The sequence below is a fragment of the Halictus rubicundus genome, unplaced genomic scaffold (assembly GCF_050948215.1).
Source record: "Halictus rubicundus isolate RS-2024b unplaced genomic scaffold, iyHalRubi1_principal scaffold0130, whole genome shotgun sequence".
In the NCBI taxonomy this organism is placed as follows: Eukaryota; Metazoa; Arthropoda; class Insecta; order Hymenoptera; family Halictidae; genus Halictus; species Halictus rubicundus.
In genome coordinates, this window is record NW_027488671.1 from 75,341 (window position 1) to 147,429 (window position 72,089).

The following is a 72,089-nucleotide window of genomic DNA, read 5'->3' on the forward strand; positions in this document are numbered from 1 at the left end:
CCCTATACGATCCTCTATAATATCCAATCACCTATCCTATCCTCAATTCAATCCTATACTCTATCCTATCCAATCCTCTACAATATCGTATCCTCTATCCTATCCTATCCTCTATCCTATCCAATCCTATATCCTATACTCTATCCTATCCTATCCTATATCCTACCCTATACTATCCTATCCTCTATTCGATCCTCTCCACTATAATATCGTATCCTCTATCTCTATCCTATCCTCTATCCTATCCAATCCCCTATCCGATCCTCTATCCTTTCCTATCCTCAATCCTATCCTATCCTCAATCCTATCCTATCCTCTATCCTATCCTATTCTCTATCCTATCCTATCCTATATCCTATCCTATATCCTATCCTATACTATCCTATCCTCTATCCTATCCTATCCCCTATCCTATCCTCTATTCGATCCTCTCCACTATAATATCGTATCCTCTATCCTATCCTCTCTTCTATCCTATCCAATCCCCTATCCGATCCTCTCTCCTATCCAATCCTCAATCCTATCCTATCCTCAATCCTATCCTATCCTCTATCCTATCCTATTCTCTATCCTATCCTATCCTATATCCTATCCTATACTATCCTATCCTCTATCCTATCCTATCCTCAATCCTATCCTATCCTCTATCCTATCCTATCCTCTATCCTATCCTATCCTCTATCCTATCCTATCCTCTATCCTATCCTATCCTCTATCCTATCCTATCCTCTATCCTATCCTATCCTCAATCCTATCCTATCCTCAATCCTATCCTATCCTCTATCCTATCCTATTCTCTATCCTACCCTATCCTATATCCTATCCTATACTATCCTATCCTCTATCCTATCCTATCCCCTATCCTATCCTCTATTCGATCCTCTCCACTATAATATCGTATCCTCTATCCTATCCTATCCTCTATCCTATCCAATCCCCTATCCGATCCTCTATCCTATCCTATCCTCAATCTTATCCTATCCTCAATCCTATCCTATCCTCTATCCTATCCTATTCTCTATCCTATCCTATCCTATATCCTATCCTATACTATCCTATCCTCTATCCTATCCTATCCTCAATCCTATCCTATCCTCTATCCTATCCTATTCTCTATCCTATCCTATCCTATTTCCTATCCTATACTATCCTATCCTCTATCCTATCCTATCCTCTATCCTATCCTATCTTCTATCCTATCCAATCCTCTATCCTATACTCTATCCTATCCTATCCTATATCCTATCCTATCCTCTATCCTATCCTATCCAATCCACTATCCTATCCTATCCTCTATCCTATTCTATACTCCATCCTATCCTATCCTCTATCCTATCCTATCCTCTATCCTATCCTATCCTCTATCCTATTCTATACTCCATCCTATCCTATCCGCTATCCTATCCTATCCTCTATCCTATCCTATTCTCTACCCTATCCTATCCTATATCCTATCCTATCCTCTATCCTATCCTATCCAATCCACTATCCTATCCTATCCTCTATCCTATTCTATACTCCATCCTATCCTATCCTCTATCCTATCCTATCCTCTATCCTATCCTATCCTCTATCCTATTCTATACTCCATCCTATCCTATCCGCTATCCTATCCTATCCTCTATCCTATCCTATTCTCTACCCTATCCTATCCTATATCCTATCCTATACTATCCTATCCTCTATCCTATCCAATCCTCTATCCTATACTCTATCCTATCCTATCCTATATCCTATCCCATACTATCCTATCCTCAATCCTATCCTATCCTCTATCCTATCCTATTCTCTATCCTACCCTATCCTATATCCTATCCTATACTATCCTATCCTCTATCCTATCCTATCCCCTATCCTATCCTCTATTCGATCCTCTCCACTATAATATCGTATCCTCCATCCTATCCTATCCTCTATCCTATCCAATCCCCTATCCGATCCTCTATCCTATCCTATCCTCAATCTTATCCTATCCTCAATCCTATCCTATCCTCTATCCTATCCTATTCTCTATCCTATCCTATCCTATATCCTATCCTATACTATCCTATCCTCTATCCTATCCTATCCTCAATCCTATCCTATCCTCTATCCTATCCTATTCTCTATCCTATCCTATCCTATATCCTATCCTATACTATCCTATCCTCTATCCTATCCTATCCTCTATCCTATCCTATCTTCTATCCTATCCAATCCTCTATCCTATACTCTATCCTATCCTATCATATATCCTATCCTATCCTCTATCCTATCCTATCCAATCCTCTATCCTATCCTATCCTCTATCCTATTCTATACTCCATCCTATCCTATCCTCTATCCTATCCTATCCTCTATCCTATCCTATCCTCGATCCTATATTATCCCCAACCCTATCCTATCCTCTATCCTATCCTATTCTCTATCCTATCCTATCCCCTATCCTATCCTCTATTCGATCCTCTCCACTATAATATCGTATCCTCTACCCTATCCTATCCTCTATCCTATCCTTTCCTCTATCCTATCCAATCCCCTATCCGATCCTCTATAATATCCAATCACTTATCCTATCCTCTATTCAATCCTATACTCTATCCTATCCAATCCTCTACAATATCGTATCCCCTATCCTATCCTATCCTATATCCTACCCTATACTATCCTATCCTCTATTCGATCCTCTCCACTATAATATCGTATCCTCTATCCTATCCTATCCTCTATCCTATCCAATCCCCTATCCGATCCTCTATCCTATCCTATCCTCAATCCTATCCTATCCTCAATCCTATCCTATCCTCTATCCTATCCTATTCTCTATCCTACCCTATCCTATATCCTATCCTATACTATCCTATCCTCTATCCTATCCTATCCCCTATCCTATCCTCTATTCGATCCTCTCCACTATAATATCGTATCCTCTATCCTATCCTATCCTCTATCCTATCCAATCCCCTATCCGATCCTCTATCCTATCCTATCCTCAATCTTATCCTATCCTCAATCCTATCCTATCCTCTATCCTATCCTATTCTCTATCCTATCCTATCCTATATCCTATCCTATACTATCCTATCCTCTATCCTATCCTATCCTCAATCCTATCCTATCCTCTAGCCTATCCTATTCTCTATCCTATCCTATCCTATTTCCTATCCTATACTATCCTATCCTCTATCCTATCCTATCCTCTATCCTATCCTATCTTCTATCCTATCCAATCCTCTATCCTATACTCTATCCTATCCTATCCTATATCCTATCCTATCCTCTATCCTATCCTATCCAATCCACTATCCTATCCTATCCTCTATCCTATTCTATACTCCATCCTATCCTATCCTCTATCCTATCCTATCCTCTATCCTATCCTATCCTCTATCCTATTCTATACTCCATCCTATCCTATCCGCTATCCTATCCTATCCTCTATCCTATCCTATTCTCTACCCTATCCTATCCTATATCCTATCCTATACTATCCTATCCTCTATCCTATCCAATCCTCTATCCTATCCAATCCTCTATCCTATACTCTATCCTATCCTATCCTATATCCTATCCCATACTATCCTATCCTCTATCCTATCCTATCCCCTATCCTATCCTCTATTCGATCCTCTCCACTATAATATCGTATCCTCTATCCTATCCTATCCTCTATCCTATCCAATCCCCTATCCGATCCTCTATCCTATCCTATCCTCAATCCTATCCTATCCTCAATCCTATCCTATCCTCTATCCTATCCTATTCTCTATCCTACCCTATCCTATATCCTATCCTATACTATCCTATCCTCTATCCTATCCTATCCCCTATCCTATCCTCTATTCGATCCTCTCCACTATAATATCGTATCCTCTATCCTATCCTATCCTCTATCCTATCCAATCCCCTATCCGATCCTCTATCCTATCCTATCCTCAATCTTATCCTACCCTCAATCCTATCCTATCCTCTATCCTATCCTATTCTCTATCCTATCCTATCCTATATCCTATCCTATACTATCCTATCCTCTATCCTATCCTATCCTCAATCCTATCCTATCCTCTATCCTATCCTATTCTCTATCCTATCCTATCCTATATCCTATCCTATACTATCCTATCCTCTATCCTATCCTATCCTCTATCCTATCCTATCTTCTATCCTATCCAATCCTCTATCCTATACTCTATCCTATCCTATCCTATATCCTATCCTATCCTCTATCCTATCCTATCCAATCCTCTATCCTATCCTATCCTCTATCCTATTCTATACTCCATCCTATCCTATCCTCTATCCTATCCTATCCTCTATCCTATCCTATCCTCGATCCTATATTATCCTCAATCCTATCCTATCCTCTATCCTATCCTATTCTCTATCCTATCCTATCCCCTATCCTATCCTCTATTCGATCCTCTCCACTATAATATCGTATCCTCTACCCTATCCTATCCTCAATCCTATCCTATCCTCAATCCTATCCTATCCTCTATCCTATCCTATTCTCTATCCTATCCTATCCTATATCCTATCCTATACTATCCTATCCTGTATCCTATCCTATCCTCTATCCTATCCTATCCTCTATCCTATTCTATACTCCATCCTATCCTATCCGCTATCCTATCCTATCCTCTATCCTATCCAATCCCCTATCCTATCCTCTATAATATCCAATCACTTATCCTATCCTCTATTCAATCCTATACTCTATCCTATCCTATCCTCTACAATATCGTATCCTCTATCCTATCCTATCCTCTATCCTATCCAATCCTATATCCTATACTCTATCCTATCCTATCCTATATCCTATCCTATACTATCCTATCCTCTATCCTATCCAATCCCCTATCCGATCCTCTATCCTACCCTATCCTCTATCCTATCCTATCCTCTATCCTATCCTATCCTCTATCCTATTCTATACTCCATCCTATCCTATCCTCTATCCTATCCTATCCTCTATCCTATCCTATCCTCTATCCTATTCTATACTCCATCCTATCCGATCCGCTATCCTATCCTATCCTCTATCCTATCCAATCCCCTATCCTATCCTCTATAATATCCAATCACTTATCCTATCCTCTATTCAATCCTATACTCTATCCTATCCTATCCTCTACAATATCCTATCCTCTATCCTAACCTATCCTCTATCCTATCCTATCCTCTATCCTATTCTATACTCCATCCTATCGTATCCGCTATCCTATCCTATACTCTATCCTAACCTATCCTCAATCCTATCCTATCCTCTATCCTATCCTATTCTCTCTCCTATCCTATCCTCTATCCTATCCTATCCTCTATCCTATCCTATCCTCTATCCTATCCTATCCTCTATCCTATCCAATACTGTATCTTATCCGATCCTTTATCCTATCCTATCCTCTATAATATCCTATCCCCTATCCTATCCTCTATTCGATCCTCTCCACTATAATATCGTATCCTCTATCCTATCCTATCCTCTATCCTATCCTATCCTCTATCCTATCCTATCCTCTATCCTATCCTATCCTCTATCCTATCCTATCCTCTATCCTATCCTATCCTCTATCCTATCCTATCCTCTATCCTATCCTATCCTCTATCCTATCCTATCCTCTATCCTATCAAATACTGTATCTTATCCGATCCTTTATCCTATCCTATCCTCTATAATATCCTACCCCCTTTCCTATCCTCTATTCGATGCTCTCCACTATAATATCGTATCCTCTATCCTATCCTATCCTCTATCCTATCCTGTCCTCTATCCTATCCTATCCTCAATCCTATCCTATCCTCTATCCTATCCTATCCTCTATCCTATCCTATCCTCTATCCTATCCTATCCTCTATCCTATCCAATACTGTATCGTATCCGATCCTCTATCCTATCCTATCCTCTATAATATCCTATCCCCTATCCTATCCTCTATTCGATCCTCTCCACTATAATATCGTATCCTCTATCCTATCCTATCCTCTATCCTATCCAATCCCCTATCCGATCCTCTATCCTATCCTATCCTCAATCCTATCCTATCCACAATCCTATCCTATCCTCCATCCTATCCTATTGTCTATCCTATCCTATCCTATATCCTATCCTATACTATCCTATCCTCTATCCTATCCTATCCTCTATCCTATCCTATCCTCTATCCTATCCAATCCTCTATCCTATACTCTATCCTATCCTATCCTATATCCTACCCTATACTATCCCATCCTCTTTTCGATCCTCTCCACTATAATATCGTATCCTCTATCCTATCCTATCCTCTATCCTATCCAATTCCCTATCCGATCCTCTATCCTATCCTATCCTCAATCCTATCCTATCCTCAATCCTATCCTATCTTCTATCCTATCCTATTCTCTATCCTATCCTATCCTATATCCTATCCTATACTATCCTATCCTCTATCCTATCCTATCCCCTATCCTATCCTCTATTCGATCCTCTCCACTATAATATCGTATCCTCTATCCTATCCTATCCTCTATACTATCCAATCCCCTATCCGATCCTCTATCCTATCCTATCCTCAATCCTACCCTATCCTCAATCCTATCCTATCCTCTATCCTATCCTATTCTCTATCCTATCCTATCCTATATCCTATCCTATACTATCCTATCCTCTATCCTATCCTATCCTCAATCCTATCCTATCCTCTATCCTATCCTATCCTCTATCCTATCCTATCCTCAATCCTATCCTATCCTCAATCCTATCCTATCCTCTATCCTATCCTATTCTCTATTCTATCCTATTCTATATCCTATCCTATACTATCCTATCCTCTATCCTATCCTATACTATCCCATCCTCTATTCGATCCTCTCCACTATAATATCGTATCCTCTATCCTATCCTATCCTCTATCCTATCCAATCCCCTATCCGATCCTCTATCCTATCCTATCCTCAATCCTATCCTATCCTCAATCCTATCCTATCCTCTATCCTATCCTATTCTCTATCCTATCCTATCCTATATCCTATCCTATACTATCCTATCCTCTATCCTATCCTATCCTCAATCCTATCCTATCCTCTATCCTATCCTATCCTCTATCCTATCCTATCCTCTATCCTATCCTATCCTCTATCCTATCCTATCCTCTATCCTATCCTATCGTCTGTCCTATCCAATACTGTATCTTATCCGATACTCTATCCTATCCTATGCTCTATAATATCCTATCCCCTATCCTATCCTCTATTCGATCCTCTCCACTATAATATCGTATCCTCAACCCTATCCTATCCTCTATCCTATCCTTTCCTCTATCCTATCCAATCCCCTATCCGATCCTCTATCCTATTCTATCCTCAATCCTATCCTATCCTCAATCCTATCCTATCCTCTATCCTATCCTATTCTCTATCCTATCCTCTCCACTATAATATCGTATCCTCTACGCTATCCTATCCTCTATCCTATCCTTTCCTCTATCCTATCCAATCCCCTATCCGATCCTCTATCCTATCCTATCCTCAATCCTATCCTATCCTCAATCCTATCCTATCCTCTATCCTATCCTATTCTCTATCCTATCCTATCCTATATCCTATCCTATACTATCCTATCCTCTATCCTATCCTATCCTCTATCCTATCCTATCCTCTATCCTATTCTATACTCCATCCTATCCTATCCTCTATCCTATCCTATCCTCTATCCTATCCTATCCTCTATCCTATCCTATCCTCTATCCTATTCTATACTTCATCCTATCCTATCCGCTATCCTATCCTATCCTCTATCCTATCCAATCCCCTATCCTATCCTCTATAATATCCAATCACTTATCCTATCCTCTATTCAATCCTATACTCTATCCTATCCTATCCTCTACAATATCGTATCCTCTATCCTATCCTATCCTCTATCCTATCCAATCCTATATCCTATACTCTATCCTATCCTATCCTATATCCTATCCTATACTATCCTATTCTCTATCCTATCCTATCCCCTATCCTATCCTATCCTCTATCCTATTCTATACTCCATCCTGTCCTATCCTCTATCCTATCCTATCCTCTATCCTATCCTATCCTCTATCCTATCCTATCCTCTATCCTATTCTATACTCCATCCTATCCTATCCGCTATCCTATCCTATCCTCTATCCTATCCAATCCCCTATCCTATCCTCTATAATATCCAATCACTTATCCTATCCTCTATTCAATCCTATACTCTATCCTATCCTATCCTCTATCCTATCCAATCCTATATCCTATACTCTATCCTATCCTATCCTATATCCTATCCTATACTATCCTATTCTCTATCCTATCCTATCCCCTATCCTATCCTCTATTCGATCCTCTCCACTATAATATCGTATCCTCTATCCTATCCTATCCTCTATCCTATCCAATCCCCTATCCGATCCTCTATCCTACCCTATCCTCAATCCTATCCTATCCTCAATCCTATCCTATCCTCTATCCTATCCTATTCTCTATCCTATCCAATCGTATATCCTATCCTATACTATCCTATCCTCTATCCTATCCTATCCTCTATCCTATCCTATCCTCTATCCTATTCTATACTCCATCCTATCCTATCCTATCCTCTATCCTATCCTATCCTCTATCCTATCCTATCCTCTATCCTATTCTATACTCCATCCTATCCTATCCGCAAACCTATCCTATCCTCTATCCTATCCTATATCCTACCCTATACTATCCTATCCTCTATTCGATCCTCTCCACTATAATATCGTATCCTCTATCTCTATCCTATCCTCTATCCTATTCAATCCCCTATCCGATCCTCTATCCTTTCCTATCCTCAATCCTATCCTATCCTCAATCCTATCCTATCCTCTATCCTATCCTATTCTCTATCCTATTCTATCCTATATCCTATCCTATATCCTATCCTATACTATCCTATCCTCTATCCTATCCTATCCCCTATCCTATCCTCTATTCGATCCTCTCCACTATAATATCGTATCCTCTATCCTATCCTCTCTTCTCTCCTATCCAATCCCCTATCCGATCCTCTATCCTATCCAATCCTCAATCCTATCCTATCCTCAATCCTATCCTATCCTCTATCCTATCCTATTCTCTATCCTATCCTATCCTATATCCTATCCTATACTATCCTATCCTCTATCCTATCCTATCCTCAAACCTATCCTATCCTCTATCCTATCCTATCCTCTATCCTATCCTATCCTCTATCCTATCCTATCCTCTATCCTATCCTATCCTCTATCCTATCCTCTATCCTATCCTCTATCCTATCCTATCCTCTATCCTATCCTATCCTCTATCCTATCCAATACTGTATCTTATCCGATCCTCTATCCTATCCTATCCTCTATAATATCCTATCCCCTATCCTATCCTCTATTCGATCCTCTCCACTATAATATCGTATCCTCTACCCTATCCTATCCTCTATCCTATCCTTTCCTCTATCCTATCCAATCCCCTATCCGATCCTCTATCCTATCCTATCCTCAATCCTATCCTATCCTCAATCCTATCCTATCCTCTATCCTATCCTATTCTCTATCCTATCCTATCCTATATCCTATCCTATACTATCCTATCCTCTATCCTATCCTATCCTCTATCCTATCCTATCTTCTATCCTATCCAATCCTCTATCCTATACTCTATCCTATCCTATCCTATATCCTATCCTATCCTCTATCCTATCCTAACCAATCCTCTATCCTATCCTATCCTCTATCCTATTCTATACTCCATCCTATCCTATCCTCTATCATATCCTATCCTCTATCCTATCCTATCCTCTATCCTATTCTATAATCCATCCTATCCTATCCGCTAACCTATCCTATCCTCTATCCTATCCAATCCCCTATACTATTCTCTATAATATCCAATCACCTATCCTATCCTCTATTCAATCCTATACTCTATCCTATCCAGTCCTCTACAATATCGTATCCTCTATCCTATCCTATCCTCTATCCTATCCAATCCTATATCCTATGCTCTATCCTATCCTATCCTATATCCTATCCTATACTATCCTATCCTCTATCCTATCCATTCCCCTATCCGATCCTCTATCCTACCCTATCCTCTATCCTATCCTATCCTCTATCCTATCCTATCCTCTATCCTATTCTATACTCCATCCTATCCTATCCTATCCTCTATCCTATCCTATCCTCTATCCTATCCTATCCTCTATCCTATTCTATACTCCATCCTATCCTATCCGCTATCCTATCCTATCCTCTATCCTATCCTGTACTATCCTATCCTCTATCCTATCCTATCCTCCATCCTATCCTATCCTCTATCCTATTCTATACTCCATCCTATCCTATCCTCTATCCTATCCTATCCTCTATCCTATCCTATCCTCTACCCTATTCTATACTCCATCCTATCCTATCCGCTATCCTATCCTATCCTCTATCCTATCCTATCCTCTATCCTATCCAATCCCCTATCCGATCCTCTATCCTATCCGATCCTCTATCCTACCCTATCCTCAATCCTATCCTATCCTCAATCCTATCCTATCCTCTATCCTATCCTATTCTCTATCCTATCCTATCCTATATCCTATCCTATACTATCCTATCCTCTATCCTATCCTATCCTCTATCCTATTCTATACTCCATCCTATCCTATCCTATCCTCTATCCTATCCTATTCTGTACTCCATCCTATCCTATCCGCTATCCTATCCTATCCTCTATCCTATCCTATTCTCTATCCTATCCTATCCTATATCCTATCCTATACTATCCTATCCTATCCTCTATCCTATCCAATCCTCTATCCTATACTCTATCCTATCCTATCCTATATCCTATCCTATACTATCCTATTCTCTATCCTATCCTATCCCCTATCCTATCCTCTATTCGATCCTCTCCACTATAATATCGTATCCTCTATCCTATCCTATCCTCTATCCTATCCAATCCCCTATCCGATCCTCTATCCTACCCTATCCTCAATCCTATCCTATCCTCAATCCTATCCTATCCTCTATCCTATCCTATTCTCTATCCTATCCTATCGTATATCCTATCCTATACTATCCTATCCTCTATCCTATCCTATCCTCTATCCTATCCTATCCTCTATCCTATTCTATACTCCATCCTATCCTATCCTATCCTCTATCCTATCCTATCCTCTATCCTATCCTATCCTCTATCCTATTCTATACTCCATCCTATCCTATCCGCAAACCTATCCTATCCTCTATCCTATCCTATATCCTACCCTATACTATCCTATCCTCTATTCGATCCTCTCCACTATAATATCGTATCCTCTATCTCTATCCTATCCTCTATCCTATTCAATCCCCTATCCGATCCTCTATCCTTTCCTATCCTCAATCCTATCCTATCCTCAATCCTATCCTATCCTCTATCCTATCCTATTCTCTATCCTATCCTATCCTATATCCTATCCTATATCCTATCCTATACTATCCTATCCTCTATCCTATCCTATCCCCTATCCTATCCTCTATTCGATCCTCTCCACTATAATATCGTATCCTCTATCCTATCCTCTCTTCTCTCCTATCCAATCCCCTATCCGATCCTCTATCCTATCCAATCCTCAATCCTATCCTATCCTCAATCCTATCCTATCCTCTATCCTATCCTATTCTCTATCCTATCCTATCCTATATCCTATCCTATACTATCCTATCCTCTATCCTATCCTATCCTCAATCCTATCCTATCCTCTATCCTATCCTATCCTCTATCCTGTCCTATCCTCTATCCTATCCTATCCTCTATCCTATCCTATCCTCTATCCTATCCTCTATCCTATCCTCTATCCTATCCTATCCTCTATCCTATCCTATCCTCTATCCTATCCAATACTGTATCTTATCCGATCCTCTATCCTATCCTATCCTCTATAATATCCTATCCCCTATCCTATCCTCTATTCGATCCTCTCCACTATAATATCGTATCCTCTACCCTATCCTATCCTCTATCCTATCCTTTCCTCTATCCTATCCAATCCCCTATCCGATCCTCTATCCTATCCTATCCTCAATCCTATCCTATCCTCAATCCTATCCTATCCTCTATCCTATCCTATTCTCTATCCTATCCTATCCTATATCCTATCCTATACTATCCTATCCTCTATCCTATCCTATCTTCTATCCTATCCAATCCTCTATCCTATACTCTATCCTATCCTATCCTATATCCTATCCTATCCTCTATCCTATCCTAACCAATCCTCTATCCTATCCTATCCTCTATCCTATTCTATACTCCATCCTATCCTATCCTCTATCATATCCTATCCTCTATCCTATCCTATCCTCTATCCTATTCTATACTCCATCCTATCCTATCCGCTAACCTATCCTATCCTCTATCCTATCCAATCCCCTATACTATTCTCTATAATATCCAATCACCTATCCTATCCTCTATTCAATCCTATACTCTATCCTATCCAGTCCTCTACAATATCGTATCCTCTATCCTATCCTATCCTCTATCCTATCCAATCCTATATCCTATGCTCTATCCTATCCTATCCTATATCCTATCCTATACTATCCTATCCTCTATCCTATCCATTCCCCTATCCGATCCTCTATCCTACCCTATCCTCTATCCTATCCTATCCTCTATCCTATCCTATCCTCTATCCTATTCTATACTCCATCCTATCCTATCCTATCCTCTATCCTATCCTATCCTCTATCCTATCCTATCCTCTATCCTATTCTATACTCCATCCTATCCTATCCGCTATCCTATCCTATCCTCTATCCTATCCTATACTATCCTATCCTCTATCCTATCCTATCCTCCATCCTATCCTATCCTCTATCCTATTCTATACTCCATCCTATCCTATCCTCTATCCTATCCTATCCTCTATCCTATCCTATCCTCTACCCTATTCTATACTCCATCCTATCCTATCCGCTATCCTATCCTATCCTCTATCCTATCCTATCCTCTATCCTATCCAATCCCCTATCCGATCCTCTATCCTATCCGATCCTCTATCCTACCCTATCCTCAATCCTATCCTATCCACAATCCTATCCTATCCTCTATCCTATCCTATTCTCTATCCTATCCTATCCTATATCCTATCCTATACTATCCTATCCTCTATCCTATCCTATCCTCTATCCTATTCTATACTCCATCCTATCCTATCCTATCCTCTATCCTATCCTATTCTGTACTCCATCCTATCCTATCCGCTATCCTATCCTATCCTCTATCCTATCCTATTCTCTATCCTATCCTATCCTATATCCTATCCTATACTATCCTATCCTATCCTCTATCCTATCCAATCCTCTATCCTATACTCTAGCCTATCCTATCCTATATCCTATCCTATACTATCCTATCCTCTATCCTATCCTATCCCCTATCCTATCCTCTATTCGATCCTCTCCACTATAATATCGTATCCTCTATCCTATCCTATCCTCTATCCTATCCTTTCCTCTATCCTATCCAATCCCCTATCCGATCCTCTATCCTATCCTATCCTCAATCCTATCCTATCCTCAATCCTATCCTATCCTCTATCCTATCCTATTCTCTATCCTATCCTATCCTATATCCTATCCTATACTATCCTATCCTCTATCCTATCCTATCCTCTATCCTATCCTATCTTCTATCCTATCCAATCCTCTATCCTATACTCTATCCTATCCTATCCTATATCCTATCCTATCCTCTATCCTATCCTAACCAATCCTCTATCCTATCCTATCCTCTATCCTATTCTATACTCCATCCTATCCTATCCTCTATCATATCCTATCCTCTATCCTATCCTATCCTCTATCCTATTCTATACTCCATCCTATCCTATCCGCTAACCTATCCTATCCTCTATCCTATCCAATCCCCTATACTATTCTCTATAATATCCAATCACCTATCCTATCCTCTATTCAATCCTATACTCTATCCTATCCAATCCTCTACAATATCGTATCCTCTATCCTATCCTATCCTCTATCCTATCCAATCCTATATCCTATACTCTATCCTATCCTATCCTATATCCTATCCTATACTATCCTATCCTCTATCCTATCCATTCCCCTATCCGATCCTCTATCCTACCCTATCCTCTATCCTATCCTATCCTCTATCCTATCCTATCCTCTATCCTATTCCATACTCCATCCTATCCTATCCTATCCTCTATCCTATCCTATCCTCTATCCTATCCTATCCTCTATCCTATTCTATACTCCATCCTATCCTATCCGCTATCCTATCCTATCCTCTATCCTATCCTATCCTCAATCCTATCCTATCCTCTATCCTATCCTATTCTCTATCCTATCCTATCCTATATCCTATCCTATACTATCCTATCCTCTATCCTATCCTATCCTCTATCCTATCCTATCCTCTATCCTATTCTATACTCCATCCTATCCTATCCTCTATCCTATCCTATCCTCTATCCTATCCTATCCTCTACCCTATTCTATACTCCATCCTATCCTATCCGCTATCCTATCCTATCCTCTATCCTATCCTATCCTCTATCCTATCCAATCCCCTATCCGATCCTCTATCCTATCCGATCCTCTATCCTACCCTATCCTCAATCCTATCCTATCCTCAATCCTATCCTATCCTCTATCCTATCCTATTCTCTATCCTATCCTATCCTATATCCTATCCTATACTATCCTATCCTCTATCCTATCCTATCCTCTATCCTATTCTATACTCCATCCTATCCTATCCTATCCTCTATCCTATCCTATTCTATACTCCATCCTATCCTATCCGCTATCCTATCCTATCCTCTATCCTATCCTATTCTCTATCCTATCCAATCCTCTATCCTATACTCTATCCTATCCTATCCTATATCCTATCCTATCCTCTATCCTATCCTAACCAATCCTCTATCCTATCCTATCCTCTATCCTATTCTATACTCCATCCTATCCTATCCTCTATCCTATCCTATCCCCTATCCTATCCTCTATTCGATCCTCTCCACTATAATATCGTATCCTCTATCCTATCCTATCCTCTATCCTGTTCTATACTATATCCTATCCTATCCTATCCTCTATCCTATCCTATTCTATACTCCATCCTATCCTATCCGCTATCCTATCCTATCCTCTATCCTATCCTATTCTCTATCCTATCCTATCCTATATCCTATCCTATACTATCCTATCCTCTATCCTATCCTATCCTCTATCCTATCCTATCCTCTATCCTATCCTATCCTCTATCCTATCCTATCCTCTATCCTATCCTATCCTCTATCCTATCCTATCCTCTATCCTATCCTATCCTCTATCCTATCCTATCCTCTATCCTATTCTATACTCCATCCTATCCTATCCGCTATCCTATCCTATCCTCTATCCTATCCAATCCCCTATCCTATCCTCTATAATATCCAATCACTTATCATATCCTCTATTCAATCCTATACTCTATCCTATCCTATCCTCTACAATATCGTATCCTCTATCCTATCCTATCCGCTATCCTATCCAATCCTATATCCTATACTCTATCCTATCCTATCCTATATCCTATCCTATACTATCCTATCCTCTATTCTATTCTATACTCCATCCTATCCTATCCTCTATCCTATCCTATCCTCTATCCTATCCTATCCTCTATCCTATCCTATCCTCTATCCTATCCTATCCTCTATCCTATTCTATACTCCATCCTATCCTATCCGCTATCCTATCCTATCCTCTATCCTATCCAATCCCCTATCCTATCCTCTATAATATCCAATCACTTATCCTATCCTCTATTCAATCCTATACTCTATCCTATCCTATCCTCTACAATATCGTATCCTCTATCCTATCCTATCCGCTATCCTATCCAATCCTATATCCTATACTCTATCCTATCCTATCCTATATCCTATCCTATACTATCCTATCCTCTATCCTATCCTATCCTCTATCCTATCCTATCCTCTATCCTATCCTATCCTCTATCCTATCCTATTCTCTATCCTATCCTATCCTCTATCCTATTCTATACTCCATCCTATCCTATCCTCTATCCTATCCTATCCTCTATCCTATCCAATCCCCTATCCGATCCTCTATCCTATCCGATCCTCTATCCTACCCTATCCTCAATCCTATCCTATCCTCAATCCTATCCTATCCTCTATCCTATCCTATTCTCTATCCTATCCTATCCTATATCCTATCCTATACTATCCTATCCTCTATCCTATCCTATCCTCTATCCTATTCTATACTCCATCCTATCCTATCCTATCCTCTATCCTATCCTATTCTGTACTCCATCCTATCCTATCCGCTATCCTATCCTATCCTCTATCCTATCCTATTCTCTATCCTATCCTATCCTATATCCTATCCTATACTATCCTATCCTATCCTCTATCCTATCCAATCCTCTATCCTATACTATATCCTATCCTATCCTATATCCTATCCTATACTATCCTATCCTCTATCCTATCCTATCCCCTATCCTATCCTCTATTCGATCCTCTCCACTATAATATCGTATCCTCTATCCTATCCTATCCTCTATCCTATCCTTTCCTCTATCCTATCCAATCCCCTATCCGATCCTCTATCCTATCCTATCCTCAATCCTATCCTATCCTCAATCCTATCCTATCCTCTATCCTATCCTATTCTCTATCCTATCCTATCCTATATCCTATCCTATACTATCCTATCCTCTATCCTATCCTATCCTCAATCCTATCCTATCCTCTATCCTATCCTATTCTCTATCCTATCCTATCCTATATCCTATCCTATACTATCCTATCCTCTATCCTATCCTATCCTCAATCCTATCCTATCCTCTATCCTATCCTATCCTCTATCCTACCCTATCCTCTATCCTATCCTATCCTCTATCCTATCCTATCCTCTATCCTATCCTCTATCCTATCCTCTATCCTATCCTATCCTCTATCCTATCCTATCCTCTATCCTATCCAATACTGTATCTTATCCGATCCTCTATCCTATCCTATCCTCTATAATATCCTATCCCCTATCCTATCCTCTATTCGATCCTCTCCACTATAATATCGTATCCTCTACCCTATCCTATCCTCTATCCTATCCTTTCCTCTATCCTATCCAATCCCCTATCCGATCCTCTATCCTATCCTATCCTCAATCCTATCCTATCCTCAATCCTATCCTATCCTCTATCCTATCCTATTCTCCATCCTATCCTATCCTATATCCTATCCTATACTATCCTATCCTCTATCCTATCCTATCCTCTATCCTATCCTATCTTCTATCCTATCCAATCCTCTATCCTATACTCTATCCTATCCTATCCTATATCCTATCCTATCCTCTATCCTATCCTAACCAATCCTCTATCCTATCCTATCCTCTATCCTATTCTATACTCCATCCTATCCTATCCTCTATCATATCCTATCCTCTATCCTATCCTATCCTCTATCCTATTCTATACTCCATCCTATCCTATCCGCTAACCTATCCTATCCTCTATCCTATCCAATCCCCTATACTATTCTCTATAATATCCAATCACCTATCCTATCCTCTATTCAATCCTATACTCTATCCTATCCAGTCCTCTACAATATCGTATCCTCTATCCTATCCTATCCTCTATCCTATCCAATCCTATATCCTATGCTCTATCCTACCCTATCCTCTATCCTATCCTATCCTCTATCCTATCCTATCCTCTATCCTATTCTATACTCCATCCTATCCTATCCTATCCTCTATCCTATCCTATCTTCTATCCTATCCTATCCTCTATCCTATTCTATACTCCATCCTATCCTATCCGCTATCCTATCCTATCCTCTATCCTATCCTATACTATCCTATCCTCTATCCTATCCTATCCTCCATCCTATCCTATCCTCTATCCTATTCTATACTCCATCCTATCCTATCCTCTATCCTATCCTATCCTCTATCCTATCCTATCCTCTACCCTATTCTATACTCCATCCTATCCTATCCGCTATCCTATCCTATCCTCTATCCTATCCTATCCTCTATCCTATCCAATCCCCTATCCGATCCTCTATCCTATCCGATCCTCTATCCTACCCTATCCTCAATCCTATCCTATCCTCAATCCTATCCTATCCTCTATCCTATTCTATACTCCATCCTATCCTATCCTATCCTCTATCCTATCCTATTCTGTACTCCATCCTATCCTATCCGCTATCCTATCCTATCCTCTATCCTATCCTATTCTCTATCCTATCCTATCCTATATCCTATCCTATACTATCCTATCCTATCCTCTATCCTATCCAATCCTCTATCCTATACTCTATCCTATCCTATCCTATATCCTATCCTATACTATCCTATCCTCTATCCTATCCTATCCCCTATCCTATCCTCTATTCGATCCTCTCCACTATAATATCGTATCCTCTATCCTATCCTATCCTCTATCCTATCCTTTCCTCTATCCTATCCAATCCCCTATCCGATCCTCTATCCTATCCTATCCTCAATCCTATCCTATCCTCAATCCTATCCTATCCTCTATCCTATCCTATTCTCTATCCTATCCTATCCTATATCCTATCCTATACTATCCTATCCTCTATCCTATCCTATCCTCTATCCTATCCTATCTTCTATCCTATCCAATCCTCTATCCTATACTCTATCCTATCCTATCCTATATCCTATCCTATCCTCTATCCTATCCTAACCAATCCTCTATCCTATCCTATCCTCTATCCTATTCTATACTCCATCCTATCCTATCCTCTATCATATCCTATCCTCTATCCTATCCTATCCTCTATCCTATTCTATACTCCATCCTATCCTATCCGCTAACCTATCCTATCCTCTATCCTATCCAATCCCCTATACTATTCTCTATAATATCCAATCACCTATCCTATCCTCTATTCAATCCTATACTCTATCCTATCCAATCCTCTACAATATCGTATCCTCTATCCTATCCTATCCTCTATCCTATCCAATCCTATATCCTATACTCTATCCTATCCTATCCTATATCCTATCCTATACTATCCTATCCTCTATCCTATCCATTCCCCTATCCGATCCTCTATCCTACCCTATCCTCTATCCTATCCTATCCTCTATCCTATCCTATCCTCTATCCTATTCTATACTCCATCCTATCCTATCCTATCCTCTATCCTATCCTATCCTCTATCCTATCCTATCCTCTATCCTATTCTATACTCCATCCTATCCTATCCGCTATCCTATCCTATCCTCTATCCTATCCTATCCTCAATCCTATCCTATCCTCTATCCTATCCTATTCTCTATCCTATCCTATCCTATATCCTATCCTATACTATCCTATCCTCTATCCTATCCTATCCTCTATCCTATCCTATCCTCTATCCTATTCTATACTCCATCCTATCCTATCCTCTATCCTATCCTATCCTCTATCCTATCCTATCCTCTACCCTATTCTATACTCCATCCTATCCTATCCGCTATCCTATCCTATCCTCTATCCTATCCTATCCTCTATCCTATCCAATCCCCTATCCGATCCTCTATCCTATCCGATCCTCTATCCTACCCTATCCTCAATCCTATCCTATCCTCAATCCTATCCTATCCTCTATCCTATCCTATTCTCTATCCTATCCTATCCTATATCCTATCCTATACTATCCTATCCTCTATCCTATCCTATCCTCTATCCTATTCTATACTCCATCCTATCCTATCCTATCCTCTATCCTATCCTATTCTATACTCCATCCTATCCTATCCGCTATCCTATCCTATCCTCTATCCTATCCTATTCTCTATCCTATCCTATCCTATATCCTATCCTATACTATCCTATCCTATCCTCTATCCTATCCAATCCTCTATCCTATACTCTATCCTATCCTATCCTATATCCTATCCTATACTATCCTATCCTCTATCCTATCCTATCCCCTATCCTATCCTCTATTCGATCCTCTCCACTATAATATCGTATCCTCTATCCTATCCTATCCTCTATCCTATAAAATCCCCTATCCGATCCTCTATCCTACCCTATCCTCAATCCTATCCTATCCTCAATCCTATCCTATCCTCTATCCTATCCTATTCTCTATCCTATCCTATCCTATATCCTATCCTATCCTATACTATCCTATCCTCTATCCTATCCTATCCTCTATCCTGTTCTATACTATATCCTATCCTATCCTATCCTCTATCCTATCCTATTCTATACTCCATCCTATCCTATCCGCTATCCTATCCTATCCTCTATCCTATCCTATTCTCTATCCTATCCTATCCTATATCCTATCCTATACTATCCTATCCTCTATCCTATCCTATCCTCTATCCTATCCTATCCTCTATCCTATCCTATCCTCTATCCTATCCTATCCTCTATCCTATCCTATCCTCTATCCTATCCTATCCTCTATCCTATTCTATACTCCATCCTATCCTATCCGCTATCCTATCCTATCCTCTATCCTATCCAATCCCCTATCCTATCCTCTATAATATCCAATCACTTATCATATCCTCTATTCAATCCTATACTCTATCCTATCCTATCCTCTACAATATCGTATCCTCTATCCTATCCTATCCGCTATCCTATCCAATCCTATATCCTATACTCTATCCTATCCTATCCTATATCCTATCCTATACTATCCTATCCTCTATCCTATCCTATCCTCTATCCTATCCTATCCTCTATCCTATCCTATCCTCTATCCTATCCTATTCTCTATCCTATCCTATCCTCTATCCTATTCTATACTCCATCCTATCCTATCCTCTATCCTATCCTATCCTCTATCCTATCCTATCCTCTATCCTATCCTATCCTCTATCCTATCCTATCCTCTATCCTATTCTATACTCCATCCTATCCTATCCGCTATCCTATCCTATCCTCTATCCTATCCAATCCCCTATCCTATCCTCTATAATATCCAATCACTTATCCTATCCTCTATTCAATCCTATACTCTATCCTATCCTATCCTCTACAATATCGTATCCTCTATCCTATCCTATCCTCTATCCTATCCAATCCTATATCCTATACTCTATCCTATCCTTTCCTATATCCTATCCTATACTATCCTATTCTCTATCCTATCCTATCCCCTATCCTATCCTCTATTCGATCCTCTCCACTATAATATCGTATCCTCTATCCTATCCTATCCTCTATCCTATCCAATCCCCTATCCGATCCTCTATCCTACCCTATCCTCAATCCTATCCTATCCTCAATCCTATCCTATCCTCTATCCTATCCTATTCTCTATCCTATCCTATCCTATATCCTATCCTATACTATCCTATCCTCTATCCTATCCTATCCTCTATCCTATCCTATCCTCTATCCTATTCTATACTCCATCCTATCCTATCCTATCCTCTATCCTATCCTATCCTCTATCCTATCCTATCCTCTATCCTATTCTATACTACATCCTATCCTATCCGCAATCCTATCCTATCCTCTATCCTATCCTATTCTCTACCCTATCCTATCCTATATCCTATCCTATACTATCCTATCCTCTATCCTATTCAATCCTCTATCCTATCCTATCCTGTATCCTATCCAATCCTCTATCCTATACTCTATCCTATCCTATCCTATATCGTATCCTATACTATCCTATCCTCAATCCTGTCCTATCCCCTATCCTATCCTCTATTCGATCCTCTCCACTATAATATCGTATCCTCTATCCTATCCTATCCTCTATCCTATCCAATCCTATATCCTATACTCTATCCTATCCTATCCTATATCCTATCCTATACTATCCTATCCTCTATCCTATCCTATCCTCTATCCTATCCTATCCTCTATCCTATCCTATCCTCTATCCTATCCTATTCTCTATCCTATCCTATCCTCTATCCTATTCTATACTCCATCCTATCCTATCCGCTAACCTATCCTATCCTCTATCCTATCCAATCCCCTATACTATCCTCAATAATATCCAATCACCTATGCTATCCTCTATTCAATCCTATACTCTATCCTATCCAATCCTCTACAATATCGTATCCTCTATCCTATCCTATCCTATATCCTACCCTATACTATCCTATCCTCTATTCGATCCTCTCCACTATAATATCGTATCCTCTATCCTATTCTATCCTCTATCCTATCCAATCCCCTATCCGATCCTCTATCCTATTCTATCCTCAATCCTATCCTATCCTCAATCCTATCCTATCCTCTATCCTATCCTATTCTCTATCCTATCCTATCCTATATCCTATCCTATACTATCCTATCCTCTATCCTATCCTATCCTCAATCCTATCCTATCCTCTATCCTATCCTATTCTCTATCCTATCCTATCCTCTATTCTATCCAATCCTCTATCCTATACTCTATCCTATCCTATCCTATATCCTATCCTATCCTCTATCCTATCCTATCCAATCCTCTATCCTATCCTATCCTCTATCCTATTCTATACTCCATCCTATCCTCTCCTCTATCCTATCCTATCCTCTATCCTATCCTATCCTCGATCCTATATTATCCTCAATCCTATCCTATCCTCTATCCTATCCTATTCTCTATCCTATCCTATCCCCTATCCTATCCTCTATTCGATCCTCTCCACTATAATATCGTATCCTCTACCCTATCCTATCCTCTATCCTATCCTTTCCTCTATCCTATCCAATCCCCTATCCGATCCTCTATCCTATCCTATCCTCAATCCTATCCTATCCTCAATCCTATCCTATCCTCTATCCTATCCTATTCTCTATCCTATCCTATCCTATATCCTATCCTATACTATCCTATCCTCTATCCTATCCTATCTTCTATCCTATCCAATCCTCTATCCTATACTCTATCCTATCCTATCCTATATCCTATCCTATCCTCTATCCTATCCTATCCAATCCTCTATCCTATCCTATCCTCTATCCTATTCTATACTCCATCCTATCCTATCCTCTATCCTATCCTATCCTCTATCCTATCCTATCCTCTATCCTATTCTATACTCCATCCTATCCTATCCGCTAACCTATCCTATCCTCTATCCTATCCAATCCCCTATACTATCTTCTATAATATCCAATCACCTATCCTATCCTCTATTCAATCCTATACTCTATCCTATCCAATCCTCTACAATATCGTATCCTCTATCCTATATTATACTCAATCCTATCCTATCCTCTATCCTATCCTATTCTCTATCCTATCCTATCCTATATCCTATCCTATACTATCCTATCCTCTATCCTATCCTATCCTCTATCCTATCCTATCTTCTATCCTATTATATCCTCTATCCTATCCTATCCTCTATCCTATCCTATCCTCTATCCTATCCAATACTGTATCTTATCCGATCCTCTATCCTATCCTATCCTCTATAATATCCTTTCCCCTATCCTATCCTCTATTCGATCCTCTCCACTATAATATCGTATCCTCTATCCTATCCTATCCTCTATCCTATCCAATCCCCTATCGGATCCTCTATCCTATCCTATCCTCAATCCTATCCTATCCTCAATCCTATCCTATCCTCTATCCTATCCTATTTTCTATCCTATCCTATCCTATATCGTATCCTATACTATCCTATCGTCTATCCTATCCTATCCTCTATCCTATCCTATCGTCTATCCTATCCTATCCTCTATCCTATCCTATCCGCTATCCTATCCTATCCTCTATCCTATCCAATCCCCTATCCTATCCTCTATAATATCCAATCACTTATCCTATCCTCTATTCAATCCTATACTCTATCCTATCCTCTACAATATCGTATCCTCTATCCTATCCTATCCTCTATCCTATCCAATCCTATATCCTATACTCTATCCTATCCTATCCTATATCCTATCCTATACTATCCTATTCTCTATCCTATCCTATCCCCTATCCTATCCTCTATTCGATCCTCTCCACTATAATATCGTATCCTCTATCCTATCCTATCCTCTATCCTATCCAATCCCCTATCCGATCCTCTATCCTACCCTATCCTCAATCCTATCCTATCCTCAATCCTATCCTATCCTCTATCCTATCCTATTCTCTATCCTATCCTATCCTATCCTATCCTCTATCCTATCCTATCCTCTATCCTATCCTATCCTCTATCCTATCCTATCCTCTATCCTATTCTATACTCCATCCTATCCTATCCTATCCTCTATCCTATCCTATCCTCTATCCTATCCTATCCTCTATCCTATTCTATACTCCATCCTATCCTATCCGCTATCCTATCCTATCCTCTATCCTATCCTATCCTCAATCCTATCCTATCCTCTATCCTATCCTATTCTCTATCCTATCCTATCCTATATCCTATCCTATACTATCCTATCCTCTATCCTATCCTATCCTCTATCCTATCCTATCCTCTATCCTATTCTATACTCCATCCTATCCTATCCTCTATCCTATCCTATCCTCTATCCTATCCTATCCTCTACCCTATTCTATACTCCATCCTATCCTATCCGCTATCCTATCCTATCCTCTATCCTATCCTATCCTCTATCCTATCCAATCCCCTATCCGATCCTCTATCCTATCCGATCCTCTATCCTACCCTATCCTCAATCCTATCCTATCCTCAATCCTATCCTATCCTCTATCCTATCCTATTCTCTATCCTATCCTATCCTATATCCTATCCTATACTATCCTATCCTCTATCCTATCCTATCCTCTATCCTATTCTATACTCCATCCTATCCTATCCTATCCTCTATCCTATCCTATTCTATACTCCATCCTATCCTATCCGCTATCCTATCCTATCCTCTATCCTATCCTATTCTCTATCCTATCCTATCCTATATCCTATCCTATACTATCCTATCCTATCCTCTATCCTATCCAATCCTCTATCCTATACTCTATCCTATCCTATCCTATATCCTATCCTATACTATCCTATCCTCTATCCTATCCTATCCCCTATCCTATCCTCTATTCGATCCTCTCCACTATAATATCGTATCCTCTATCCTATCCTATCCTCTATCCTATAAAATCCCCTATCCGATCCTCTATCCTACCCTATCCTCAATCCTATCCTATCCTCAATCCTATCCTATCCTCTATCCTATCCTATTCTCTATCCTATCCTATCCTATATCCTATCCTATCCTATACTATCCTATCCTCTATCCTATCCTATCCTCTATCCTGTTCTATACTATATCCTATCCTATCCTATCCTCTATCCTATCCTATTCTATACTCCATCCTATCCTATCCGCTATCCTATCCTATCCTCTATCCTATCCTATTCTCTATCCTATCCTATCCTATATCCTATCCTATACTATCCTATCCTCTATCCTATCCTATCCTCTATCCTATCCTATCCTCTATCCTATCCTATCCTCTATCCTATCCTATCCTCTATCCTATCCTATCCTCTATCCTATCCTATCCTCTATCCTATCCTATCCTCTATCCTATCCTATCCTCTATCCTATTCTATACTCCATCCTATCCTATCCGCTATCCTATCCTATCCTCTATCCTATCCAATCCCCTATCCTATCCTCTATAATATCCAATCACTTATCATATCCTCTATTCAATCCTATACTCTATCCTATCCTATCCTCTACAATATCGTATCCTCTATCCTATCCTATCCGCTATCCTATCCAATCCTATATCCTATACTCTATCCTATCCTATCCTATATCCTATCCTATACTATCCTATCCTCTATCCTATCCTATCCTCTATCCTATCCTATCCTCTATCCTATCCTATCCTCTATCCTATCCTATTCTCTATCCTATCCTATCCTCTATCCTATTCTATACTCCATCCTATCCTATCCTCTATCCTATCCTATCCTCTATCCTATCCTATCCTCTATCCTATCCTATCCTCTATCCTATCCTATCCTCTATCCTATTCTATACTCCATCCTATCCTATCCGCTATCCTATCCTATCCTCTATCCTATCCAATCCCCTATCCTATCCTCTATAATATCCAATCACTTATCCTATCCTCTATTCAATCCTATACTCTATCCTATCCTATCCTCTACAATATCGTATCCTCTATCCTATCCTATCCTCTATCCTATCCAATCCTATATCCTATACTCTATCCTATCCTATCCTATATCCTATCCTATACTATCCTATTCTCTATCCTATCCTATCCCCTATCCTATCCTCTATTCGATCCTCTCCACTATAATATCGTATCCTCTATCCTATCCTATCCTCTATCCTATCCAATCCCCTATCCGATCCTCTATCCTACCCTATCCTCAATCCTATCCTATCCTCAATCCTATCCTATCCTCTATCCTATCCTATTCTCTATCCTATCCTATCCTATATCCTATCCTATACTATCCTATCCTCTATCCTATCCTATCCTCTATCCTATCCTATCCTCTATCCTATTCTATACTCCATCCTATCCTATCCTATCCTCTATCCTATCCTATCCTCTATCCTATCCTATCCTCTATCCTATTCTATACTACATCCTATCCTATCCGCAATCCTATCCTATCCTCTATCCTATCCTATTCTCTACCCTATCCTATCCTATATCCTATCCTATACTATCCTATCCTCTATCCTATTCAATCCTCTATCCTATCCTATCCTGTATCCTATCCAATCCTCTATCCTATACTCTATCCTATCCTATCCTATATCGTATCCTATACTATCCTATCCTCAATCCTGTCCTATCCCCTATCCTATCCTCTATTCGATCCTCTCCACTATAATATCGTATCCTCTATCCTATCCTATCCTCTATCCTATCCAATCCTATATCCTATACTCTATCCTATCCTATCCTATATCCTATCCTATACTATCCTATCCTCTATCCTATCCTATCCTCTATCCTATCCTATCCTCTATCCTATCCTATCCTCTATCCTATCCTATTCTCTATCCTATCCTATCCTCTATCCTATTCTATACTCCATCCTATCCTATCCGCTAACCTATCCTATCCTCTATCCTATCCAATCCCCTATACTATCCTCAATAATATCCAATCACCTATGCTATCCTCTATTCAATCCTATACTCTATCCTATCCAATCCTCTACAATATCGTATCCTCTATCCTATCCTATCCTATATCCTACCCTATACTATCCTATCCTCTATTCGATCCTCTCCACTATAATATCGTATCCTCTATCCTATTCTATCCTCTATCCTATCCAATCCCCTATCCGATCCTCTATCCTATTCTATCCTCAATCCTATCCTATCCTCAATCCTATCCTATCCTCTATCCTATCCTATTCTCTATCCTATCCTATCCTATATCCTATCCTATACTATCCTATCCTCTATCCTATCCTATCCTCAATCCTATCCTATCCTCTATCCTATCCTATTCTCTATCCTATCCTATCCTCTATTCTATCCAATCCTCTATCCTATACTCTATCCTATCCTATCCTATATCCTATCCTATCCTCTATCCTATCCTATCCAATCCTCTATCCTATCCTATCCTCTATCCTATTCTATACTCCATCCTATCCTCTCCTCTATCCTATCCTATCCTCTATCCTATCCTATCCTCGATCCTATATTATCCTCAATCCTATCCTATCCTCTATCCTATCCTATTCTCTATCCTATCCTATCCCCTATCCTATCCTCTATTCGATCCTCTCCACTATAATATCGTATCCTCTACCCTATCCTATCCTCTATCCTATCCTTTCCTCTATCCTATCCAATCCCCTATCCGATCCTCTATCCTATCCTATCCTCAATCCTATCCTATCCTCAATCCTATCCTATCCTCTATCCTATCCTATTCTCTATCCTATCCTATCCTATATCCTATCCTATACTATCCTATCCTCTATCCTATCCTATCCTCTATCCTATCCTATCTTCTATCCTATCCAATCCTCTATCCTATACTCTATCCTATCCTATCCTATATCCTATCCTATCCTCTATCCTATCCTATCCAATCCTATATCCTATCCTATCCTCTATCCTATTCTATACTCCATCCTATCCTATCCTCTATCCTATCCTATCCTCTATCCTATCCTATCCTCTATCCTATTCTATACTCCATCCTATCCTATCCGCTAACCTATCCTATCCTCTATCCTATCCAATCCCCTATACTATCCTCTATAATATCCAATCACCTATCCTATCCTCTATTCAATCCTATACTCTATCCTATCCAATCCTCTACAATATCGTATCCTCTATCCTATATTATACTCAATCCTATCCTATCCTCTATCCTATCCTATTCTCTATCCTATCCTATCCTATATCCTATCCTATACTATCCTATCCTCTATCCTATCCTATCCTCTATCCTATCCTATCTTCTATCCTATTATATCCTCTATCCTATCCTATCCTCTATCCTATCCTATCCTCTATCCTATCCAATACTGTATCTTATCCGATCCTCTATCCTATCCTATCCTCTATAATATCCTTTCCCCTATCCTATCCTCTATTCGATCCTCTCCACTATAATATCGTATCCTCTATCCTATCCTATCCTCTATCCTATCCAATCCCCTATCGGATCCTCTATCCTATCCTATCCTCAATCCTATCCTATCCTCAATCCTATCCTATCCTCTATCCTATCCTATTTTCTATCCTATCCTATCCTATATCGTATCCTATACTATCCTATCGTCTATCCTATCCTATCCTCTATCCTATCCTATCGTCTATCCTATCCTATCCTCTATCCTATCCTATCCGCTATCCTATCCTATCCTCTATCCTATCCAATCCCCTATCCTATCCTCTATAATATCCAATCACTTATCCTATCCTCTATTCAATCCTATACTCTATCCTATCCTATCCTCTACAATATCGTATCCTCTATCCTATCCTATCCTCTATCCTATCCAATCCTATATCCTATACTCTATCCTATCCCATCCTATATCCTATCCTATACTATCCTATTCTCTATCCTATCCTATCCCCTATCCTATCCTCTATTCGATCCTCTCCACTATAATATCGTATCCTCTATCCTATCCTATACTCTATCCTATCCAATCCCCTATCCGATCCTCTATCCTACCCTATCCTCAATCCTATCCTATCCTCAATCCTATCCTATCCTCTATCCTATCCTATTCTCTATCCTATCCTATCCTATATCCTATCCTATACTATCCTATCCTCTATCCTATCCTATCCTCTATCCTATCCTATCCTCTATCCTATTCTATACTCCATCCTATCCTATCCTATCCTCTATCCTATCCTATGCTCTATCCTATCCCATTCTCTATCCTATCCTATCCTCTATCCTATCGTATCCTCTATCCTATCCAATCCTATATCGTATCCTCTATCCTATCCTATCCTCTATCCTACAATATCATCTATTCTATCCTATCCTCTATCCTATCCTATCCTATCCTCTATCCTATCCTATCCTCTATCCTATCCTATCCTCTATCCTATCCTATCCTCTATCCTATCCTATCCTCTATCCTATCCTATCCTCTATCCTATCCTATCCTCTATCCTATCCTATCCTCTATCCTATCCTATCCTCTATCCTATCCTATCCTCTATCCTATCCTCTATCCTATCCTATCCTCTATCCTATCCTATCCTCTATCTTATCCTATCCTCTATCCTATCCTATCCTCTATTCTATCCCATTCTCTATCCTATCCTATCCTCTTTCCTATCCTATCCTCTATCCTATCGAATCCTATATCGTATCCTCTATCCTATCCTATCCTCTATCCTATCCTATCCTGTATCCTATCCAAACCTTTATCCTATCCTATCCTCTATCCTATCCTATCCCCTATCCTATCCTATCCTCTATCCTATCCTCTATCCTATCCTATCCTATCCTCTATCCTATCCTATCCTCTATCCTATCCTATCCTCTATCTTATCCTATCCTCTATCCTATCCTATGCTCTATCCTATCCCATTCTCTATCCTATCCTATCCTCTTTCCTATCCTATCCTCTATCCTATCCAATCCTATATCGTATCCTCTATCCTATCCTACCCTCTTTCCTATAATATCATCTATCATATCCTCTATCGTATCCTATACTCTATCCTATTCTATCCTCTATAATATCGTATCTTCTATCCTATCCTATCCTCTCTCCTATAATATCATCTATAATATCCTATTCTCTATCCTATCCTATCCTATCCTCTATCCTATCGTATCCTCTATCCTATCCTATCCTCTATCCTATCCTATAATCTATCCTATCCTATCCTCTATCCTATCGTATCCTCTATCCTATCCTATCCTCTATCCTATCGTATAATCTATCCTATCCTATCGTCTATAATATCGTATCCTCTATCCTATCCTACCCTCTTTCCTATAATATCATCTATCCTATCCTCTATCGTATCCTATACTCTATCCTATCCTATCATCTATAATATCGTATCCTCAATCCTATCCTATCCTCTATCCTATCCTATCCTCTATCCTATCCTATCCTCTATCCTATCCTATCCTCTATTCTATCCAATCCCCTATCCTATCCTCTATCCTATCCTATCCTCTATAATTTCGTATAATCTATCCTATCCTAGCCTCTATCCTATCCTGCCCTCTATCCTATCCTATCCTCTATCCTATCCAATACCCAATCCTATTCTGTATCCGATCACATCGTCTATCCTATCCTATCCTCTGTAATATCGTATCCTTTATCCCATCCTATCCTCTATCCGATCCAATCCACTATCGTCTGCTCTATCCTATCCTATCCACTATCCTATCATATCTTCTATCCTCTATCCTATCCTCTATCCTATCCTATCCTATCCTCTATCCTATCCCATCCTATCCTCTATCCTATCCTATCCTCTATCCTATCCTATCCTCTATCCTATCCTATCCTCTATCCTATCCTATCCTGTATCCTATCCTATCCTCTATCCTATCCAATGCCCTATCCTATTCTCTATCCGATCCTATCGTCTATCCTAGCCTATCCTCTATAATATCGTATCCTCTATCCTATCCTATCCTCTATCCTATCGTATCCTCTATCCTATCCTATCCTCTATCCTATCCTATAATCTATCCTATCCTATCCTCTATCCTATCGTATCCTCTATCCTATCCTATCCTCTATCCTATCCTATAATCTATCCTATCCTATCGTCTATAATATCGTATCCTCTATCCTATCCTACCCTCTTTCCTATAATATCATCTATCCTATCCTCTATCGTATCCTATACTCTATCCTATCCTATCCTCTATAATATCGTATCTTCTATCCTATCCTATCCTCTCTCCTATAATATCACCTATCCTATCCTATTCTCTATCCTATCCTATCCTATCCACTATCCTATCCTATCCTCTATCCTATCCTATCCTCTATCCTATCCAATGCCCTATCCTATTCTCTATCCGATCCTATCGTCTATTCTATCCTATCCTCTATAATATCGTATCCTCTATCCTATCCTATCCTCTATCCTATAATATCATCTATCCTATCCTATCCTCTATCCTATCCTATCCTCTATCCTATCCTATCCTCTACCCTATCCTATCCTCTAACCTATCCAATCCTCTATCCTATCCTCTATCCTATATTATCCCATCCAATATCCTATCCTATCCTCTATCCTATCCTATACTCTATCCTATCCTATCCTCAATCCTATCCTATCCTCTATCCTATCCTATTCTCTATCCTATCCTATCCTATATCCTATCCTATACTATCCTATCCTCTATCCTATCCTATCCTCTATCCTATCCTATCTTCTATCCTATCCAATCCTCTATCCTATACTCTATCCTATCCTATCCTATATCCTATCCTATCCTCTATCCTATCCTATCCAATCCTATATCCTATCCTATCCTCTATCCTATTCTATACTCCATCCTATCCTATCCTCTATCCTATCCTATCCTCTATCCTATCCTATCCTCTATCCTATTCTATACTCCATCCTATCCTATCCGCTAACCTATCCTATCCTCTATCCTATCCAATCCCCTATACTATCCTCTATAATATCCAATCACCTATCCTATCCTCTATTCAATCCTATACTCTATCCTATCCAATCCTCTACAATATCGTATCCTCTATCCTATATTATACTCAATCCTATCCTATCCTCTATCCTATCCTATTCTCTATCCTATCCTATCCTATATCCTATCCTATACTATCCTATCCTCTATCCTATCCTATCCTCTATCCTATCCTATCCTCTATCCTATCCAATACTGTATCTTATCCGATCCTCTATCCTATCCTATCCTCTATAATATCCTTTCCCCTATCCTATCCTCTATTCGATCCTCTCCACTATAATATCGTATCCTCTATCCTATCCTATCCTCTATCCTATCCAATCCCCTATCGGATCCTCTATCCTATCCTATCCTCAATCCTATCCTATCCTCAATCCTATCCTATCCTCTATCCTATCCTATTTTCTATCCTATCCTATCCTATATCGTATCCTATACTATCCTATCGTCTATCCTATCCTATCGTCTATCCTATCCTATCCTCTATCCTATCCTATCCGCTATCCTATCCTATCCTCTATCCTATCCAATCCCCTATCCTATCCTCTATAATATCCAATCACTTATCCTATCCTCTATTCAATCCTATACTCTATCCTATCCTATCCTCTACAATATCGTATCCTCTATCCTATCCTATCCTCTATCCTATCCAATCCTATATCCTATACTCTATCCTATCCTATCCTATATCCCATCCTATACTATCCTATTCTCTATCCTATCCTATCCCCTATCCTATCCTCTATTCGATCCTCTCCACTATAATATCGTATCCTCTATCCTATCCTATACTCTATCCTATCCAATCCCCTATCCGATCCTCTATCCTACCCTATCCTCAATCCTATCCTATCCTCAATCCTATCCTATCCTCTATCCTATCCTATTCTCTATCCTATCCTATCCTATATCCTATCCTATACTATCCTATCCTCTATCCTATCCTATCCTCTATCCTATCCTATCCTCTATCCTATTCTATACTCCATCCTATCCTATCCTATCCTCTATCCTATCCTATGCTCTATCCTATCCCATTCTCTATCCTATCCTATCCTCTATCCTATCGTATCCTCTATCCTATCCAATCCTATATCGTATCCTCTATCCTATCCTATCCTCTATCCTACAATATCATCTATTCTATCCTATCCTCTATCCTATCCTATCCTATCCTCTATCCTATCCTATCCTCTATCCTATCCTATCCTCTATCCTATCCTATCCTCTATCCTATCCTATCCTCTATCCTATCCTATCCTCTATCCTATCCTATCCTCTATCCTATCCTATCCTCTATCCTATCCTATCCTCTATCCTATCCTATCCTCTATCCTATCCTATCCTCTATCCTATCCTCTATCCTATCCTATCCTCTATCCTATCCTATCCTCTATCTTATCCTATCCTCTATCCTATCCTATCCTCTATTCTATCCCATTCTCTATCCTATCCTATCCTCTTTCCTATCCTATCCTCTATCCTATCGAATCCTATATCGTATCCTCTATCCTATCCTATCCTCTATCCTATCCTATCCTGTATCCTATCCAAACCTTTATCCTATCCTATCCTCTATCCTATCCTATCCCCTATCCTATCCTATCCTCTATCCTATCCTCTATCCTATCCTATCCTATCCTCTATCCTATCCTATCCTCTATCCTATCCTATCCTCTATCTTATCCTATCCTCTATCCTATCCTATGCTCTATCCTATCCCATTCTCTATCCTATCCTATCCTCTTTCCTATCCTATCCTCTATCCTATCCAATCCTATATCGTATCCTCTATCCTATCCTACCCTCTTTCCTATAATATCATCTATCATATCCTCTATCGTATCCTATACTCTATCCTATTCTATCCTCTATAATATCGTATCTTCTATCCTATCCTATCCTCTCTCCTATAATATCATCTATAATATCCTATTCTCTATCCTATCCTATCCTATCCTCTATCCTATCGTATCCTCTATCCTATCCTATCCTCTATCCTATCCTATAATCTATCCTATCCTATCCTCTATCCTATCGTATCCTCTATCCTATCCTATCCTCTATCCTATCCTATAATCTATCCTATCCTATCGTCTATAATATCGTATCCTCTATCCTATCCTACCCTCTTTCCTATAATATCATCTATCCTATCCTCTATCGTATCCTATACTCTATCCTATCCTATCATCTATAATATCGTATCCTCAATCCTATCCTATCCTCTATCCTATCCTATCCTCTATCCTATCCTATCCTCTATTCTATCCAATCCCCTATCCTATCCTCTATCCTATCCTATCCTCTATAATTTCGTATAATCTATCCTATCCTAGCCTCTATCCTATCCTGCCCTCTATCCTATCCTATCCTCTATCCTATCCAATACCCAATCCTATTCTGTATCCGATCACATCGTCTATCCTATCCTATCCTCTGTAATATCGTATCCTTTATCCCATCCTATCCTCTATCCGATCCAATCCACTATCGTCTGCTCTATCCTATCCTATCCACTATCCTATCATATCTTCTATCCTCTATCCTATCCTCTATCCTATCCTATCCTATCCTCTATCCTATCCCATCCTATCCTCTATCCTATCCTATCCTCTATCCTATCCTATCCTCTATCCTATCCTATCCTGTATCCTATCCTATCCTCTATCCTATCCAATGCCCTATCCTATTCTCTATCCGATCCTATCGTCTATCCTAGCCTATCCTCTATAATATCGTATCCTCTATCCTATCCTATCCTCTATCCTATCGTATCCTCTATCCTATCCTATCCTCTATCCTATCCTATAATCTATCCTATCCTATCCTCTATCCTATCGTATCCTCTATCCTATCCTATCCTCTATCCTATCCTATAATCTATCCTATCCTATCGTCTATAATATCGTATCCTCTATCCTATCCTACCCTCTTTCCTATAATATCATCTATCCTATCCTCTATCGTATCCTATACTCTATCCTATCCTATCCTCTATAATATCGTATCTTCTATCCTATCCTATCCTCTCTCCTATAATATCACCTATCCTATCCTATTCTCTATCCTATCCTATCCTATCCACTATCCTATCCTATCCTCTATCCTATCCTATCCTCTATCCTATCCTATCCTCTATCCTATCCAAACCACTATATTATCCTATCCTCTATCCTATCCAAACCACTATATTATCCTATCCTCTATCCTATCCTATCCACCATCCTATCCTATCCTCAATCCTATCCTATACTCCATCCTATCCTATCCGCTATCCTATCCTATCCTCTATCCTATCCTATCCTCTATCCTATCCTATCCTCTATCCTATCCAAACCACTATATTATCCTATCCTCTATCCTATCCTATCCACCATCCTATCCTATCCTCAATCCTATCCTATACTCCATCCTATCCTATCCGCTATCCTATCCTATCCTCTATCCTATCCTATCCTGTATCCTATCCTATCCTCTATCCTATCCAATGCCCTATCCTATTCTCTATCCGATCCTATCGTCTATTCTATCCTATCCTCTATAATATCGTATCCTCTATCCTATCCTATCCTCTATCCTATAATATCATCTATCCTATCCTATCCTCTATCCTATCCTATCCTCTATCCTATCCTATCCTCTACCCTATCCTATCCTCTATCCTATCCAATCCTCTATCCTATCCTCTATCCTATATTATCCCATCCAATATCCTATCCTATCCTCTATCCTATCCTATACTCTATCCTATCCTATCCTCTATCCTATCCTATCCTGCATCCTCTATCCCGTACTCTATCCTATGCTGTGTCCTATCCTATCCTCTATTCTATCCTACCCTATATCCTATCCTTTCCTCTATTCTAGCCTATCCTCTATCCTATCCTCTATCCCATCCTATCCTCTATCCCATCCTATCCTCTATCCTATCCTATACTCCATCCTATCCTATCCGCTATCCTATCCTATCCTCTATCCTATCATATCCTCTATCCTATCCTATCCTCTATCCTATCCTATCCTATCCTCTAGCCTCTCCTATCCTCTATAATATCGTATCTTCTATCCTATCCTATCCTCTCTCCTATAATATCACCTATCCTATCCTATTATCTATCCTATCCTATCCTATCCTGTATCCTATCCTATCCTCTATCCTATCCTATCCTCTATCCGATCATATCCTCTATCCTATCCTCTATCCTATCCTATCCCATCCTATATCCTATCCTATCATCTATCCTATTTTATCCTCTATCCTATCCTATCCTCTATCCTATTCTATCCTCTATCCTATCCTATCCTCTATCCTATCCTATTCTCTATCCGATCCTATCGTCTATCCTATCCTATCCTCTATCCTATCCAATCCTCTAACCTATCCTCTATCCTATCCTATCCCATCCAATATCCTATCCTATCCTCTATCCTATCCTATACTCAATCCTATCCTATAATCTATCCTATCCTATCGTCTATAATATCGTATCCTCTATCCTATCCTACCCTCTTTCCTATAATATCATCTATCCTATCCTCTATCGTATCCTATACTCTATCCTATCCTATCATCTATAATATCGTATCCTCAATCCTATCCTATCCTCTATCCTATCCTATCCTCTATCCTATCCTATCCTCTATCCTATCCTATCCTCTATTCTATCCAATCCCCTATCCTATCCTCTATCCTATCCTATCCTCTAAAATTTCGTATACTCTATCCTATCCTATCCTCTATCCTATCCTGCCCTCTATCCTATCCTATCCTCTATCCTATCCAATACCCAATCCTATTCTGTATCCGATCACATCGTCTATCCTATCCTATCCTCTGTAATATCGTATCCTTTATCCCATCCTATCCTCTATCCGATCCAATCCACTATCGTCTGCTCTATCCTATCCTATCCACTATCCTATCATATCTTCTATCCTCTATCCTATCCTCTATCCTATCCTATCCTATCCTCTATCCTATCCCATCCTATCCTCTATCCTATCGTATCCTCTATCCTATCCTATCCTCTATCCTATCCTATAATCTATCCTATCCTATCCTCTATCCTATCGTATCCTCTATCCTATCCTATAATCTATCCTATCCTATCGTCTATAATATCGTATCCTCTATCCTATCCTACCCTCTTTCCTATAATATCATCTATCCTATCCTCTATCGTATCCTATACTCTATCCTATCCTATCATCTATAATATCGTATCCTCAATCCTATCCTATCCTCTATCCTATCCTATCCTCTATCCTACCCTATCCTCTATCCTATCCTATCCTCTATTCTATCCAATCCCCTATCCTATCCTCTATCCTATCCTATCCTCTATAATTTCGTATACTCTATCCTATCCTATCCTCTATCCTATCCTGCCCTCTATCCTATCCTATCCTCTATCCTATCCAATACCCAATCCTATTCTGTATCCGATCACATCGTCTATCATATCCTATCCTCTGTAATATCGTATCCTTTATCCCATCCTATCCTCTATCCGATCCAATCCACTATCGTCTGCTCTATCCTATCCTATCCACTATCCTATCATATCTTCTATCCTCTATCCTATCCTCTATCCTATCCTATCCTATCCTCTATCCTATCCCATCCTATCCTCTATCCTATCCTATCCTCTATCCTATCCTATCCTCTATCCTATCCTATCCTGTATCCTATCCTATCCTCTATCCTATCCAATGCCCTATCCTATTCTCTATCCGATCCTATCGTCTATCCTAGCCTATCCTCTATAATATCGTATCCTCTATCCTATCCTATCCTCTATCCTATAATATCATCTATCCTATCCTATCCTCTATCCTATCCTATCCTCTACCCTATCCTATCCTCTATCCTACCCAATCCTCTATTATATCCTCTATCCTATCTTATCCCATCCAATATCCTATCCTATCCTCTATCCTATCCTATACTCTATCCTATCCTATCGTCTATGATATCGTATCCTCTATCCTATCCTACCCTCTTTCCTATAATATCATCTATCATATCCTCTATCGTATCCTATACTCTATCCTATTCTATCCTCTATAATATCGTATCTTCTATCCTATCCTATCCTCTCTCCTATAATATCATCTATAATATCCTATTCTCTATCCTATCCTATCCTATCCTCTATCCTATCGTATCCTCTATCCTATCCTATCCTCTATCCTATCCTATAATCTATCCTATCCTATCCTCTATCCTATCGTATCCTCTATCCTATCCTATCCTCTATCCTATCCTATAATCTATCCTATCCTATCGTCTATAATATCGTATCCTCTATCCTATCCTACCCTCTTTCCTATAATATCATCTATCCTATCCTCTATCGTATCCTATACTCTATCCTATCCTATCCTCTATAATATCGTATCTTCTATCCTATCCTATCCTCTCTCCTATAATATCACCTATCCTATCCTATTCTCTATCCTATCCTATCCTATCCACTATCCTATCCTATCCTCTATCCTATCCTATCCTCTATCCTATCCTATCCTCTATCCTATCCAAACCACTATATTATCCTATCCTCTATCCTATCCTATCCACCATCCTATCCTATCCTCAATCCTATCCTATACTCCATCCTATCCTATCCGCTATCCTATCCTATCCTCTATCCTATCCTATCCTCTATCCTATCCTATCCTCTATCCTATCCAAACCACTATATTATCCTATCCTCTATCCTATCCTATCCACCATCCTATCCTATCCTCAATCCTATCCTATACTCCATCCTATCCTATCCGCTATCCTATCCTATCCTCTATCCTATCCTATCCTGTATCCTATCCTATCCTCTATCCTATCCAATGCCCTATCCTATTCTCTATCCGATCCTATCGTCTATTCTATCCTATCCTCTATAATATCGTATCCTCTATCCTATCCTATCCTCTATCCTATAATATCATCTATCCTATCCTATCCTCTATCCTATCCTATCCTCTATCCTATCCTATCCTCTACCCTATCCTATCCTCTATCCTATCCAATCCTCTATCCTATCCTCTATCCTATATTATCCCATCCAATATCCTATCCTATCCTCTATCCTATCCTATACTCTATCCTATCCTATCCTCTATCCTATCCTATCCTGCATCCTCTATCCCATACTCTATCCTATGCTGTGTCCTATCCTATCCTCTATTCTATCCTACCCTATATCCTATCCTTTCCTCTATTCTAGCCTATCCTCTATCCTATCCTCTATCCCATCCTATCCTCTATCCCATCCTATCCTCTATCCTATCCTATCCTCTATCCTATCCTATCCTCTATCCTATCCTATCCTCTATCCTATCCTATCCTCTATCCTATCCTATCCTCTATCCTACCCTATCCTCTATCCTATCCTATCCTGCATCCTCTATCCTATACTCTAACCTATCCTGTGTCCTATCCTATCCTCTATTCTATCCTATCCTATATCCTATCCCTTCCTCTATCCTATCCTATCCTCTATCCTATCCTATCCTCCATCCTGTATCCGATACTCTATCCTATCCTATCCTCTATCCTATCCTATCCTCTATCCTATCCTATCCTCTATCCCATCCTCTCCTCTATCTTATCCTATCCTCTATCATATCCTATCATCCATCATATCCTATCCTCTATCCTATCCTATCCTCCATCCTCTATCCTATACTCTATCCTATACTCTATTGTATCCCATCCTCTATCCTATGCTATCCTCTATTCTATCCTATCCTCTTTCCTATCCTATCCTCTATTCTATCCTATCTGGTAACCTATCCTATCCTATCCTCTATCCTATGCTATCCTCTATCCTATCCTATCCTGCATCCTCTATCCTATACTCTATCCTATCCTGTGTCCAATCCTATACTCTGTACTATCCTATCCTCTGTCATATCCCATCATGCATCCTATCCTATCCTCTATCCTATCCTATCCTCCATCCTCTATCCTATACTCTATCCTATAATCTATTGTATCCTATCCTCTATCCTATCCTATCCTCTATCCTATCGTATCCTCAATCCAATCCTATCCTCGATCCTATCCTATCCTCTATCCCATCCTCTCCTCTATCCTATCCTATCCTCTATAATATCCTATTATCCATCCTATCCTCTATCGTCTATCCTATCCTATCCTCTATCCTATAATATCCTATATCCTATCCTATTCTCTATCCTATATCCTATATTATTCTCTATCCTATATCCTATCCTATTCTGTATCCTATCCTATACTCTATACTATCCCATCCTCTATCCTATGCTATCCTCTATTCTATCCTATCCTCTTTCCTATCCTATCCTCTATCCTATCCTATCCTGCATCCTCTATCCTATACTCTATCCTATCCTGTGTCCAATCCTATACTCTGTACTATCCTACCCTCTGTCATATCCCATCATGCATCCTATCCTATCCTCTATCCTATCCTATCCTCCATCCTCTATCCTATACTCTATCCTATACTCTATTGTATCCTATCCTCTATCCCATCCTCTCCTCTATCCTATCCTATCCTCTATAATATCCTATTATCCATCCTATCCTCTATCGTCTATCCTATCCTATCCTCTATCCTATAATATCCTATATCCTATCCTATTCTCTATCCTATATCCTATATTATTCTCTATCCTATATCCTATCCTATTCTGTATCCTATCCTATACTCTATACTATCCTATCCTCTATCCTATCCTATCCTGCATCCTCTATCCTATACTCTATCCTATCCTCTGTCCTATCCTATCCTCTATCCTATCCTATCCTCTATCCTATCCTTTCCTCTATCCTATCCTATCCTCTATCCTATACTATCCTCTACTCTATCCTATCCTCTATCCTATCCTATCCTCCATCCTCTATCCTATACTCTATCCTATCCTGTGTCCAATCCTATACTCTGTACTATCCTATCCTCTGTCATATCCCATCATGCATCCTATCCTATCCTCTATCCTATCCTATCCTCCATCCTCTATCCTATTCTCTATCCTATACTCTATTGTATCCTATCCTCTATCCTATCCTATCCTCTATCCTATCCTATCCTCTATCCTATCCTATCCTCTATCCTACTCTATCCTCTATCCTATCCTATCCTCTATCCTATCCTATCCTCTATCCTATCCTATCCTCTATCCTATACTATTCTCTAACCTATCCAATCCACTATTCTATCGTCTATCCCGTCCTATCCTCAATCTTATCCTATCCTCTATCGTATCATATCCTGTATTATATCCTATCCTCTATCCTATACTATCCTCAATCCTATCCTATACTCCATCCTATCCTATCCGCTATCCTATACTATCCTCTATCATATCCTATCCTCTATCCTATCATATCCTATCCTCTATCCTATCCTATCCTATATCATATCCTATCCTCTATCCTACTCTATCCTCTATCCGATCCCATCCTCTATCGTATCCTATCCTCTATCCTATCCGATCCTCTATCATATCCTATCCTCTTTACTATAATATCCTCTATGCGATCCTATCCTCAACCCTATCCTATCCTCATTCCTATCCTCTACTCCATCCTATCCTATCCGCTATCCTATCCTATCCTCTATCCTATAATATCCTCTATCCTATCCTCTATCCTATCCTCTATCCTATCCTCTATCCTATCCTATCCTCTATAAGATCGTATTCTCTATAATATCGTATCCTCCATCGCATCCTATCCTCTTTCCTATAATATCATCTATCCTATCCTGTTCTCTATCCTATCCTATCCTCTATCCTATCCAATCCTATATCGTATCCTCTATCCTATCCTATCCTCTATACAATCCTATCCTGTATCCTATCCTATCCTCTATCCTATCCGATCCTCTATCCTATCCGATCCCCTATCATATCCTATCCTCTATAAGATCGTATTCTCTATAATATCGTATCCTCCATCGTATCCTATCCTCTTTCCTATAATATCATCTATCCTATCCTATTCTCTATCCTATCCGATCCTCTATCCTATCCAATCCCCTTTCCTATCCTCTATGGTATCCTATCCTCTATCCTATCCAATCCTATATCCTATCCTCTATCCTATCCTCAATCTTATCCTATCCTCTATCCTGTCATATCCTGTTTTATATAACATCCTCTATCCTATCCTATCCTAGCCTCTAACCTATCCTATCCTCAATCCTATCCTATCCTCTATCCTATGCAATCCCCTATCCTATCCTCTATCCTATCCTATCCTCTATCCTATCCAATCCCCTACCCTATTCTCTATCCTATCCAATACTCGATCCTATTGTATCATCTATAATATCGTATCCTCTATCCTATCCTATCCTCTTTCTTACTCTATCCTCAATCCTCCCCTATCCTCTATCCTACCCTATCCTCTATTCTATCCTATCCTCTATCTTATCCTATGGTCAATTCTATCCTATCCTCTATAAAATCCTATCCTCTATCCTATCCTATCCTCTAACCTATCCTATCCTCTATCCTATCCTATCCTCTATCCTATCCTATCCTCTATCATATCCTATCCTCTTTCCTATAATATCCTCTATGCTATCCTATCCTCAACCCTATCCTATCCTCATTCCTATCCTCTACTTCATCCTATCCTATCCGCTATCCTATCCTATCCTCTATCCTATAATATCCTCTATCCTATCCTCTATCCTATAATATCCTCTATCCTATCCTCTATCCTATCCTCTATCCTATCCTATCCTCTATAAGATCGTATTCTCTATAATATCGTATCCTCCATCGTATCCTATCCTCTTTCCTATAATATCATCTATCCTATCCGATCCTCTATCCTATCCAATCCCCTTTCCTATCCTCTATATTATCCTATCCTCTATCCTATCCCATCCATTATCCTATCCTCTATCCTATCCTCAATCTTATCCTATCCTCTATCCTGTCATATCCTGTTTTATATAACATCCTCTATCCTATCCTATCCTAGCCTCTAACCTATCCTATCCTCAATCCTATCCTATCCTCTATCCTATGCAATCCCCTATCCTATCCTCTATCCTATCCTATCCTCTATCCTATCCAATCCCCTACCCTATTCTCTATCCTATCCAATACTCGATCCTATTGTATCATCTATAATATCGTATCCTCTATCCTATCCTATCCTCTTTCTTACTCTATCCTCAATCCTCCCCTATCCTCTATCCTATCCTATCCTCTATTCTATCCTATCCTCTATCCTATCCTATGGTCAATTCTATTCTATCCCCTATAAAATCCTATCCTCTATCCTATCCTATCGTCCATCCTATCCTATCCTCTATCCTAACCTATCCCATCCTATTCTCTATCCTATATCCTATCCTATCCTCTATCCTATCCTATCATCCATTCTCTATCATATACTGTATACTATCCCCTATTCTATCCTATCCTCTATCCTATCCTCTATCCTATCCTCTATCCTATCCTCTATCCTATCCTCTATCCTATCCTATCCTCTATCCTATCCTATCCTATCGTATCCTCTATCCTATCCTATCCTCTATCCTATCCTATCCTCTATCCTATCGTATCCTATATAATATCGTATCCTCTATCCTATCCTATCCAATCCCCTATCCTACCCTCTATCCTATCCTATCCTCTATATTATCGTATCCTCTATCCTATCCTATTCTCTATACTATAATATCATATATCCTAACCTATTCTCCATCCTATACTATCCTCTATCCTACCCTATCCTCTATCCTATCCTATCCTCTATCCTATCCTATCCTCTATCATATAATATTATCCTTCCTATCCTCTATCGTCTATCCTATCCTATTCTCTATCATATCCTATCATCCATCCTATCCTATCCTCTATCCTATCCTATCCACGATCCACTATCCTATACTCTATCCTATACTCTATTGTATCCTATCCTCTATCCTATCCAATCCTCTATCCTATCCTATCCTCTATCCTATTCTATCCTCTATCATATCCTATCCTCTATCCTATCCTATCCTCTGTCCTATCCAATCCTGTATCTTATCCGATCCTCTATCCTATCGTATCCTCTATCCTATCCTATCCTCTATCCTATAATCTATCCTCAATCCTATCCTCTATGCTATCCTGTCCTATATAAAATCGTATCCTCTATCCTATCCTATCCTCTATAATATCGTATCCTGTATCATATCCTATACTCTTTCCTATAATCTCATCTATCCTATCCTATCCTCTATCGTCTCCTATCATCTATCGTATCCTATCCTCTATCCTATCCAATCCCCTATCCTATCCTCTATCCTATCGTATCCTCTATCCTATCCTATCCTCTATCCTATCCTATCCTCTATCCTATCCTATCCTCTATTCTATCCTATCCTCTATCCTGTAATCTATCCTCAATCCTATCCTCTACCCTATAATATCCTCTATAATGCCGTATCCTCTATCCTATCCTATCCTCTACAATATCGTATCCTCTATCATATCCTATCCTCTTTCCTATAATATCATCTACCCTATCCTATTCTATACCCTATCCAATCCCCTATCCTATCCACTATCCTATCCTATCCTCTATCCTATCCTATTTTCTATAATGTCCTCTATCCCATCGTATCCTCTATCCTATCCAATCCTGTATCCTATCCGATCCTCTATCCTATCCTATCCTCTATAATATCGTATCCTCTATCCTATCCTATCCTCTATCCTATCCTATCTTCTATCCTATCGTATCCTCTATCCTATCCTATCCTTTATAATATAGTATCCACTATCATATCCTATCCTCTTTCCTTAAATATAATCTATCGTATCCTATTCTGTATCCTATCCTATCCTCTATCCTATTCTATCATCTGTCCTATCCAATCACCTATCCTATCCTCTATCGTATCCAATCCTCTATCCTATTCAATCCTATGTCCTATACCCTTTCGTATCCTGTCCTCTATCCTATCCTATCCTCTATCCTATCCTATCCTCTATCGTATACAATCCTATATCCTATACTCTATCCTATCCTATCCTCTATAATATCGTATCCTCTATCCTATCCTATCCTCTATCGTATCCAATCCTATATCCTATACTCTATCCTATCCTATCCTATATCCTATCCTATACTATCCTATCCTCTATCCTATCCTATCCTCTATCCTGTCCTATCCTCTATCCTATCCTATCCTCAATCCTATCCTATCCTATCCTCTATCCTATTCTTTCCTCTATCGTATCCTATCCTGTATCCTATCCAATCCCCTATCCTATTCTCTATCTTATCCTATCCTCTAACATATCCTATCCTCTATCCTATCCTATCCTCTATCCTATCCAGTCCCCTATCCTATCCTCTATCCTATCCTATCCTCTATCCTATCCTATCCTCTATCCTATCTTATCCTCTATCCTATCCTATGCTCTATCCTATCCTATCCTCTATCCTATCCTATCCTCTATCCTATCATATCCTCTATCCTATCCCATCCTCTATCGTATCCTACCCTCTATCCTATCGTATCCTATATCCTATAATTTCCTCTATACTATCCGATCCTCTATCCTATCCAATCCTCTATCGTATCCTCTATCCTATCCTATTCTCTATCCTATACTATCCTCAATCCTATCCTGAATCCTATCCAATCCTCTATTCTATCCTATCCTCTACCCTATCGTATCCTCTATGCTATCCCATCCACAATCCTATCCTATCCTCAATCCTATTCTATACGCTATAATATGCTATCCTCTATCCTCTATCCTATCCTATGCTCTATCCTATCCTCTATCCTATCCTCTATCCTATCCTCTATCCTATCCTCTATCCTATCCTCTATCCTATCCCATCCTGTATCCTATCCAAACCTCTATCCAATCCAATCCTCTATCCTATCCTATCCTATCCTCTATCCTATCCTATCCTCTATCCTATCCTATCCTCTATCCTATCCTACCCTCTATCCTATCCTATCCTCTATCCTATCCTATCCTCTATCCTATCCTATCCTCTATCCTATCCTATCCTCTATCCTATCCTATCCTCTATCCTATCCTATCCTCTATCCTATCCTATCCTCTATCCTATCCTATCCTCTATCCTATCCTATCCTCTATCCTATCCTATCCTCTATCCTATCCTATCCTCTATCCTATCCTATCCTCTATCCTATGCTATCCTCTATGCTATCCTATCCTCTATCCTATCCTATCCTCTATCCTATCCTATCCTCTATCCTATCCTATCCTCTATCCTATCCTATCCTCTATCCTATCCTATCCTCAATCCAATCCTATCCTGTATCCTATGCAATCCTATATCCTATACTCTATCGTATCCTATCCTTCATCCTATCCTATCCTCTATCCTATCCTATCCTCTATCCTATCCTATCCTCTATCCTGTCCTATCCTCTATCCTACCCTATTCTCTATCCTATCCTATCCTCTATCCTATCCTATCCTCTATCCTATCCAATCCTGTATCTTATCCGATCCTCTATCCTATCGTATCCTCTATCCTATCCTATCCTCTATCCTATAATCTATCCTCAATCCTATCATCTATGCTATCCTGTCCTCTATAAAATCGTATCCTCTATCCTATCCAATCCTCTATCCTATCCAATCCTCTATCCTGTCCTATCCTCTATAATATCGTATCCTGTATCATATCGTATACTCATTCCTATAATCTCATCTATCCTATCCTATCCTCTATCCGATCCAATCCCCTATCCTATCCTCTATCCTGTCGTATCCTCTATCCTATCCTATCCTCTATCCTATCCTATCCTCTATCCTATCCTATCCTCTATTCTATCCTATCCTCTATCCTGTAATCTATCCTCAATCCTATCATCTACCCTATAATATCCTCTATAATGCCGTATCCTCTATCCTATCCTATCCTCTACAATATCGTATCCTCTATCATATCCTATCCTCTTTCCTATAATATCATCTACCCTATCCTATTCTCTACCCTATCCAATCCCCTACCCTATCCTCTATCCTATCCTATCCTCTATCCTATCCTATTTTCTATAATGTCCTCTATCCCATCGTATCCTCTATCCTATCCAATCCTGTATCCTATCCGATCCTCTATCATATCCTATCCTCTATAATATCGTATCCTCTATCCTATCCTATCCTCTATAATATCGTATCCTCTGTCATATCCTATCCCCTTTCCTATAATATCATCCATCCTATCCTATTCTATATCCTACCCTATCCTATCCTCTATCCTATGCTATCCTCTATCCTATCCTATCCTCTATCCTATCCTATCCTCTATCCTATCCAATCCTCTATCCTATCCTATCCTCTATCCTATCCTATCCTCTATCCTATCCTATCCTCTATCCTATCCTATCCTCTATCCTATCCTATCCTCTATCCTATCCTATCCTCTATCCTATCCTATCCTCTATCCTATCCTATCCTCTATCCTATCCTATCCTCTATCCTATCCTATCCTATCCTCTATCCTATCCTATCCTCTATCCTATCCTATCCTCTATCCTATCCTATCCTCTATCCTATCCTATCCTCTATCCTATCCTATCCTCTATCCTATCCTATCCTCTATCCTATCCTATCCTCTATCCTATCCTATCCTCTATCCTATCCTATCCTCTATCCTATCCTATCCTCTATCCTATCCTATCCTCTATCCTATCCTATCCTATCCTATCCTATCCTCTATCCTCTATCCTATCCAATCCTCTATCCTATCCTATCCTCAATCCTATTCTATACTCCATCCTATCCTATCCTCTATCCTATCCTATCCTCTATCCTATCCTATCCTCTATCCTATTCTATACTCCATCCTATCCTATCCGCTATCCTATCCTATCCTCTATCCTATTCTATACTCCATCCTATCCTATCCGCTATCCTATCCTATCCTCTACCCTATCCAATCCCCTTTCCTATTCTCTATAATATCCAATCACCTATCTTTTTTCCTCTATTCAATCCTATACTCTATCCTATCCTATCCTCTATAATATCGTATCCTGTATCCTATCCTATCCTCTATCGTATCCAATCCTATATCCGATCCTCTATCCTATCCTATCCTCTATCCTGTCCTATCCTCTATCCTATCCTATTCTCTATCCTATCCTATCCTCTATCCTATCCTATCCTCTATCCTATCCAATCCTGTATCTTATCCGGTCCTCTATCCTATCGTATCCTCTATCCTATCATATCCTCTATCCTATAATCTATCCTCAATCCTATCCACTATGCTATCCTGTCCTCTATAAAATCGAATCCTCTATCCTATCCAATCCTCTATGCTATCCTATCCTCTATAATATCGTATCCTGTATCATATCCTATACTCTTTCCTATAATCTCATCTATCCTATCCTATCCTCTATCGTCTCCTATCCTCGATCCTATCCAAACCCCTATCCTATCCTCTATCCTATCGTATCCTCTATCCTATTCTATCCTCTATCCTATCCTATCCTCTATCCTATCCTATCCTCTATTCTTTCCTATCCTCTCTCCTGTAATCTATCCTCAATCCTATCCTCTACCCTATAATATCCTCTATAATGCCGTATCCTCTATCGTATCCTATCCTTCATCCTATCCTATCCTCTATCCTATCCTATCCTCTATCCTGTCCTATCCTCTATCCTATCCTATTCTCTATCCTATCCTATCCTCTATCCTATCCTATCCTCTATCCTATCCTATCCTCTGTCCTATCCAATCCTGTATCTTATCCGATCCTCTATCCTATCGTATCCTCTATCCTATAATCTATCCTCAATCCTATCCTCTATGCTATCCTGTCCTATATAAAATCGTATCCTCTATCCTATCCAGTCCTCTATCCTATCCTATCCTCTACAATATCGTATCCTCTATCATATCCTATCCTCTTTCCTATAATATCATCTACCCTATCCTATTCTCTACCCTATCCAATCCCCTATCCTATCCACTATCCTATCCTATCCTCTATCTTATCCTATTTTCTATAATGTCCTCTATCCCATCGTATCCTCTATCCTATCCAATCCTGTATCCTATCCGATCCTCTATCCTATCCTATCCTCTATAATATCGTATCCTCTATCCTATCCTATCCTCTATCCTATCCTATCTTCTATCCTATCTTATCCTCTATCCTATCCTATGCTCTATCCTATCCTATCCTCTATCCTATCCTATCATCTATCCTATCATATCCTCTATCCTATCCCATCCTCTATCATATCCAATCCTCTATCCAATCCAATCCTCTATCCTATCCTATCCTATCCTCTATCCTATCCTATCCTCTATCCTATCCTATCCTCTATCCTATCCTACCCTCTATCCTATCCTATCCTCTATCCTATCCTATCCTCTATCCTATCCTATCCTCTATCCTATCCTATCCTCTATCCTATCCTATCCTCTATCCTATCCTATCCTCTATCCTATCCTATCCTCTATCCTATCCTATCCTCTATCCTATCCTATCCTCTATCCTATCCTATCCTCTATCCTATCCTATCCTCTATCCTATCCTATCCTCTATCCTATGCTATCCTCTATGCTATCCTATCCTCTATCCTATCCTATCCTCTATCCTATCCTATCCTCTATCCTATCCTATCCTCTATCCTATCCTATCCTCTATCCTATCCTATCCTCTATCCTATCCTATCATCTATCCTATCATATCCTCTATCCTATCCCATCCTCTATCATATCCAATCCTCTATCCAATCCAATCCTCTATCCTATCCTATCCTATCCTCTATCCTATCCTATCCTCTATCCTATCCTATCCTCTATCCTATCCTACCCTCTATCCTATCCTATCCTCTATCCTATCCTATCCTCTATTCTATCCTATCCTCTATCCTGTAATCTATCCTCAATCCTATCATCTACCCTATAATATCCTCTATAATGCCGTATCCTCTATCCTATCCTATCCTCTACAATATCGTATCCTCTATCATATCCTATCCTCTTTCCTATAATATCATCTACCCTATCCTATTCTCTACCCTATCCAATCCCCTACCCTATCCTCTATCCTATCCTATCCTCTATCCTATCCTATTTTCTATAATGTCCTCTATCCCATCGTATCCTCTATCCTATCCAATCCTGTATCCTATCCGATCCTCTATCATATCCTATCCTCTATAATATCGTATCCTCTATCCTATCCTATCCTCTATAATATCGTATCCTCTGTCATATCCTATCCCCTTTCCTATAATATCATCCATCCTATCCTATTCTATATCCTACCCTATCCTATCCTCTATCCTATGCTATCCTCTATCCTATCCTATCCTCTATCCTATCCTATCCTCTATCCTATCCAATCCTCTATCCTATCCTATCCTCTATCCTATCCTATCCTCTATCCTATCCTATCCTCTATCCTATCCTATCCTCTATCCTATCCTATCCTCTATCCTATCCTATCCTCTATCCTATCCTATCCTCTATCCTATCCTATCCTCTATCCTATCCTATCCTCTATCCTATCCTATCCTATCCTCTATCCTATCCTATCCTCTATCCTATCCTATCCTCTATCCTATCCTATCCTCTATCCTATCCTATCCTCTATCCTATCCTATCCTCTATCCTATCCTATCCTCTATCCTATCCTATCCTCTATCCTATCCTATCCTCTATCCTATCCTATCCTCTATCCTATCCTATCCTCTATCCTATCCTATCCTCTATCCTATCCTATCCTCTATCCTATCCTATCCTCTATCCTATCCTATCCTCTATCCTATCCTATCCTCTATCCTATCCTATCCTCTATCCTATCCTATCCTCTATCCTATCCTATCCTATCCTATCCTCTATCCTCTATCCTATCCAATCCTCTATCCTATCCTATCCTCAATCCTATTCTATACTCCATCCTATCCTATCCTCTATCCTATCCTATCCTCTATCCTATCCTATCCTCTATCCTATTCTATACTCCATCCTATCCTATCCGCTATCCTATCCTATCCTCTATCCTATTCTATACTCCATCCTATCCTATCCGCTATCCTATCCTATCCTCTACCCTATCCAATCCCCTTTCCTATTCTCTATAATATCCAATCACCTATCTTTTTTCCTCTATTCAATCCTATACTCTATCCTATCCTATCCTCTATAATATCGTATCCTGTATCCTATCCTATCCTCTATCGTATCCAATCCTATATCCGATCCTCTATCCTATCCTATCCTCTATCCTGTCCTATCCTCTATCCTATCCTATTCTCTATCCTATCCTATCCTCTATCCTATCCTATCCTCTATCCTATCCAATCCTGTATCTTATCCGGTCCTCTATCCTATCGTATCCTCTATCCTATCATATCCTCTATCCTATAATCTATCCTCAATCCTATCCACTATGCTATCCTGTCCTCTATAAAATCGAATCCTCTATCCTATCCAATCCTCTATGCTATCCTATCCTCTATAATATCGTATCCTGTATCATATCCTATACTCTTTCCTATAATCTCATCTATCCTATCCTATCCTCTATCGTCTCCTATCCTCGATCCTATCCTATCCTCTATCCTATCCAATCCCCTATCCTATCCTCTATCCTATCGTATCCTCTATCCTATTCTATCCTCTATCCTATCCTATCCTCTATCCTATCCTATCCTCTATTCTTTCCTATCCTCTCTCCTGTAATCTATCCTCAATCCTATCCTCTACCCTATAATATCCTCTATAATGCCGTATCCTCTATCGTATCCTATCCTTCATCCTATCCTATCCTCTATCCTATCCTATCCTCTATCCTGTCCTATCCTCTATCCTATCCTATTCTCTATCCTATCCTATCCTCTATCCTATCCTATCCTCTATCCTATCCTATCCTCTGTCCTATCCAATCCTGTATCTTATCCGATCCTCTATCCTATCGTATCCTCTATCCTATAATCTATCCTCAATCCTATCCTCTATGCTATCCTGTCCTATATAAAATCGTATCCTCTATCCTATCCAGTCCTCTATCCTATCCTATCCTCTACAATATCGTATCCTCTATCATATCCTATCCTCTTTCCTATAATATCATCTACCCTATCCTATTCTCTACCCTATCCAATCCCCCATCCTATCCACTATCCTATCCTATCCTCTATCTTATCCTATTTTCTATAATGTCCTCTATCCCATCGTATCCTCTATCCTATCCAATCCTGTATCCTATCCGATCCTCTATCCTATCCTATCCTCTATAATATCGTATCCTCTATCCTATCCTATCCTCTATCCTATCCTATCTTCTATCCTATCTTATCCTCTATCCTATCCTATGCTCTATCCTATCCTATCCTCTATCCTATCCTATCATCTATCCTATCATATCCTCTATCCTATCCCATCCTCTATCATATCCTACCCTCTATCCTATCGTATCCTATATCCTATAATTTCCTCTATACTATCCGATCCTCTATCCTATCCAATCCTCTATCGTATCCTCTATTATATCCTATTCTCTATCCTATACTATCCTCAATCCTATCCTGAATCCTATCCAATCCTCTATTCTATCCTATCCTCTACCCTATCGTATCCTCTATGCTATCCCATCCACAATCCTATCCTATCCTCAATCCTATTCTATACTCTATAATATGCTATCCTCTATCCTCTATCCTATCCTATCCTCTATCCTATCCTCTATCCTATCCTCTATCTTCTATCCTATCCTATCCTCTATCCTATCCTCTATCCTATCCTCTATCCTATCCTCTATCCTATCCTCTATCCTATCCTCTATCCTATCCCATCCTGTATCCTATCCAATCCTCTATCCAATCCAATCCTCTATCCTATCCTATCCTCTATCCTATCCTATCCTCTATCCTATCCTATCCTCTATCCTATCCTATCCTCTATCCTATCCTATCCTCTATCCTATCCTATCCTCTATCCTATCCTCTATCCTATCCTATCCTCTATCCTATCCTATCCTCTATCCTATCCTATCCTCTATCCTATCCTATCCTCTATCCTATCCTATCCTCTATCCTATCGTATCCTCTATCCTATCCTATCCCCTATCCTATCCTATCCTCTATCCTATCCTATCCTCTATTCTATCCTATCCTCTATCCTGTAATCTATCCTCAATCCTATCCTCTACCCTATAATATTCTCTATAATGCCGTATCCTCTATCCTATCCTATCCTCTACAATATCGTATCCTCTATCATATCCTATCCTCTTTCCTATAATATCATCTACCCTATCCTATTCTCTACCCTATCCAATCCCCTTTCCTATCCACTATCCTATCCTATCCTCTATCCTATCCTATTTTCTATAATGTCCTCTATCCCATCGTATCCTCTATCCTATCCAATCCTGTATCCTATCCGATCCTCTATCCTATCCTATCTTCTATCCTATCTTATCCTCTATCCTATCCTATGCTCTATCCTATCCTATCCTCTATCCTATCCTATCCTCTATCCTATCATATCCTCTATCCTATCCCATCCTCTATCGTATCCTACCCTCTATCCTATCCAATCCTCTATCGTATCCTCTATCCTATCCTATTCTCTATCCTATACTATCCTCAATCCTATCCTGAATCCTATCCAATCCTCTATTCTATCCTATCCTCTACCCTATCGTATCCTCTATGCTATCCCATCCACAATCCTATCCTATCCTCAATCCTATTCTATACTCTATAATATGCTATCCTCTATCCTCTATCCTATCCTATCCTCTATCCTATCCTCTATCCTATCCTCTATCCTATCCTCTATCCTATCCTCTATCCTATCCCATCCTGTATCCTATCCAATCCTCTATCCAATCCAATCCTCTATCCTATCCTATCCTCTATCCTATCCTATCCTCTATCCTATCCTATCCTCTATCCTATCCTACCCTCTATCCTATCCTATCCTCTATCCTATTCTATCCTCTATCCTATCCTATCCTCTATCCTATCCTATCCTCTATCCTATCCTATCCTCTATCCTATCCTATCCTCTATCCTATCCTATCCTCTATCCTATCCTATCCTCTATCCTATCCTATCCTCTATCCTATCCTATCCTCTATCCTATCCTATCCTCTATCCTATCTTATCCTCTATCCTATCCTATGCTCTATCCTATCCTATCCTCTATCCTATCCTATCCTCTATCCTATCATATCCTCTATCCTATCCCATCCTCTATCGTATCCTACCCTCTATCCTATCGTATCCTATATCCTATAATTTCCTCTATACTATCCGATCCTCTATCCTATCCAATCCTCTATCGTATCCTCTATCCTATCCTATTCTCTATCCTATCCTATCCTCTATCCTATCCTATCCTCTATCCTATCCTATCCTCTATCCTATCCTATCCTCTATCCTATCCTATCCTCTATCCTATCCTATCCTCTATCCTATCCTATCCTCTATCCTATCCTATCCTCTATCCTATCCTATCCTCTATCCTATCCTATCCTCTATCCTATCCTATCCTCTATCCTATCCTATCCTCTATCCTATCCTATCCTCTATCCTACCCTATCCTCTATCCTATCCTATCCTCTATCCTATCCTATCCTCTATCCTATCCTATCCTCTATCCTATCCTATCCTCTATCCTATCCTCTCCTCTATCCTATCCTATCCTCTATCCTATCCTATCCTCTATCCTATCCTATCCTCTATCCTATCCTCTATCCTATCCTATCCTCTATCCTATCCTATCCTCTATCCTATCCTATCCTCTATCCTATCCTATCCTCTATCCTATCCTATCCTCTATCCTATCCTATCCTCTATCCTATCCAATCCTCTATCCTATCCTATCCTCTATCCTATTCTATACTCCATCCTATCCTATCCTCTATCCTATCCTATCCTCTATCCTATCCTATCCTCTATCCTATCCTATCCTCTATCCTATTCTATACTCCATCCTATCCTATCCGCTATCCTATCCTATCCTCTATCCTATTCTATACACCATCCTATCCTATCCGCTATCCTATCCTATCCTCTATCCTATCCAATCCCGTTTCCTATTCTCTATAATATCCAATCACCTATCTTTTTTCCCCTATTCAATCCTATACTCTATCCTATCCTATCCTCTATAATATCGTATCCTGTATCCTATCCTATCCTCTATCGTATCCAATCCTATATCCGATCCTCTATCCTATCCTATCCTCTATCCTGTCCTATCCTCTATCCTATCCTATTCTCTATCCTATCCTATCCTCTACAATATCGTATCCTCTAACATATCCTATCCTCTTTCCTATAATATCATCTACCCTATCCTATTCTCTACCCTATCCAATCCCCTATCCTATCCACTATCCTATCCTATCCTCTATCCTATCCTATTTTCTATAATGTCCTCTATCCCATCGTATCCTCTATCCTATCCAATCCTGTATCCTATCCGATCCTCTATCCTATCCTATCCTCTATCCTATCCTATCTTCTATCCTATCGTATCCTCTATCCTATCCTATCCTTTATAATATAGTATCCACTATCATATCCTATCCTCTTTCCTTAAATATAATCTATCGTATCCTATTCTGTATCCTATCCTATCCTCTATCCTATTCTATCAACTATCCTATCCAATCACCTATCCTATCCTCTATCGTATCCAATCCTCTATCCTATTCAATCCTATGTCCTATACCCTTTCGTATCCTGTCCTCTATCCTATCCTATCCTCTATCCTATCCTATCCTCTATCCTATCCGATCCTCTATCCTATCCTATCCTCTATCCTATCCTATCTTCTATCCTATCGTATCCTCTATCCTATCATATCCTCTATTCTATCCTATCCTCTATCCTATCCTATCTTCTATCCTATCGTATCCTCTATCCTATCCTATCCTCTATCCTATAATCTATCCTCAATCCTATCCTCTATCCTATCCTATCCTCTATAATATCGTATCCTCTATCCTACCCTATCCTCTATCGTATCCAATCCTCTATCCTATCCTATCCTCTATAATATCGTATCCTCTATCCTATCCTATCCTCTATCGTATCCAATCCTATATCCTATACTCTATCCTATAATATCATCCATCCTATCCTATTTTATATCCTACCCTATCCTATCCTCTATCGTATCCTATCCTCTATCCTATTCAATCCTATATCCTATACTCTATCGTATCCTATCCTTTATCCTATCCTATCCTCTATCCTATCCTCTATCCTATTCTATCTTCTATCCTATCCTATCCTCTATCCTATCCTATCCTCTTTCCTATAATCTATCCTCAATCCTATCCTCTATCCTATCCTATCCTCTATAATATCGTATCCTCTGTCCTATCCAATCCTCTATCCTATCCAATCCTCTATCCTATCCAATCCTCTATCCTATCCTATCCGCTATCCTATCCTATCCTCTATCCTATCCGATCCTCTATCCTATCCTATCTTATATCCTATCGTATCCTCTATCCTATCCTATCCTCTATCCTATAATCTATCCTCAATCCTATCCTCTATCCTATCCTATCCTCTAGAATATCGTATCCTCTATCCTATCCTATCCTCTATAATAACCGTATCCTCTATCCTATCCTCTATCCTATCCTATCCTATCCTCTATCCTCTCCTATCTTCTATCCTATCGTATCCTCTATCCTATCCTATCCTCTAAACTATAATCTATCCTCAATCCTATCCTCTATCCTACCCTATCCTCTATAATATCGTATCCTCTATCCTATCCCATCCTCTATCATATCCTATCCTATTTCCTTTAATATAATCTATCCTATCCTATTCTCTATCCTATCCTATCCTCTATCCTATTCTATCAACTATCCTATCCAATCCCCTATCCTATCCTCTATCGTATCCTATCCTCTATCCTATTCTATCAACTATCCCATCCAATCCGCTATCCTATCCTCTATCGTATCCTATCCTCTATCCTATCCAATCCTATATCCTCTCCTATCCTCTATCCTATCCTATCCTCTATCCTATCCTATCCTCTATCCTATCCTATCCTCAATCCTATCCTATCCTCTATCCTATCCTATCCTCTATCCTATCCTATCCTCTATCCTATCCTATCCTCTATCCTATCCTATCCTCTATCCTCTATCCTATCCAATCCCCTATCCTATCCTCTATAATATCCAATCACCTATCCTATCCTCAATTCAATCCTATACTCTATCCTATCCTATCCTCTATATTATCGTATCCTCTATCCTATCCTATCCTCTATCGTATCCAATCAAATATCCTATACTCTATCCTATCCTATCCCCTTTAATATCGTATCCTCTATCCTATCCTATCCTCTATCGTATCCAATCCTATATCCTATACTTTATCCTATCCTGTCCTCTATCCTATAATATCATCCATCCTATCCTATTCTATATCGTACCCAATCCTATCCTCTATCGTATCCTATCCTCTATCCTATTCAATCCTATATCCTATACTCTATCGTATCCTATCCTTTATCCTATCCTATCCTCTATCCTATCCTATCCTCTATCATATTCTATCTTCTATCCTATCCTATCCTCTATCCTATCCTATCCTCTATCCTATAATCTATCCTCAATCCTATCCTCTATCCTATCCTATCCTCTATAATATCGTATCCTCTATCCTATCCAATCCTCTATCCTATCCAATCCTGTATCCTATCCAATCCTCTATCCTATCCTATCCGCTATCCTATCCTATCCTCTATCCTATCCTATCCTCTATCCCATCCTATCCTCTATCCTATCCAATCCCATATCCGATCCTCTATCCTATCCTATCCTCTATTCTATCCTATCCTCAATCCTATCATATCCTCTATCCTATGCAATCCTATATCCTATACTCTATCGTATCCTATCCTTTATCCTATCCTATCCTCTATCCAATCCTATCCTCTATCCTATCCTATCTTCTATCCTATCGTATCCTCTATCCTATCCTATCCTCTATCCTATCCTATCCTCTATCCTATAATCTATCCTCAATCCTATCCTCTATCCTATCCTATCCTCTATAATATCGTATACTCTATCCTATCCAATCCTCTATCCTATCCTATCCTCTATCCTATCCTATCCTCTATCCTATCCTATCCTCTATCCTATCCTATCCTCTATCCTATCTTATCCTCTATCCTATCCTATGCTCTATCCTATCCTATCCTCTATCCTATCCTATCCTCTATCCTATCATATCCTCTATCCTATCCCATCCTCTATCGTATCCTACCCTCTATCCTATCGTATCCTATATCCTATAATTTCCTCTATACTATCCGATCCTCTATCCTATCCAATCCTCTATCGTATCCTCTATCCTATCCTATTCTCTATCCTATACTATCCTCAATCCTATCCTGAATCCTATCCAATCCTCTATTCTATCCTATCCTCTACCCTATCGTATCCTCTATGCTATCCCATCCTCAATCCTATCCTATCCTCAATCCTATTCTATACTCTATAATATGCTATCCTCTATCCTCTATCCTATCCTATCCTCTATCCTATCCTCTATCCTATCCTCTATCCTATCCTCTATCCTATCCCATCCTGTATCCTATCCAATCCTCTATCCAATCCAATCCTCTATCATATGCAATCCTCTATCATATCCAATCCTCTATCCTATCCTCTATCCTATCCTATCCTCTATCCTATCCTATCCTCTATCCTATCCTCTCCTCTATCCTATCCGATCCTCTATCCTATCCTATCCTCTATCCTATCCTATCCTCTATCCTATCCTACCCTCTATCCTATCCTATCCTCTATCCTATCCTATCCTCTATCCTATCCTATCCTCTATCCTATCCTAACCTCTATCCTATCCTATCCTCGATCGTATATTATCCTCAATCCTAGCCTATCCTCTATCCTATCCTATTCTCTATCCTATCCTATCCTCTATCCTATCCTATCCTCTATCCTATCCAATACTGTATCTTATCCGATCCTCTATCCTATTCTATCCTCTATAATATCCTATCCCCTATCCTCTCCTCTATCCAATCCTATATCCTATACTCTATCCTATCCTATCCTATATCCTATCCTCTATCCTATCCTATCCTCTATCCTATCCTATCCTCTATCCTATCCTATCCTCGATCCTATATTATCCCCAATCCTATCCTATCCTCTATCCTATCCTATTCTCTATCCTATCCTCTATCCTATCCTATCCTCTATCCTATCCTATCCTCTATCCTATCCTGTCCTCTATCCTATCCTATCCTCAATCCTATCCTATCCTCTATCCTATCCTATCCTCTATCCTATCCTATCCTCTATCCTATACTCTATCCTATCCTATCCTATATACTATCCTATACTATCCTATCCTCTATCCTATCCTATCCTGTATCCTATCCTATCTTTATATCCTATCGTATCCTCTATCCTATCCTATCCTCTATCCTATAATCTATCCTCAATCCTATCCTCTATCCAATCCTATTCTCTATCCTATCCTATCCTATTTCCTATCCTATACTATCCTATCCTCTATCCTATCCTATCCTCTATCCTATCCTATCCTCTATCCTATTCAATCCTCTATCCTATACTCTATCCTATCCTATCCTATATACTATCCTATACTATCCCATCCTCTATCCTATCCTATCCTGTATCCTATCCTATCTTTATATCCTATCGTATCCTCTATCCTATCCTATCCTCTATCCTATAATCTATCCTCAATCCTATCCTCTATCCTTTCCTATCCTCTATCCTATCCTATCCAATCCTCTATCCTATCCTATCCTCTATCCTATTCTATACTCCATCCTATCCTATCCTCTATCCTATCCTATCCTCTATCCTATCCTATCCTCGATCCTATATTATCCTCAATCCTATCCTATCCTCTATCCTATCCTATTCTCTATCCTATCCTATCCCCTATCCGATCCTCTATCCTATCCTATTCTCTATCCTATCCTATCCTATATCCTATCCTATACTATCCTATCCTCTATCCTATCCTATCCTCTATCCTATCCTGTCCTCTATCCTAACCTATCCTCTATCCTATCCTATCCTCTATCCTATAAAATACTGTATCTTATCCGATCCTCTATCCTATCCTATCCTCTATAATATCCTATCCCCTATCCTATCCTCTATTCGATCCTCTCCACTATAATATCGTATCCTCTATCCTATCCTATCCTCTATCCTATCCAATCCCCTATCCTATCCTCTATCCTATCCTATCCTCTATCCTATCCTATCCTCTATCCTATTCTATACTCCATCCTATCCTATCCTCTATCCTATCCTATCCTCGATCCTATATTATCCTCAATCTTATCCTATCCTCTATCCTATCCTATTCTCTATCCTAGCCTATCCTATATCCTATCGTATCCTCTATCCTATCCTATCCTCTATCCTATCCTATTCTCTATCCTATCCTATCCTATATCCTATCCTATACTATCCTATCCTCTATCCTATCCTATCCTCTATCCTATCCTATCCTCTATCCTATCCAAACCTCTATCCTATCCTACCTCGATCCTTTCTTATCCCCAATCCTATCCTATCCTCTATCCTATCCTATTCTCTATCCTATCCTCTATCCTATCCTATCCTCTATCCTATCCTATCCTCTATCCTATCCTGTCCTCTATCCTATCCTATCCTCAATCCTATCCTATCCTCTATCCTTTCCTATCCTCTATCCTATCCTATCCTCTATCCTATTCTATACTCCATCCTATCCTATCCTCTATCCTATCCTATCCTCGATCCTATATTATCCTCAATCTTATCCTATCCTCTATCCTATCCTATTCTCTATCCTAGCCTATCCTATATCCTATCGTATCCTCTATCCTATCCTATCCTCTATCCTATCCTATTCTCTATCCTATCCTATCCTATATCCTATCCAAACCTCTATCCTATCCTACCTCGATCCTATCTTATCCCCAATCCTACCCTATCCTCTATCCTATCCTATTCTCTATCCTACCCTCTATCCTATCCTATCCTCTATCCTATCCTGTCCTCTATCCTATCCTATCCTCAATCCTATCCTATCCTCTATCCTATCCTATCCTCTATCCTATCCTATCCTCTATTCTATCCTATCCTCTATCCTATCCTATCCTCTATCCTATCCTATCCTCTATCCTATCCTATCCTCTATCCTATCCAATACTGTATCTTATCCTATCCTCTATCCTATCCTATCCTCTATCCTATCCTATCCTCTATCCTATCCTATCCTCTATCCTATCCTATCCTCTATCCTAGCCTATCCTATATCCTATCGTATCCTCTATCCTATCCTATCCTCTATCCTATCCTATTCTCTATCCTATCCTATCCTATATCCTATCCTATACTATCCTCTATCCTATCCTGTCCTCTATCCTATCCTATCCTCAATCCTATCCTATTCTCTATCCTATCCTATCCTATATCCTATTATACTATCCTATCCTCTATCCTATCCTATCCTCTATCCTATCCTATCCTCTATCCTATCCAAACCTCTATCCTATCCTACCTCGATCCTTTCTTATCCCGAATCCTATCCTATCCTCTATCCTATCCTATTCTCTATCCTATCCTCTATCCTATCCTATCCTCTATCCTATCCTATCCTCTATCCTATCCTATCCTCAATCCTATCCTATCCTCTTTCCTTTCCTATCCTCTATCCTATCCTATCCTCTATCCTATTCTATACTCCATCCTATCCTATCCTCTATCCTATCCTATCCTCTATCCTATCCTATCCTCTATCCTATCCTATCCTCTATCCTATCCTATCCTCTATACTATCCTATCCTCTATCCTATCCTATCCTCAATCCTATCCTATCCTCTATCCTATCCTATCCTCTATCCTATCCTATCCTCTATCCTATCCAATACTGTATCTTATCCGATCCTCTATCCTATTCTATCCTCTATAATATCCTATCCCCTATCCTCTCCTCTATCCAATCCTATATCCTATACTCTATCCTATCCTATCCTATATCCTATCCTCTATCCTATCCTATCCTCTATCCTATCCTATCCTCTATCCTATCCTGTCCTCTATCCTATCCTATCCTCAATCCTATCCTATCCTCTATCCTATCCTATCCTCTATCCTATCCTATCCTCTATCCTATACTCTATCCTATCCTATCCTATATACTATCCTATACTATCCTATCCTCTATCCTATCCTATTCTGTATCCTATCCTATCTTTATATCCTATCGTATCCTCTATCCTATCCTATCCTCTATCCTATAATCTATCCTCAATCCTATCCTCTATCCTATCCTATCCTATTTCCTATCCTATACTATCCTATCCTCTATCCTATCCTATCCTCTATCCTATCCTATCCTCTATCCTATTCAATCCTCTATCCTATACTCTATCCTATCCTATCCTATATACTATCCTATACTATCCTATCCTCTATCCTATCCTATCCTGTATCCTATCCTATCTTTATATCCTATCGTATCCTCTATCCTATCCTATCCTCTATCCTTTCCTATCCTCTATCCTATCCTATCCAATCCTCTATCCTATCCTATCCTCTATCCTATTCTGTACTCCATCCTATCCTATCCTCTATCCTATCCTATCCTCTATCCTATCCTATCCTCGATCCTATATTATCCTCAATCCTATCCTATCCTCTATCCTATCCTATTCTCTATCCTATCCTATCCCCTATCCGATCCTCTATCCTATCCTATCCTCTATCCTATCCTATCCTCTATCCTATCCTATCCTCAATCCTATCCTATCCTCTTTCCTTTCCTATCCTCTATCCTATCCTATCCTCTATCCTATTCTATACTCCATCCTATCCTATCCTCTATCCTATCCTATCCTCTATCCTATCCTATCCTCTATCCTATCCTATCCTCTATCCTATCCTATCCTCTATACTATCCTATCCTCTATCCTATCCTATCCTCAATCCTATCCTATCCTCTATCCTATCCTATCCTCTATCCTATCCTATCCTCTATCCTATCCAATACTGTATCTTATCCGATCCTCTATCCTATTCTATCCTCTATAATATCCTATCCCCTATCCTCTCCTCTATCCAATCCTATATCCTATACTCTATCCTATCCTATCCTATATCCTATCCTCTATCCTATCCTATCCTCTATCCTATCCTATCCTCTATCCTATCCTGTCCTCTATCCTATCCTATCCTCAATCCTATCCTATCCTCTATCCTATCCTATCCTCTATCCTATCCTATCCTCTATCCTATACTCTATCCTATCCTATCCTATATACTATCCTATACTATCCTATCCTCTATCCTATCCTATTCTGTATCCTATCCTATCTTTATATCCTATCGTATCCTCTATCCTATCCTATCCTCTATCCTATAATCTATCCTCAATCCTATCCTCTATCCTATCCTATCCTATTTCCTATCCTATACTATCCTATCCTCTATCCTATCCTATCCTCTATCCTATCCTATCCTCTATCCTATTCAATCCTCTATCCTATACTCTATCCTATCCTATCCTATATACTATCCTATACTATCCTATCCTCTATCCTATCCTATCCTGTATCCTATCCTATCTTTATATCCTATCGTATCCTCTATCCTATCCTATCCTCTATCCTTTCCTATCCTCTATCCTATCCTATCCAATCCTCTATCCTATCCTATCCTCTATCCTATTCTGTACTCCATCCTATCCTATCCTCTATCCTATCCTATCCTCTATCCTATCCTATCCTCGATCCTATATTATCCTCAATCCTATCCTATCCTCTATCCTATCCTATTCTCTATCCTATCCTATCCCCTATCCGATCCTCTATCCTATCCTATTCTCTATCCTATCCTATCCTATATCCTATCCTATACTATCCTATCCTCTATCCTATCCAATCCTCTATCCTATCCTATCTTCTATCCTATCCAATCTTCTATCCTATCCTATCCTCTATCCTATCCTATCCTCGATCCTATATTATCCTCAATCCTAGCCTATCCTCTATCTAATCCTATTCTCCATCCTATCCTATCCTATATCCTATCCTATCCTGTCCTATCCTCTATCCTATCCTATTCTCTATCCTATCCTCTATCCTATCCTATCCTCTATCCTATCCTATCCTCTATCCTAACCTATCCTCTATCCTATCCTATCCTCTATCCTATAAAATACTGTATCTTATCCGATCCTCTATCCTATCCTATCCTCTATCGTCTCCTATCCTCTATCCTATCCTATCCTCTATCCTATCCAATCCCCTATCCTATCCTCTATCCTATCGTATCCTCTATCCTATTCTATCCTCTATCCTATCCTATCCTCTATCCTATCCTATCCTCTATTCTTTCCTATCCTCTATCCTGTAATCTATCCTCAATCCTATCCTCTACCTTATAATATCCTCTATAATGCCGTATCCTCTATCGTATCCTATCCTTCATCCTATCCTATCCTCTATCATATCCTATCCTCTATCCTATCCTATCCTCTATCCTGTCCTATCCTCTATCCTATCCTATTCTCTATCCTATCCTATCCTCTATCCTATCCTATACTCTATCCTATCGTATCCTCTATCCTATAATCTATCCTCAATCCTATCCTCTATGCTATCCTGTCCTATATAAAATCGTATCCTCTATCCTATCCAATCCTCTATCCTATCCTATCCTCTAAAATATCGTATCCTGTATCATATCCTATACTCTTTCCTATAATCTCATCTATCCTATCCTATCCTCTATCGTCTCCTATCATCTATCGTATCCTATCCTCTATCCTATCCAATCCCCTATCCTATCCTCTATCCTATCGTATCCTCTATCCTATCCTATCCTCTATCCTATCCTATCCTCTATCCTATCCTATCCTCTATTCTATCCTATCCTCTATCCTGTAATCTATCCTCAATCCTATCCTCTATCCTATCCTCTATCCTATTCTATCTTCTATCCTATCCTATCCTCTATCCTATCCTATCCTCTATCCTATCCGATCCTCTATCCTATCCTATCTTATATCCTATCGTATCCTCTATCCTATCCTATCCTCTAAACTATAATCTATCCTCAATCCTATCCTCTATCCTACCCTATCCTCTATAATATCGTATCCTCTATCCTATCCCATCCTCTATAATATCGTATCCTCTATCATATCCTATCCTATTTCCTTTAATATAATCTATCCTATCCTATTCTCTATCCTATCCTATCCTCTATCCTATTCTATCAACTATCCTATCCAATCCCCTATCCTATCCTCTATCGTATCCTATCCTCTATCCTATTCTATCAACTATCCTATCCAATCCCCTATCCTATCCTCTATCGTATCCTATCCTCTATCCTATCCAATCCTATATCCTCTCCTATCCTCTATCCTATCCTATCCTCTATCCTATCCTATCCTCTATCCTATCCTATCCTCTATCCTATCCTTTATCCTATCCTATCCTCTATCCTATCCTATCCTCTATCCTATCCTATCCTCAATCCTATCCAATCCTATATCCTCTCCTATCCTCTATCCTATCCTATCCTCTATCCTATCCTATCCTCTATCCTATCCTATCCTCTATCCTATCCTATCCTCTATCCTATCCTATCCTCTATCCTATCCTATCCTCTATCCTATCCTATCCTCTATCCTATCCTATCCTCTATCCTATCCTCTATCCTATCCTATCCTCTATCCTATCCTATCCTCAATCCTATCCTATCCTCTATCCTATCCTATCCTCTATCCTATCCTATCCTCTATCCTATCCTATCCTCTATCCTATCCTATCCTCTATCCTATCCTATCCTCTATCCTATCCAATACTGTATCTTATCCGATCCTTTATCCTATCCTATCCTCTGTAATATCCTATCCCCTATCCTATCCTCTATTCGATCCGCTCCACTATAATATCGTATCCTCTATCCTATCCTATCCTCTATCCTATCTAATCCCCTATCCGATCCTCTATCCTATCCTATCCTCAATCCTATCCTATCCTCAATCCTATCCTATCCTCAATCCTATCCTATCCTCAATCCTATCCTATCCTCTATCCTATTCACTCCTATATCCTATATTCTACCGTATCCTATCCTTTATCCTATCCTATCCTCTATCCTATCCTTTCCTCTATCCTATCCTATCCTCTATAATATCCTATCCCCTATCCTATCCTCTATTTGATCCTCTCCACTGTAATATCGTATCCTCTATCCTATCCTGTCCTCTATCCTATAGTATCATCCATACTATCATGTTCTATATCCTACCCTATCCTATCCTCTATCCTATCCTATCCTATATCCTATCCTATATTATCCTATCCTCTATCCTATCCTATCCTCTATCCTATGCTATCCTCTATCCTATCCAATCCTCTATCCTATCCTATCCTCGATCCTATCTTGTCCCCAATCCTATCCTATCCTCTATCCTATCCTATTCTCTATCCTATCCTCTATCCTATCCCATCCTCTATAATATCCTATCCCCTATCCTATCCTCTATTCGATCCTCTCCACTATAATATCGTATCCTCTATCCTATCCTATCCTCTATCCTATCCAATCCCCTATCCTATCCTCTATCCTATCCTATCCTCTATCCTATCCTATCCTCTATCCTATCCTATCCTCTATCCTATTCTATACTCCATCCTATCCTATCCTCTATACTATCCTATACTCGATCCTATTTATCCTCGATCCTATATTATCCTGAATCCTATCCTATCCTGAATCCTATACTATCCTCTATCCTATCCTATTCTCTATCCTATCCTATCCTATATCCTATCCTATACTATCCTATCCTCTATCCTATCCTATCCTCAATCCTATCCTATCCTCTATCCTATCCTATCCTCTATCCTATCCTATCCTCTATCCTATCCAATACTGTATCTTATCCGATCCTCTATCCTATTCTATCCTCTATAATATCCTATCCCCTATCCTCTCCTCTATCCAATCCTATATCCTATACTCTATCCTATCCTATCCTATATCCTATCCTCTATCCTATCCTATCCTCTATCCTATCCTATCCTCTATCCTATCCTATCCTCGATCCTATATTATCCTCAATCCTATCCTATCCTCTATCCTATCCTATTCTCTATCCTATCCTATCCTATATCCTATCCTATACTATCCTATCCTCCATTCTATCCTATCCTCTATCCTATCCTCTATCCTATCCTATCCAATCCTCTATCCTATCCTATCCTCTATCCTATTCTATACTCCATCCTATCCTATCCTCTATCCTATCCTATCCTCTATCCTATCCTATCCTCGATCCTATATTATCCTCAATCCTATCCTATCCTCTATCCTATCCTATTCTCTATCCTATCCTATCCCCTATCCGATCCTCTATCCTATCCTATTCTCTATCCTATCATATCCTATATCCTATCCTATACTATCCTATCCTCTATCCTATCCTATCCTCTATCCTATCCTATCTTCTATCCTATCCAATCTTCTATCCTATCCTATCCTCTATCCTATCCTATCCTCGATCCTATATTATCCTCAATCCTAGCCTATCCTCTATCTAATCCTATTCTCCATCCTATCCTATCCTATATCCTATCCTATCCTGTCCTATCCTCTATCCTATCCTATCCTCTATCCTATCCAATCCTCTATCCTATCCTATCCTCGATCCTATCTTATCCCCAATCCTATCCTATCCTCTATCCTATCCTATTCTCTATCCTATCCTCTATCCTATCCTATCCTCTATCCTAACCTATCCTCTATCCTATCCTATCCTCTATCCTATAAAATACTGTATCTTATCCGATCCTCTATCCTATCCTATCCTCTATCGTCTCCTATCCTCTATCCTATCCTATCCTCTATCCTATCCAATCCCCTATCCTATCCTCTATCCTATCGTATCCTCTATCCTATTCTATCCTCTATCCTATCCTATCCTCTATCCTATCCTATCCTCTATTCTTTCCTATCCTCTATCCTGTAATCTATCCTCAATCCTATCCTCTACCCTATAATATCCTCTATAATGCCGTATCCTCTATCGTATCCTATCCTTCATCCTATCCTATCCTCTATCATATCCTATCCTCTATCCTATCCTATCCTCTATCCTGTCCTATCCTCTATCCTATCCTATTCTCTATCCTATCCTATCCTCTATCCTATCCTATCCTCTATCCTATCGTATCCTCTATCCTATAATCTATCCTCAATCCTATCCTCTATGCTATCCTGTCCTATATAAAATCGTATCCTCTATCCTATCCAATCCTCTATCCTATCCTATCCTCTAAAATATCGTATCCTGTATCATATCCTATACTCTTTCCTATAATCTCATCTATCCTATCCTATCCTCTATCGTCTCCTATCATCTATCGTATCCTATCCTCTATCCTATCCAATCCCCTATCCTATCCTCTATCCTATCGTATCCTCTATCCTATCCTATCCTCTATCCTATCCTATCCTCTATCCTATCCTATCCTCTATTCTATCCTATCCTCTATCCTGTAATCTATCCTCAATCCTATCCTCTACCCTATAATATCCTCTATAATGCCGTATCCTCTATCCTATCCTATCCTCTACAATATCGTATCCTCTAACATATCCTATCCTCTTTCCTATAATATCATCTACCCTATCCTATTCTCTACCCTATCCAATCCCCTATCCTATCCACTATCCTATCCTATCCTCTATCCTATCCTATTTTCTATAATGTCCTCTATCCCATCGTATCATCTATCCTATCCAATCCTGTATCCTATCCGATCCTCTATCCTATCCTATCCTCTATAATATCGTATCCTCTATCCTATCCTATCCTCTATCCTATCCTATCTTCTATCCTATCGTATCCTCTATCCTATCCTATCCTTTATAATATAGTATCCACTATCATATCCTATCCTCTTTCCTTAAATATAATCTATCGTATCCTATTCTGTATCCTATCCTATCCTCTATCCTATTCTATCAACTATCCTATCCAATCACCTATCCTATCCTCTATCGTATCCAATCCTCTATCCTATTCAATCCTATGTCCTATACCCTTTCGTATCCTGTCCTCTATCCTATCCTATCCTCTATCCTATCCTATCCTCTATCCTATCCGATCCTCTATCCTATCCTATCCTCTATCCTATCCTATCTTCTATCCTATCGTATCCTCTATCCTATCATATCCTCTATTCTATCCTATCCTCTATCCTATCCTATCTTCTATCCTATCGTATCCTCTATCCTATCCTATCCTCTATCCAATCCTATCCTCTATCCTATCCTATCTTCTATCCTATCGTATCCTCTATCCTATCCTATCCTCTATCCTATCCTATCCTCTATCCTATAATCTATCCTCAATCCTATCCTCTATCCTATCCTATCCTCTATAATATCGTATCCTCTATCCTATCCAATCCTCTATCCTATCCAATCCTCTATCCTATCCAATCCTCTATCCTATCCTATCCGCTATGCTATCCTATCCTCTATCCTATCCTATCCTCTATCCTATCCTATCCTCTATCCTATCCTATCCTCTATCCTATCTTATCCTCTATCCTATCCTATGCTCTATCCTATCCTATCCTCTATCCTATCCTATCCTCTATCCTATCCAATCCTATATCCTCTCCTATCCTCTATCCTATCCTATCCTCTATCCTATCCTATCCTCTATCCTATCCTATCCTCTATCCTATCGTATCCTCTATCCTATCCTATCCTCTATCCTATCCTATCCTCTATCCTATCCTTTATCCTATCCTATCCTCTATCCTATCCTATCCTCTATCCTATCCTATCCTCAATCCTATCCAATCCTATATCCTCTCCTATCCTCTATCCTATCCTATCCTTTATCCTATCCTATCCTCTATCCTATCCTATCCTCTATCCTATCCTATCCTCTATCCTATCCTTTATCCTATCCTATCCTCTATCCTATCCTATCCTCTATCCTATCCTATCCTCAATCCTATCCTATCCTCTATCCTATCCTATCCTCTATCCTATCCTATCCTCTATCCTATCCTATCCTCTATCCTATCCTATCCTCTATCCTCTATCCTATCCAATCCCCTATCCTATCCTCTATAATATCCAATCACCTATCCTATCCTCAATTCAATCCTATACTCTATCCTATCCTATCCTCTATATTATCGTATCCTCTATCCTATCCTATCCTCTATCGTATCCAATCCTATATCCTATACTCTATCCTATCCTATCCCCTTTAATATCGTATCCTCTATCCTATCCTATCCTCTATCGTATCCAATCCTATATCCTATACTTTATCCTATCCTGGCCTCTATCCTATAATATCATCCATCCTATCCTATTCTATATCGTACCCAATCCTATCCTCTATCGTATCCTATCCTCTATCCTATTCAATCCTATATCCTATACTCTATCGTATCCTATCCTTTATCCTATCCTATCCTCTATCCTATCCTATCCTCTATCCTATTCTATCTTCTATCCTATCCTATCCTCTATCCTATCCTATCCTCTATCCTATAATCTATCCTCAATCCTATCCTCTATCCTATCCTATCCTCTATAATATCGTATCCTCTATCCTATCCAATCCTCTATCCTATCCAATCCTGTATCCTATCCAATCCTCTATCCTATCCTATCCGCTATCCTATCCTATCCTCTATCCTATCCTATCCTCTATCCCATCCTATCCTCTATCCTATCCAATCCCATATCCGATCCTCTATCCTATCCTATCCTCTATCCTATCCTATCCTCAATCCTATCATATCCTCTATCCTATGCAATCCTATATCCTATACTCTATCGTATCCTATCCTTTATCCTATCCTATCCTCTATCCAATCCTATCCTCTATCCTATCCTATCTTCTATCCTATCGTATCCTCTATCCTATCCTATCCTCTATCCTATCCTATCCTCTATCCTATAATCTATCCTCAATCCTATCCTCTATCCTATCCTATCCTCTATAATATCGTATCCTCTATCCTATCCAATCCTCTATCCTATCCAATCCTCTATCCTATCCAATCCTCTATCCTATCCTATCCTCTATGCTATCCTATCCTCTATCCTATCCTATCCTCTATCCTATCCTATCCTCTATCCTATCCTATCCTCTATCCTATCTTATCCTCTATCCTATCCTATGCTCTATCCTATCCTATCCTCTATCCTATCCTATCCTCTATCCTATCATATCCTCTATCCTATCCCATCCTCTATCTTATCCTACCCTCTATCCTATCGTATCCTATATCCTATAATTTCCTCTATACTATCCGATCCTCTATCCTATCCAATCCTCTATCGTATCCTCTATCCTATCCTATTCTCTATCCTATACTATCCTCAATCCTATCCTGAATCCTATCCAATCCTCTATTCTATCCTATCCTCTACCCTATCGTATCCTCTATGCTATCCCATCCTCAATGCTATCCTATCCTCATTCCTATTCTATACTCTATAATATGCTATCCTCTATCCTCTATCCTATCCTATCCTCTATCCTATCCTCTATCCTATCCTCTATCCTATCCTCTATCCTATCCCATCCTGTATCCTATCCTATCCTCTATCCAATCCAATCCTCTATCATATGCAATCCTCTATCATATCCAATCCTCTATCCTATCCTCTATCCTATCCTATCCTCTATCCTATCCTATCCTCTATCCTATCCTCTCCTCTATCCTATCCGATCCTCTATCCTATCCTATCCTCTATCCTATCCTACCCTCTATCCTATCCTATCCTCTATCCTATCCTATCCTCTATCCTATCCGATCCTCTATCCTATCCAATCCTCTATCGTATCCTCTATCCTATCCTATTCTCTATCCTATACTATCCTCAATCCTATCCTGA